This window comes from Cottoperca gobio, chromosome 13 (genome assembly GCF_900634415.1).
Source record: "Cottoperca gobio chromosome 13, fCotGob3.1, whole genome shotgun sequence".
Taxonomy (NCBI): Eukaryota; Metazoa; Chordata; class Actinopteri; order Perciformes; family Bovichtidae; genus Cottoperca; species Cottoperca gobio.
This window is the reverse complement of record NC_041367.1, coordinates 20,409,071-20,475,579: the sequence shown is the minus strand read 5'-3', so window position 1 is coordinate 20,475,579 and position 66,509 is coordinate 20,409,071. Positions and strand designations below refer to the sequence as shown.

The 66,509-nt window shown below is 41.9% G+C and overlaps 3 protein-coding genes and 1 long non-coding RNA gene across 4 annotated transcripts; 2 read left to right on the top strand and 2 right to left on the bottom strand.

The window, feature by feature from the left end:
* Positions 1-14,721: 14,721 nt before the first annotated feature.
* On the bottom strand, positions 14,722-16,877 carry LOC115018167 (uncharacterized). The gene is made up of 3 exons (XR_003833328.1): positions 16,705-16,877; positions 16,011-16,200; positions 14,722-15,912 (listed from the first exon to the last, which is right to left on the bottom strand). It is a non-coding gene; the product is annotated as an uncharacterized LOC115018167 (long non-coding RNA).
* bbc3 (BCL2 binding component 3) lies at positions 15,807-25,242 on the top strand. Its single transcript, XM_029447021.1, has 4 exons — positions 15,807-16,107; positions 17,361-17,766; positions 21,840-22,045; positions 24,695-25,242. The coding sequence occupies exons 2-4, from the start codon at positions 17,373-17,375 to the stop codon at positions 24,788-24,790; spliced, it is 696 nt and encodes a 231-aa protein (XP_029302881.1). The 5' UTR covers positions 15,807-16,107; positions 17,361-17,372; the 3' UTR covers positions 24,791-25,242.
* A 7,785-nt stretch (positions 25,243-33,027) lies between these two features.
* On the bottom strand, positions 33,028-51,189 carry sae1 (SUMO1 activating enzyme subunit 1). Its single transcript, XM_029447196.1, has 9 exons — positions 50,967-51,189; positions 50,175-50,286; positions 49,438-49,611; positions 43,941-44,086; positions 40,569-40,668; positions 39,970-40,075; positions 36,169-36,313; positions 35,331-35,400; positions 33,028-33,305 (listed from the first exon to the last, which is right to left on the bottom strand). Exons 1-9 carry the CDS (start codon positions 51,065-51,067, stop codon positions 33,213-33,215), a joined length of 1,047 nt encoding a protein of 348 aa, XP_029303056.1. The 5' UTR covers positions 51,068-51,189; the 3' UTR covers positions 33,028-33,212.
* A 1,711-nt stretch (positions 51,190-52,900) lies between these two features.
* zc3h4 (zinc finger CCCH-type containing 4) lies at positions 52,901-66,009 on the top strand. Its single transcript, XM_029446074.1, is given in 18 exon segments — positions 52,901-53,202; positions 57,607-57,943; positions 58,067-58,174; positions 58,314-58,521; positions 58,820-58,912; positions 58,982-59,058; positions 59,381-59,477; positions 59,603-59,739; positions 59,970-60,092; positions 60,966-61,077; positions 61,267-61,376; positions 61,601-62,055; positions 62,686-63,008; positions 63,111-63,359; positions 64,318-65,750; positions 65,752-65,884; positions 65,887-65,945; positions 65,947-66,009. Coding segments are annotated over 18 exon segments (4,197 nt in total). The 5' UTR covers positions 52,901-53,122.
* Positions 66,010-66,509: the final 500 nt, after the last annotated feature.

The following is a 66,509-nucleotide window of genomic DNA, read 5'->3' as shown; positions in this document are numbered from 1 at the left end:
TGTGTGTGTGTGTGTGTGTGTGTGTGTGTGTGTGTGTGTGCGTGTGTGTGTGTGTGTGAATAGAATGAACAACACCAGACTGTTGTAAAATGACCACAGAAGCCCCTGCGCCTATGTGCAGATCATATCATGTGTTGTGATGTCATGTTATCTTGTCATTACATGTTATCTTACGTGACCTTAAATGACATTGCATATTGTGTTGCATAATACAGCATAATGCTACATCATGTGATGTCGAATCTCCCCATGATACAGTATGTTGTTATAAAATATATCATACATCATAATAACATAGTATAATTTACATATGGAGACTAGAACAGCACAGTTATCCATGTGTAATGAGCTCCTTCCTCTACATTGTTTCACACTTAACTACTTTATACATCATGTAGAAACTCTCACATTCTTGAGAGGGCACATTTCAAAATATTGTCTCAGTTAAAGGTTCAATGTGTAAGATATGCTAGAACATTAAAACAATGAACTAACATTATCCACAGAATGTGAAGAGTTAACAGTGTTGACATGTGAAAGACGTCCATGTGTTGTGCTGCAGAGATATCTACTGAAGTTAGCATGCTAACAGCTAGCGCCGCTCCGTCCAGTCTGTAATACCACTTGCTCCTCTAGAGGTGATAGTGAGTCAGTGTAGCTGCAGTCTGCCTCAGTACAGAGGGAGAAGAAGTACAGCTGACTCGCTTGTAAATATATTACAGCCATGTTCCGTGTCTGTTTTATAGTTTGTTTATTGGATTATTGGATCTAAATGTGGGCTCTTAAACATCAGATCTTTATCAACGAAAGCTGGATTGGTAAATGATTTAATATCAGATAATAAGATTTATTTATTTTGTCTCACTGAAACCTGGCTGAGACATGAAGAATATGTCAGTCTAAATGAATCTACTCCACCTGGTCATATTAATACTCACATTCCTCGAGGCACTGGCCGAGGAGGTGGAGTTGCGGCCAAATTTGACTCAAACCTCTTGATCAATCCTAAACCTAAACTAAACTATAACAATTTTGAAAGCCTTGTTCTTACACTCTCAAACCCAACTTGGAAAACAATAAAGCCAGTTTTATTTGTTACTGTGTACCGCCCTCCTGGTCCGTATTCTGAATTTCTATCTGAATTCTCAGAAAACAGATAAAATAATTATTGTAGGTGACTTTAATATTCATGTGGATGTTGATAGTGACAGCCTTAATAATGCATTTATCTCAATATTAGATTCAATTGGGTTCAGTCAAAATGTACATGAACCAACTCACTGTTTAAACCACACTCTGGACCTTGTTCTGGGATATGGTGTTGAAATTGAAAGTTTATCAGTGTGTCCACATAATCCTCTTTATCAGACCATTTTTTAATAACTTTTGAAGTCCTGTTACTGGACTACAAGCCAGTAGGCAAAATATCCTACACTCGAAGTCTATCTGAAAGTGCTGTGACTAAATTTAAGGAAGTGATTCCATCAGCACTTTCAATACCAGGACTCAATATCAATATAACAGAGGACTCCAATGCTCCAAAATTAATCATCTTGTTGATAGCGCTGCAGCCTCACTGCGAATAACACTCGACTCTGTCGCTCCTCTAAAGAAGAAGATCATAAATAGAAAAAGAAAGCTCCATGGCTTAATTTACAATCCACAAACTAAAACAAAAGTCGAGAAATCTTGAAAGTAAATGGCGTTCCACTAAATTGGAAGAATCTCGTTTAGTCTGGTTAGATCATCTTAAAACGTATAAGAAGGCTCTCTGTAATGCCAGAGCAGCTTATTACTCTTCCTTGATAGAAGAAAATAAGAACAACCCCAGGTTTCTTTTCAGCACTGTAGCCAGGCTGACAGAGAGCCACAGCTCTACAGATCTTCTATTCCTATATCTCTCAGTAGTGACGACTTCATGAGCTTCTTTAACGATACAATTATAATTCTTAGAGACAAAATTATCCTCCTGACCTCAATTGGTAATGACTTAACTTCAACCTCCGGAATTTCCAAAACATCTGAAACTCCTGAAATATATCTAGACTGTTTTACTCCAATCAACCTTAACCAACTAACTTCAACAATCTCATCGTCTAAGCCATCAACCTGTCTTTTAGACCCGATTCCAACTAAACTGTTTAAAGAAGTTTTACCCTTAATTAACACTTCGTTATTAAATATGATCAACCTGTCTCTATTATCTGGCTACGTACCACAATCCTTTAACGCAGCTGTAATAAAACCACTTCTTAAAAAGCCTAGTCTTGATCCAGAGGTTTTAGCCAACTATAGGCCGATATCTAACCTACCCTTTCTCGCTAAGATCCTTGAGAAAGCAGTTGCAAAACAGTTGTGTGATTTTTTACATAATAATAGTTTTTTTGAGGTTTTTCAATCTGGATTTAGAGTTCATCATAGCACAGAGACGGCACTGGTGAAAGTTACCAATGACCTTCTATTGGCATCAGACAAAGGACTTGTCTTGTTAGACCTCAGTGCTGCTTTCGACACTGTTGATCATGACATTCTACTACAGAGTAATAAACTGGTTCAAGTCCTATTTATCTGAGCGATCTCAATTTGTACTTGTTAACGATAAATCCTCCATGACAGCCAAAGTCAGTCTTGGAGTTCCGCAGGGTTCTGTACTTGGACCGATTCTATTCACCTTATATATGCTTCCTTTGGGCAATATTATAAGGAACCACTCTATAAACTTTCATTGTTATGCCTCCGAAACGCATTTTCTAATGACATAGAAGCTCTGGATGGCATTAATTTGGCCTCCAGCACCACCGTAAGGAATCTTGGCGTCATCTTTGATCAGGATCTGTCTTTTAACTCCCACATAAAACAAATCTCAAGGACTGCCTTCTTTCATTTACGTAACATTGCAAAAATAAGACACATCCGGTCTCAAAATGATGCAGAAAAATCCCAAAATCCAAAATGCAGCGGCACGTGTATTGACAAGAACTAGGAAACGGGATCATATTACTCCTGTATTAGCTGCTCTGCACTGGCTCCCGGTAAAATACAGAATAGAATTCAAAATCCTTCTCCTGACTTTTAATGGTCAGGCTCCAGCATATCTTAAAGATCTCATAGTACCTTATAAACCAACTAGAGCAGGGGTCGGGAACCTATGGCTCGCGAGCCATATATGGCTCTTTTGATGACGCGATATGGCTCGCAGACAATTCTGAGCTGACATTTTTTAACATGATTAACAAGTAATAAACAATTATACGGTGTCATTTTAAAGTAAAACATTTAGCAGAGGATTTGTTTTTAGTTCTCCCCTCTCCTTTCCTCCGCTCTGTCTCTGACTGCACAGCGCACACACTTACACAAGTGTGTGTGTGCGTGCGTGTGTGTGTGAGTGTGTAGGGGGCGGAGCCCTGCCCTTCGCGAAACAGCTGAGGAGAAACTGCGCAAAGCAAGCAGTAGACCGGGGGGGTCAAACTCATTCACAGAGAGGGCCAACATTAAAAACTGGGACTACGTCGAGGGCCAAACACGGTCCACATTTATTGAACAGGGTACACATAAAGTGCAAAAAGATATGGAACATATTTAAGTCAACTGCAAACGGGTTGCTGAGCAGTTCAATTAAAATATCTGAGCAGCAAAGTCGGCAAATGCTCTCAGTGCATCAGCATAATGCTGTCGGGAACACAGCGGTGGAGATGTTTGTCAGTGTTTGGAAACACGTAGTGACCAAAGTTTCCTTCTGCATCAGAGTCTCCCACAGGCAGCTTGGCATCATACATGTCCGTGATCACACGGCCCTGAAGCTGCAGGTTTAACAGTGAGATGCTTCGTTATGTCGCACAAACAGTCCAGCTCACATCGTCCCAGAGATCTGTGGTGTGTTTCCCTTTGCTTTCCACAAACTTTCATTTCATTCACACATTTAGATACTTCCTCAAATGTCTTTTCCCGTGGTTGTGCCATGCATTGATTGCCAGGTATGACAGACATATGATATTTTCTCGCGGGCCGGATATAGTAATAATAATAATAATAATAATAATAATAATAATAATAATAATAATAATAATAATAATAATAATAATAATAATAATAATAATAATAATAATAATAATAAATTGTATTTGTAAAGCGCCTTTCAAAGCTAAAAGCAATCTCAAGGCGCTAAAATGCAGGACAACAACAAAAACAACACCAACAACAGACATAAGAGGTTAAATAGGTCATAATTGCCTTGAGTTTGACACCCGTGCAGTAAACACTGAAATATGAGATAAATAACGTAAGCGTTTAGTTTATTTAATAAAAGAGCACGTGTTCAATGCAACACTGATACCGCTATTAGTACTCGGAGACGTGTTATTCTTAAAAAAATGCATGCATAAAGTTGCGTTCAAATTGATTAAATATATGGCTCTCAAGGAAATACATAAACAAATATTTGGCTTTTATGGCTCTCCCAGCCAAAAAGGTTCCCGACCCCTGAACTAGAGCATTGCGCTCCCAGACTGCAGGGTTACTTGTAGTTCCTAGAGTCTCTAAGAGTACAATGGGAGCCAGAGCCTTCAGCTATCAAGCTCCTCTCCAGTGGAACCAGCTTTCAGTTTGTGTTTGGGAGGCAGACACACTCTCCACATTTAAGAGCAGGCTAAAGACTTTCCTTTTTGATAAAGCTTATAGTTAGGGCTGGCTCAGGTTTGCCTTGGATCAGCCCCTAGTTATGCTGCTATAAGCTTAGACTGCCGGGGGACACCTCCCTACTCTCTTCCTTCTCTTCCTCTCTCCTCCCCTCCCTCTCTTCTTCTCCCTCTCTATCTGTGTGCATTTATGTAAATGTATGTTACTAACACAGCATCCGGGGTATCATCCCCGGAGTTTCTGTGTCTCTCATGTGGCAGGTTGCCACTGATAAAGTTTACGTCAGGATCATGAATCGTGGCTGCGCCTGCTGCACTGGTCCTGCTGGACGCCTTTTTGACATTTTCCTGGATTCATCCATACTTTCTCTTTTTCAACACAACATAATTTTTGTCAAATGTTGTATTTGTACTATGTTGTTGATCCTGTACACACGACATTTATTGCATGTCTGTCCATCCTGGGAGAGGGATCCCTCCTCAGTTGCTCTCCCTGAGGTTTCTTCCATTTTTCACCCTTTAATTGTGGGGTTTCTTTTAGGAAGTTTTTCCTTGTGCGATGCGAGGGTCTAAGGACAGAGGGTGTCGTATCCTGTACAGTCTGTAAAGCACACTGAGACAAATGTATAATTTGTGATATTGCGCTATATAAATAAATTTGATTTGATTTGATTTGATTTGATTATATTCAAAGTCCTCTCTGGGAACCATCACCTTATCGTGGTGGAGAGGTTTGTGTGTCCCTATGAACCTGAGAGCTGTGTTATCTGGAGCCTAGTGCTCCTGGTAGGGTCTCCCAAGGCAAATTGGTCTCAGGCGAGGGGCCAGACTAAGAATGGTTCAAAACGACTTCATGAAAAAAAGGGAAAGGAAAGGAGAGACCCTGCCCGGAGGAAGCCCCCGTCTGGAGCCAGGCCCAGAGGGAGGGCCGGACAGCGAGCACCTGGTGGCCGGGTTTGCCACGGAGCCCAGTCGGGCACAGCCCGAAGAAGCTACGTGGTGCCTCCCATCCATCCATCCTGTGGGCCCACCACTCATGGGAAAAACCGCTGGGGTCGGGTGCGCTGTCACACAGGTGGCAGTGATGGTCAGGGACCTCGACGGACCAGACCCGGACAGCAGAGGCTGGCTCTGGGGACATGGAACGTCACCTTTCTGTGGGGGAAGGAGCCGGAACTAGTGCGGGAGGTGGAGCGCTACCAGTTGGATCTGGTGGGGCTTACATCTACGCACAGTCTTGGCTCTGGACCCGTACTCCTGGATAGGGGTTGGACTCTATTCTTCTCCGGAGTTGCCCAAGGTGTGAGGCGTCGGGCGGGGGTGGTGATACTCACAAGTCCCTGGCTGAGCGCCGCTACGTTGGAGTTTACCCCGGTGGACGAGAGGGTTGCCTCCCTACGCCTTCGGGTTATAGGGGGGGAAACTCTGACTGTTGTTTGTGCCTATGCCCCAAACCGCAGTTCAGAGTATTCGGCCTTCTTGGAGACCCTGAATGGAGCCCTGCAGGGGCCTCCAGTAGGGGACTCCGTAGTCTTGCTGGGAGACTTCAACGCAAACGGGAAACGATGGAGACACCTGGAGAGGCGTGATTGGGAGGAACGGCCTCCCTGATCTAAACCCAAACAGTGGGTGTGGGAGAAGTTCGGAGAAGCTATGGAGAAGGACTTTCGGTCGGCACCAAGGTGCTTCTGGAAAACCATCCGGCACCTCAGGAGGGGGAACCATCCAAGCTGTGTACAGCAAGGGTGGGACCCTGCTTACTTTGACTGAGAAGGTTATCGGGCGGTGGAAGGAGCACTTTGAGGAACTCCTGAATCCGACTAACACGCCCTCTATGGTAGAGGCTGATGGGGGATCATCGTCAATTTCCCTGATGGAAGTCACTGAGGTAGTCAAACAACTCCACAGTGGCAAAGTCGCAGGGGTTGATGAGATCCGTCCAGAAATGCTGAAGGCTTTGGGTGTTGAGGGGCTGTCATGGTTGACACGCCTCGTCAACATTGCGTGGAAGTCTGGGACAGTGCCTAGGGGGCACAGACCGGGGTGGTGGTGGATGGAGTGAGAGATTGGCCAGAGAATCGGAGCAGCGGTACCGCACCGTTGTGACGAAAGAGAGCTGAGCCAGAAGGCAAAGCTTTCAATCTACCGGTCGATCTTCGTTCCTACCCTCACCTATGGTCATGAAGGCTGGGTCATGTCCGAAAGAACGAGATCACGGGTACAAGCGGGCGAAATGGGTTTTTCTCAGGCGGGTGGCTGGCGTCTCCCTTAGAGATAGGGTGAGAAGCTCAGCCATCCGTGAGAGACTTGGATTAGAGCCGCTGCTCCTTTACGTTGAAAGCAACCAGTTGAGGTGGTTTTGGCATCTAGTAAGGATGCCACCTGGGCGCCTCCCTAGGGAGGTGTTCCAGGCACGTACAACTGGGAGGAGACCCCGGGGAAGACCCAGGACTCGGTGGAGAGATTATATCTCCTCACTGGCGGGAACGCCTCAGGATCCCCCAGTCGGAGCTGGAGGATGTGGCCCGGAGAAGGGAAGATTGGGGTTCCTTACTGGAGCTGATGCCCCCTCGACCCGACCCCGGATAAGCGGTAGACGATGGATGGATGGATAGATATTCAAAGTGGCAGAAACAAGAAAACCACCGCACCACCTCTCTTTGTCCTCACAGCTGCCAGGAGGCTGTTTCTCTGAGTGTACAGCTGTCGGCAGCTCCGGCGTAGCTTCAGTTAGCAGTTAGTTGGAGTTCAATCACAGCACCGGGGAACTGCAGACTCCCTGTTGCTGCCACCACACAGGTCCAGCAGCAGCTGTGACTGCAGGGCTGCGGCTGGTTCTGGCTGAACTCGGGCCGCTGACTGGGGCTCCGTCTGACTGGGGGGCTGCCGAGTGCCGGCTCTGCCGACCTCTCTCCTCCCTCGGCGGGCTGCTCTCCTGGCTGCGCTGCCACCGGGAAGAAGAGACGGATATGCCGGTAGTTTTCTAGTTTCTGCCACTTTGGATTTAGTCCAAAAAGCTAACTAACGTAACGTCACATGGACTACAGCCCCGGTTAACATCAGTGCCTCAGTAAACACAGATGATCAGCTCCACATGAAGATTATAAAATTAGGCTTCACACAGGAGTAAATGCATATGAACAATATGAAGAATAAATTTGAATACAATAAATATGCCAAACTACTACAACTAAAATAAAAACATTAGAGATTGTATGGACCCAGTTTAAAGGTAAAATTCTGCCCCCTGTTTCTTTGGCGCAGGTGGCTCAGAATTACACATTGAACCTTTAACAAATATTCTGATCAGCTTGTTAAAAAACTCCTTACTAAAGTATTCATGTATTCATTGATACGGCAGCGATCCACGTATGCTGGATTAATCATTGTTTAATTATCCTGGAGCTCCACACGCTGGTTTGAAATTGCAGCCCAGTGCAGAGCTGTGGATCCCCTTTCAGGTGGAGCCTGGATGCGGAGGGGGACTCAGTGATGAGCTCATTGTTGTGAAAGCCAAACAGCAGCCTCCCCGGGGACAACATGAGAACCCTGGAGGCTCTGATCATGGAGAGAGGAAAGTGAGAACTCAGGGGTTTACACAGCAATGACTGCATGGAGCTGGATCTGAAGAATCCACTTATTTGGGGGGAAGTCACTAATTTTACTTTATTCCACCACTTGTATCTGGTTTGGGTAAACTCTTTAAACTTTGTAATTCCTCAATGGTCACAGGAAAATGATTGCTGTGTCTTTCTTGCACATTTATCTACTACTAATAGGTTTTAGTAATAATTGTAAATACACAGCTCAGTCATCAGCGGTGAAAAATCAATCTCTTTTATTTTAGTAAAAGTAGTAATAGCAAGTATCAGCAAGAAAATATACTTAAAGTGTCAAAAGTAAAACTACTCGTTATGCAGAAAGGCTATTTTATTTTATTTCAGAATTGGTCTATTAATATAATATTCTGAGGCCTGTAATCTGTATAACTGTACTGAGTATAAACAACTAATAAAGGATTCATTTATTTTATTGGTCCTTGTTTCAGACTGGAGGGAGTACAAGGTTAAAGTTAACCAGATAAATCCACACACCCGCTTCTTGGAACATGCCCATGATGTTGTAAAAATATCATATATTGAATAAACTCCAATGATTTTATTGTATAACCGATGTTTTGACAACACTTTCAAAATGCAAGTTCAGTACAAAAGCACATCTTCACGAGTCAAAAGTTTAAGTTTGATTTGTGAAGCTTTTTAATGAAGTATGTACCCCCCACACCAGGTGGTAATCCACAACCAGTGGATTATGCTTTCTCTTAACATCAACCAAAATTAAGAGATTACATCAACATGTCTATAGATAGCCCTACTTATGTGAATTGTAAACGTGTATATAGATATGTATACTTAATACTTATAACTCTTTTTCCCTGTTGATGAAATTATCTTTTAATGTTTTTTAATTGTTTAGCTTGGGCTCCGAACTATTGTTGTAGAATATTAGTGTCTAGCAAGTACATTGTATCAAACATAAAATGAAAGTGTGTAAAATAACAATGATGTATAATATTGAATATACTTAGTCTGGTTGTGAAAAGCACATCATCTGTAGGTACAGCTGGGTGAATAACAGCGCCGGATTTGTGAGAGTGAAGAAAAGGTCTCCCAATTTACACCCATAAAAATAAACCGTTAGTATATTGAGGAGGAGCTAAGGAGTGACATGAAAAGGGCACGACTGACCTAAACTAAGCTGAAGACCCGAAGACACCCTCTGTTTCCCTTATGTCAGGAAACTCCAGGTGCTCATTCAGAGGTAGAAGGGAAAAAAACAACAGTTTGATTTATTAGTAGTAGAACTGTCCTCAGAGTTTTGATCTGTACTTGTCTTGTACAAGAATAAACTCTTTTGTATTTGACTTTTCTCCAGTGATTTTCTTTAACTCTGTTATAACTTGTAAAACAACCACAACGTCTATAGCCTATTAGTTTTAAAGGAAGAGGTCTGAACTTCACCTCTGGCCCAGAGGGAAGACTTTATTCTACAACACTATACGTTTGTTTGCAAGGACTAAATGAAAACAGGCCTATGTGTCCATTTCTTTGAAGGCCTTAATTTAAGATTATACTCTTCAAACTGGATCAACGTAAACTTTCCTGGTGTTGTAGGAGAAATAAAGCTGTGTGTGAACAGACGTGATGTGCTGCAGATGCACATTCCTCCACACTGTGTTGGCTCGACTTATCATAACAGGGATTTGTTGGGCTGTCAGAGACTGAGCAGGGCATAGCATAGTGTGTATGCACACACACACACACACACACACACACACACACACACACACACACACACACACACACACACACACACACACACACACACAGGTCCATCTGTTCAGCTCAGTTTGAAGGATGAGGTAATGGTGTTGCCCTACAGAATCCTGACACCTTCTGTCTTCCAGCGGACAAAACGTAGTAATATAGGCTGCCATACATGCCAGAAAAGTTTCTACGCACATCAGTCTGTTGCATTTATATGAGAGAAATGTTAGCTGTAGTTTTGAATGTGACTAGCAGCAGAGCTTCTTTTCATTGTATCTGTGGTTGCTAACACAAAGCATCTTTATCGTCCCATCAGCACTCTACTAACATTACAACGTACACTTGATAAGGTAGCAGGGAGCTTTGGGCTGCCCGGGTCCACTCAGATAGCTTTACCTTTGCCTGTTAACAGGCAGCTTTGTGCCGATTGACATGGCAGAGAGAGGTTTGTCTTGCCAACCTCCTGCGGTGCCTCTTTAGCGGATAATTATCACAACAACAGCGGTAGCTTATTTGCGAGATGCAGGTGAAAAAAGAAAGGGAGGGGGATGGTGATACACAAATGAGGACATCAAATAAAGGAAACATAAAGGCTTTGAATAACAGGATGATTCAGACCTGGCAAAATTAAACACTACAAGCCAAAAGACATATAATGAAAACCAAACTGTGTGTGTTTGAAGATTTCTGTGAAAAGATACAAATAAAGGAAGGATGGGGAGATGACTAAAGGAGAGATAAAAGTAACTGTAAGGATGCTAAATCACAAAAATGTAAAGTTGCTTTATGCAAGAAAAATAAGAACAGACTTAAACTCCTTTTTACTTATTTTACAAATTTTACGCCATTCTTGCACCTCTGAATGTGGTGCTCCAGTCTGCCCCCTCCTCATTCAAAGGTTTCTAAACCCGCCCCTAGATGAAAGGAGGATGAGTGGGTTGACATGTGGAGGAGGAGGTGAGGGTGAAACCAATGATGTCATTGTAGCAACACAAACACATGCTGAGGCCTTCTGTTGTGGTTACCACAGGACACATATCAGCCACGTACACTCAATATGGATGTATCATACCTGTCAGGGAGGGGGTTATGTATCGGAGAGAGAGAGGCAAAGAGAGAGAGAGAGAGAGAGAGAGAGAGAGAGAGAGAGAGAGAGGCAGAGAGAGAGAGACAGAAAGAGAGAGCGAGACGGTTAGGTGTGGGAGATACTGTCACATGATTAAAACTATAATGCCAATCAGGCACTCTCTGGTGGGCGGAAACATCTTATAAAAACAAAGTAGCCCAGTTTGAAGCCTCACAACCAAACATTTTTTCAGTTTCTTTAATTACTTTTCCTCAAACCACAGAGGAGATAATAAAACCTTACATTTAAAATTGGAACAAGAAAATACAGGAAACATGAAATAAAAACAATGAAATTTTCTTAATGATAAAAAGAGTATTACAAATACATTTAACTGTTACATAATGAAAAAACAGTCATGTTTGACTTATTTTTAAATGGAATATAGGCTATTGTACTCTTTGACACACGTGTGTAACTTGACCTCATGTCCTAAAAACTGGATTTTAATCAAGATTCTTTTATTCAAATCACAAGGGCAGAATGTGTGCATGATGAGAGCAGGTTCATAGATAACACTGTTTATCATCAGCTAAAAGCATGGGATATTTGAATTTGTAGAATTATGGACACAACTTGAGGTCAGAGGTCAACACTGAATTTTGAGGGGCGAAAATTAGTTGTTGGAGGCATTTGATGACCTGGTCATCAAATCCTGGTCCTTAGAAGGTTTTGGAGGAACTGAAGGGCAGAGAGACGAGCGGCCTGGTTCTCCTGCAGAAGTGAGACACAAGGCGGCAGATCTCATTTACATGCTTATCACAGATGCAGAGGTATAGATGACCTGACAGAGAGAGGAGAGCAGGGTGTGTATGTGTGAGAGGGAGAGAGAGAGAGAGAGAGAGAGAGAGAGAGAGAGAGAGAGAGAGACATGCAGGTGAACGCAGAGTCAGGGTCAAAGCGCTGTACACCTTATCTGGTGCCGTCATGTCTCTCTAGTTGCTAGCTGCACTCGGGTTACATGCATACACACACATACACAAACACACACACACATACACACCGACACAAACACACACACACACTCAACACAGGGCCGAAAACAATGTTGATGGCACCATAAACCTGCCAGGTGACATCATCTCAGGTGGCATCAGTCATTGGCATCAGCAGGTGTTTGGTCGTGTGACTGACCCTTTAGCCCGCACTTGTTCTCCTGTTGCACAAATCAACATAAATAAAGACAATCAGAATCTTATGAATATGTAAAAATCTGATTAAGATAATCAATCAAATTTGACCTCAATGTGAACATCGTGATTGGCGGGAAGAGAAGCAGCCACATAGAAGGTTTCAGCTCGACACTTGTACATAATTGCCTTTGAAACACTTGTGTGATAATAAAACTGACACAATACTAATACCAGTTCAAACATAGAGCAATCTGTCATTTTAATGAAGGCAAAGAGTCCGTTCCATTCTGACTGCAATGACACCAGGACACCACCAAACTCGGTCTTTTGTTATTGTTTTGATTGATAGACCCCTAGTGGCAGAAAATTACAATTTGTACGTTTAAACTAGGCTTTGTCATAATAAGTACTAATTTCCAAAATAATGGAAATGGTATTTTGCAACTCCCAGACAGAAAGATGACGAAGAACAAAAAAAAAAAGATTATATTTTAAACGTTTCCAATGTTTTTATTGATTTTAGGATATTTATTCTATTGTAGAGACATACAAACTGCTTGATGGTAACAGTCTTGACTTGCATTAGCATTCACAAGCTAACTATTTACCACATGACATGCAAAGTGTGTCTCTCTTAAAGCTGGCAGAGGATGTTTGCCTGGGCATGTACCTGAGAGGGCCAGCCCCCTTAAATAAAGGGGTGTGCACCAATCTGCTGCTGGAGGAAGTATGGGGGGGTGGGGGGTCTTAAGACAAGCTGCCATTTCCAGTCGGATAAACAGCCTCCGACCCCGCAGCTCTGCTGAGCTGCCCCTGTCTCATGCCCTGCAGCTGAGGGGTGTGCCCACAAGACAATGATCTGAGGTTCGGAGGTCAACACAGCGGGGGTGTCTGAAGTCATTTGGGATGCTAATGTTATGCAGGGTTTTCAGACTATAGGGTATAAAAGCTTGAACAATTGTGTTGCTGTTGTGATTGCAACTTTACTGCAGGTTTCTCTCATGAACAACCACTATTATAAGTGCAGCCTACAGCCTGCACATCAAAGTGTGACGTGTGAAAGTGAGATTAAAACATGAGTAAAAAGAAATGCTCTGAAGTACAGACTACTTGTGGTTCCTAGAGTCTCTAAGAGTACAATGGGAGCCAGAGCCTTCAGCTATCAAGCTCCTCTACAGTGGAACCAGCTTCCAGTTTGTGTTCGGGAGGCAGACACACTCTCCACATTTAAGAGTAGGCTAAAGACTTTCCTTTTTGATAAAGCTTATAGTTAGGGCTGGCTCAGGTTTGCCCTGGATCAGCCCCTAGTTATGCTGCTATAGGCTTAGACTGCCGGGGGACACCTCCCTGCTCTCTTCCTTCTCTTCCTCTCTCCTCCCCTCCCTCTCTTCTTCTCCCTCTCTATCTGTATGCATTTATGTAAATGTATGTTACTAACACAGCATCCGGGGCATCATCCCGGAGTTTCTGTCTCTCATGTGGCAGGTTGCCACTGATAAAGTTTACGTCAGGATCATGAATCGTGACAGCGCCTGCTGACCTGGTCCTGCTGGACACCTGGAAGCCTTATTAACATTTTTCTGGATTCATCCATACTTTCTATTTTTTTTTTTCCAACACAACATAATTTCTGTCAAATGTTGTATTTGTACTATGTTGTTTATCCTGTACACACGACATCTATTGCACGTCTTTTGGGGTTTCTTTTAGGAAGTTTTTCCTTGTGCGATGCGAGGGTCTAAGGACAGAGGATGTCGTAACCTGTACAGTCTGTAAAGCACACTGAGACAAATGTAGAATTTGTGATATTGGGCTATACAAATAAATTTGATTTGAATTTGATTTGATTTGAAATGTGTAAAACGTGTGTCATCTAAAATGTGTCGGTGAAGTATTCATTAAGTATGCAAATAGTCACATGTGTTATTGGATTATGTGATTTGTCATAAATGGATTCCAGTGTTAACAAAACATTCACTAATCCCAGATTATAATTTCTAATGTTTGGGTTTAGGAAATATATCCCAAGAGTCATCAAAAGGATTTCAATTGAAGTTTAAATTGCAGAGATTCAGTTTGCATTTCAAAGAAACTCTGGTTGTGTCACATGCCAAACTATATCACAACTTTCAGAAATGATAGATAGCCTACAAATGTGTTATAATAAACAGATCTACTTCACACAAGATCACATTGTGTAATTTTACAGCTGCTGCAGATGTGTCAAACTGTGAAGGAAATTAGGGGAAAGCCAGCTGGGGTTTGAGGAGGTGTGTGTGTGTGTGTGTGGGGGGGGGGGGGGGGGGGGGGGATTCCTGTGTGCAGTTGTCACATGACAAGGAAACGATGTGTGTCCTGAGATGAGATAAAAAGTTAAAGAGGGAGGAGAGGAGGGAAAACACAGGATGTGTGAATCATTAACTGTTTAATGGTAAATCTCTTAGAAGGAACTGAGTTGACAGAAGCTGACAATGCACAATAACGGAGTTAATATAATAAATACAAATGTTTTTATTTATTATGCTAAAGGAAGTCCCAAATTGTTACAAATAAAAACAACAGAGGAAGTAACAGAAAATGCAAAAGAGAGAAAGAGATGGAGAAAGTAAGACGGCAGCATCCTGTTGGGGAGCATGTCGGCACTTGTCGAGGATGTGGAGAAGGAAGTTATCTCAACTGTGATTCGGCCATCAAAATAAAAGCAGGAGTTGAAAAGATATAAAGTGCATCGTTGGGGAATACAGATAGAAATTGGAAATGGAGAATTAGTATTGAGAAACACAGTGCACAGTACATTTGTGCAGGTAAAATAATAAATGATGGACAGATCACCTAAAAGTAAGACACAATGTATAGTTTCTAGATGTTATGTTTGGCTTTGGACATTTTTGTTTTGTTTTTACTATTCAAATACACACCATAACATAACACATATAGGCCAAGTACATTACGGTCCTATGTAAAAATGATAGTGTTAACATAGGCACATTTTTAAATCTCTGGCATATACCAAGAGTATGCTCCACTGTTAATGTTTTATTTTATTTTTTCCCATAATTCACACAGATACACACACAGTATTATTAATGTTTGACTGTCTCAATAAATAAATAAATTAAATTCACCAATAACCATGCACGGTCATGCATGTTTAGACATGGTATGCCATGATATACCTTGGTATTTTGGTGAATAACAATAAACATAGTAAGAGAAAAGAAAAGGATGAAAAGCAAGTACTGCAAAAATCAAGAAACATAAATAAAATAGAAAGATATGTACAATATATCTGTTTATAAAAATAAAAGCTGCACAGTTCTGTGCAGGAATGTGCAAACTATAACCAAGGAATGTGCAAAGGTTTGCAGCATGATAAATAAAGTCACAGATAAACAAAGGATGTTCAAGGGATGTTTAAATCTCAGTTAATCTAAAAACAACACAAGAAGAAACGTTTTCCCCCACTGTGTTCAATAAAGGTTGACGTGGGTTTTATTCTGAAAATTCACACAGGACGTCAGCTCTTGTTCTTCTCTTCATACATATATGTTTGACAAGGACAGTAGACAGGAGGAGACCACTCGAGGAGACCACTCAGACAGACCGCACAGCCCGGACAGAGAAGAGCAGCGAGAACAAGTTTCTCTGTTATTCGGCACATCTCGTCGGTATTTTTGCTTTGATGGGTTAATCTAAAAAAAAGAAAACAAGCTGAATGTAAACCTGGAAACTTGACATGGAATGACAAAAAAATTCCCGAGCAGACTTTTAACATCTTGTGATCCTTCACCGGTTGTTTTGGCACATTTGATCCCCTCTGATGTCCACCTGTTACGGCTGGTTTCTGACCTGCACACAGCCTCACCACGGAGCGTCAGATAGACCAAGTAAGTGCTTTATTTGTAGATTCATTTAATCTCTTTTATTGCTGCAGAAGTTGCTTGAGAACTTGACAGCTCAAAGTTGCATCATCCATCCAGCTGTCAGAAAAAAAAAAGCTTAGCAGAATGTCATGTTACATTTCTACTTTAAAAGGATTTTTTAGCGTTAACATTGATTTACCTTTTATTTAATAACAGATCTACAGTATTGACCGTAGCGTCGACTGAATCACTTTTCTTTTCTTTCTTTTTTATTGGTCAGTGATCTTTTTTCGACCCTTTCGTGTTATTTATTTATTCTTTGAGACAGGTCCAGACATGTTAGAAACAGAAAAGTTAATGAAAACAAAGAGTTGAGTTCGCGGCGGTATGTGTCCAAACACCGGAGAACTGTCAAAAACTCGTTAACCTTAAATTATTAATAAATTAAATATTGTATGGATTAAACCTCAAGATTAAATCATAGTCTTGTTCGGTACAATTTTTATTTCGGACATATTTTTTTTTAATGGTATTTTTAGTGTTAGTGGCAAAATTACATCAATTACACGTCACGTCGAGGATTTATGCACACTGTTTTCTGATTTTAACGTTGATATTTACCTTCATATCATCAGTTTTTAAAGCAGAGAGAAACCCGCGTGGCTCGCCTTTCTCTGTGTGTGTACGCGTGCGCGCTTCCTCGTGCTCGGGCGAGACGGATCTGTTTACAAACAAGTCTCGTGCACTCATGAAAGGGAGCCGCCACCGCCCCCTAGCGGCCGGTAGAATATAGGTTGCTGGGTCAAACTGGTAGAGAAAGAAAAACAATGGTGCAAAAATTAGATATGGGTATTTATGCTTTCTGGTGTTTTTATTATTAAATGTATGGTAAATGTTGAATTTTATTGTATATGTATATACTAGTTCTTTATCTTTTTTGTTTTGTCAAAATAGTAAGAAAATGTGCAAATACAAAACACAAGCAAATAAAAAAAGAATCTAGACGCATTTCAACACATGCATAGCAGTTGAAAAAATTCAAAAAAACACAACCAAATACAGGAATTCTCTCCAAGAAGCTCACAACTTGTTATCACTGGAAACTGCTTCCAGGGGACAGTAAAAAGTGATTTATTTGCATGTGTTTTCTTAATTTGTCGAGCCAAAACTCATTTGTTAGATGTTGTTTTTTTACGCTTCCCATGTGTATAAAACGTTTGATGCACCAGTATTCGTTGTCTTGGTGTGTATTACATATGTGCATGTCTGTGATTTAGGCTAATACTGAGATGGCCCGTGCAGAGACCATTGAGAGTGCCGGGGAGACTGGAGAAGGAGGAATCGGCCCTCTTCCTCGCTACAACACCTGCCGGATGGAGCTGCCTCGCCCCTTCTACAACTGGCCCGGCCTGCTCACCACTACCACCATCACCACCGGCTCTGTGACTGGCACTGGTGCCATACACCTCCACCATAACCACCACCATCTGCACCCTTTGGAGGCTCTCTATCTGTCGTACCCGCTGCCTTACCCTGAGCCAGCGGGCCAGGACGAGCCCCAGACTCACCAGCAGTTACCTGCGTTATCGCCATCACCAACTTCTCCTTTGCCAACCTGCAATGAGAGGGAAGAGATGGTTGGAGGTTCAGTTGCATCCAGTGTCTTCTCAGGAGAGCACTCAGGTAAGATGATGGTATTCACATATAATTAAAGAAAAAAACAGTGCTGCCTTGGTTATGAGGAGGATACAACTCGATATATCTCTATAGTAATAGGATGTGAGTTGTAGCTTGGTCATTAAAACCATGTGTTATTTTGACAGACAGGTTAACAGGGCAAATGTAACAGAAAGCACATCAGTAATCATTTAGCCCACCAGAGCCACAACAATTTATAGCCAATCACTGCTTCAGGGAGAAGCAGCAGAGGATCAGCAGTAAAAAATTAAAAAGTGACTCAGCCAGCCACACAGTTTGTCTTTCAGACCTCCACCCTTAAATAAATATCAAAGTTGGCAGTTAGCAGGAGAGTATCGGTTCAGTCTGTACTGCACCCTGGGATGTTTCCATGACAGGAGACATGTCAGACAGTTTGAGCAATGTTGATGGGGGACAGATGGAGGGATGAAGAGATGTGTTACAACTGTCACAGGGATAAACATGTGACTATTTTGGCCATGTAACCAGCAGACCACTGTGCTGCAGTATCATGAAGCTACTCAAACTCTAAAAACAGCTCAAACCAGTTTTGTTCATGAGACAATGTACAATATCTGTCTGGAGTTCACGAGGTGTGAAGATAGGGAGGTTACAAGGACAATGGTGGGCGTTAACACAGAAAATACATTTTAGAATTTCTCTTCTGTCTTTTATCTACACTACGGATTAATAGTCCTTTTTTTTGCAATCATAGTATTTTAGAAATACAAGCTGTCACTCTTTCTATCAAACAAAAAACGTCTATGAGTTGTTCATTTATGTCTCCAGCAGTTTGTTTCTTGACTTTTTCTCTTGTGTTCAGTCAAAACAGGAGAGCTTTGAGATCAGTGTAGAGAGAGACACCTTATATTATCGTGGGATGAGTCACGTAGAGTCAATCTGAACTGAGGGCATTTTGCAGTCTGTAAAAAGGGAAATTCAGGTAGTGGATGCAGGTTATAGGAAAGGCAGGTTTACATTTGTCACTGAGCCACTGTGTTGTGACAGATAGCAATGTAAACAGATAAATCCCACCCCCCCTCCCCTCCTCTTACTCTCTCAGCTGCAGGTCAGCTGTGCATCGGGCATGTTCAGACTTGTCCTCTGCAGTCTGGCTGCAGCTGAGAAACAATGTGCTGCATTTCCTCCTGCTCTGGGCGCTCAGCCAGGCAGCACTAAGTCAGTCATTCAGTCTGTTATACGTAGTTTGTCCACAAGAGGTACATTTGACCATTCAGTCAGGTATTTAGGTTTGTTATTTAGTTTAATTCGTCAGATTTACAGTTTGTTAATCAGGCTTATCAGTCAGCCTATTAATCACAGTCAGTTAATGAGGAAGTCACTTTGTTATCCAGCCAGTAAGTGTAGTTAATTATTCAGTTAGCTACTCAGCAACCTAGTTAATCAATCAGTCAGACACTTGGGATAATCCACGAGTGAGTCTCCTAATCAACCAGTCAGATACTGTAATTAGCCAATTTCAGTCATTCAGATAATCAATGTCACTTAGTTAAGAGAATCTGTAAACCTGCCATAATATCGGGTTGCTAGACAATCACTAAATTCATTTGCTTGTTTAGTTAGTTGGTGGTTTTGTCAGTTTGTAAGTAATAACATGAGTAAAGTTAGTTATCCAGTTCACCATTAAGCTGTTTTGATTTTTAATGCCACTCCTCCACCCGGCAACCAAGTCGTCACCCTCCAGCGTCTCCTGCTCCCGTATTTAACTGCTCACAGGATCTCTGTCACCATGTCAATCTGTCAGCCAATCAAACAGACAGGGCTACATATAGCCCCACCCCTTTCCTCCCTCCACCCTATCACAGCACAGCCCCCTGCTCTGCCGGCCAATCGTATAGAGACATCTCAAAGAGTGCTGTCTTAGAGTTACCTTGGCAACAAGCCAGGGTTCTCCCGTTTGTTATGTTTTCTACCGCTCTCTCTTTCCTCTGTCTCTCTGTCTCTCTCTTTCCTCTGTGTCTCTCTCTCTCTCTCTCTCTGTCTCTCTGTCTCTCTGTCTCTCTCTGTCTCTCTCTCTCTCTCTGTCTCTCTCTCTCTCTCTCTCTCTCTCTCTCTGTGTCTCTCTCTGTCTCTCTCTTTCCTCTGTGTCTCTCTCTCTCTCTCTCTCTCTCTCTCTCTCTCTCTCTCTCTCTCTCTCTCTCTCTCTCTCTCTCTCTCTGTGTCTCTCTCTCTCTGTCTGTCTCTCTCTCTCTCTGTCTCTCTCTCTCTCTTTCCTCTCTCTCTCTCTCTCTCTCTCTCTCTGTCTCTCTCTGTCTCTCTCTCTCTCTCTCTCTCTCTCTCTCTCTCTCTCTCTCTCTCTCTCTCTCTCTCTCTCTCTCTCTCCATCTCTCTCTCTCTCCATCTCTCCCTCTGTCTAGTCACCTGCATCTTTAAATGATCAGTTGTAATCCTCCTAGCAAAGCAGATGCTGTGGTTGCCAGGGGTGCCCGTTTCTGTGGCAACAAGAGTTGTGGTTGCCTCAGGGTTCGTTTCACAGGAAAGCTGTGGACAAAGTTAAAAACATGTGTCTTAGAAAGGTTAGAACACAGGGTATCTAATCATCTTGGTATTCAAATCTACACAATGCCAAAGAACTGAACTTTGATGCAATATAATGAAATACCTTTTTGTATGTTGGATGAATAATCAAACAAATAACAAAATCACCTTCTATATACTGAAAATACTTTTCAATGTGTTCTGTGATGCATAAATGATTGGTTTAGTTAAGTAATTTATGTGGCAAGTATCTAATATCTCTAATAGCTTTAGGCCTGTTTGTCACGCTACAGGGACCAGACAGAAGGTAGAGGTATCTGTAAAAAAACTAAACACTAAGTCTGTAAACACAACAAACACACACACACAGTTCCTCTCCATACCAGACTTATTAAGCAGATTAAGAGATTACTCTCCCAAATTCCATGAAGAGGAAAAAAACTCACCCTATCAGGCTCCTTAGGTAATATGTGTGTGGCCAGTGAACTTAACAACCTCATGTGAATCGCAGTAAATATTTATGATAAATTCGTAATGTCAAAGGTCAAGAAGTTTACAATTATTTTGCAGATCAAGAAAATTCACACCGTCACTTCCTGTTCTTTCTGCATCAAATACAAATGCATGTTTTTTTGCTCAGAAAACATGCATTTGCTCACAATATTATGACCTTTATTGTTATTTATCTCTGGATATTACTCCAAGTTCCTTGTAAATGTTGAACATGATGATCAGTAACGACCTGAAAGCGAGGATTTCTGTGTATGTGTTATTGGATGTATGCGGTCTCTGTTTCTTGGCAGCCTGGCCTGCCTGCCCATGTGTTACTGTGTGCACAGATCCCCCCAATTTGAACTGCCTTTATTAGTGTGTAAGGAGGCTATTAATCTCCTATTGTGATCAGGATCTGTCCTCTAGGCCAGTTTCTGAAGAAGACTGGATCCCCACCACTAATATTCACTTTAACTTATTTAAACTGTTCATGTACAAGTACAAAAATCAACCTGTGAGTACATCCCCGGGGAAACACTGGACTCTGGTCTGGTCCCGTCCCCTCTTTATTCCCAAATTTACATACAAAACCATGGTTATAGTCCAACAGGTTAGAGAGTATATTCCCATACGGTGAATCAATCTGAGATGTTTCTGAATTATGCCTTCTGATACCTTTATCTGGAATCTGCCAGTTCTGTCCCCTATATGTATCTCTGCTGGCATATTCTGGTTTGACATTGTATATTCATAATACAAACCATTATACTTTGTAAATCCTACTCCAATTATGTACTAATAAAACCTATTACATTTTATTATATCCCTTAACGAAACACATACTTATTAAATCCGCCACAACACTCCGCTACTTGTTGAGAATCAATTAAGTATAACCAGAGGCTCTACGTATCCAATAAAGCACTTCTGTCTTATTATACATGAACATTTCTTCTCCAGAGAGAGACAGAGAGTCAGAGCGGGAGGAAAAACTATGGTGTAATGCATGTTTTCTTTCATTGTAAGCATCTTATTTTCTGAATTGGTTTTGCCTTTTTCTGCTGCAGACTCTTACAGACAGGAGCGCCAGGAGGCCTCCAGTCGGCAGGGACCTCTGCCGGACCTGCTGCCTCACAACGAGCACCCATCCTGGGCTTCCCCACATCACAGATCCCCCAGAGGAGAGGCAGTGCAGGAGCTGGAGATCTGGAGAATGGCCCACCGGATAAGGGCCATTGGAGATGAATTGGAGGCCACAGTCCTCCACAGAGCGGTAAGAGGAGGGCCAGGGCTTTGATGTGTAGTTTATAGTGTGTTTAGTTATAAATTAATTAGTTTGTATTTAATGTAGATAAGTACCTTCAGCAAATCAGTCCATCCCATTCAATGTAGCCTATATTCAGCTTTGTTGCATTTTATGTGTTTGTTTCCGCTTTTCTATGAGGCTAAAATCCAATTTCTAACTTCACTTCGGCCACAACAATAGCCGCTACATCGTCTCCGCTTCCTCACTTACAAACACACATGTGGAAAATGAGATTTTAAACGGTCATCAGTGTAACAAAAGGCCACACACGTTTCTGTGTTTCCTTTTCAAACGTTGTGAATGTGATAGTGACTTTCACACATGGCGTCAATAAAGTGATCAAACTTTATAATGTAAACACCTGAGCATTCAGTCTTATTGCAATGAGCCTGCACGTTGTTGTGAAATGATTTTTTGTGTTTTCCCCCCATCTGAGTAAATAAGTCTGATGTATGTGTATAGTGTTACAGTGTTATTGATTCTCTCTCTGACACACACACACACACACACACAACTATCTTATCAGTTCAGTGTGCTCTTGCATGGATGAGCGTGTGAGTTTGTATGTAATTGCACGTGCGTGTGCGTGTGGCATTAGTGAGGACAGATCAATACTTGCGTGTGTGAGGGAGTAAATCGATGACTGTGAGCCAGTTTTTCACTTTTTTATTTTTTACTGTGGCTCTTTATACAAATGACAGTCACACTAAACAGCCTTTCTATCTCCCTCTTCTCCTTTCTCTCTCTGCCTCTTTCTTCTCTAGAAATAACTAGCAGAAATTAAAATACTTTTTAGAAACTTTATGACACACAGAGTACTCTTCATTTATTCCCTTCTGTCCTTCCTCCCATCTCCCTTCCCTCTTATGTATTTCACAGTGTCCTTCCTTGTCACTCTTGCTCTACTTTTATCATTCTCTCTATGGATTTAATAACTTTATTAGTACAATAGTTTTTCAGAAACAACCATGTCCCTAAACACCTAAGAACAACAAAAAAGACATTACACATTCAAACAATACTCACACATTAAATGCCAGTATGTTTCTGCACTGCTGTCTGTCTGTTTCCTTTTATTGTTATGTCTTTATCTACCTCCCCCCTCCCTCCCCCCTCCCTCTGTACCCGAGATCGCGTGAGGAGTTGACAGCAACTCTCCACCTCCTCCCCCACCACACACACACACACACACACACACACACACACACACACACACACACACACACACACACACACACACACACCTCCCCACTGCTCTCTCTCTCCCTGGCCATTCTGATTTATGCACATAAACAAAGATGACGTCAACTCTTCCTGACTCACACTCGGACACGGATTGCACACACACACACACACTTTATGAGGGTGTAACAGCCCCTTTTGCAGAAATGTGTAGCAGGTTTCTGGGATTGCTGACCTTATTGAACTGTCTGTCTGCTCTGTGCACGAGGAAGACAGACAGATACTTTATTCTCAAGGGGAAATTGTGTGTTTTGTTTTGACACTTTCTGAATGAGCAGTTTGAAACAAAACGAATGAGGCATGGAGATTGTAAAGGAGGGAGGGTTAACCACAGGCGCGTGAGGTTCAGGCAGTTCAGAGTAGCATCTTTAACACACACACACACACACACACACACACACACACATGCACTTGTTTATCCTCTTGTTCAAGCTGCTGAGTGTTTCTCATAATTCCACATATGCAGACATGTAGTTCCTCTTTCTCTTGTACGACATCCTTTTCCGGTTCACTCCTCTCTTCAAAAATGACATAATTTGTCGTATGTCTTAACAAAAAATCAAATAATCAGCTTCAAGGATTTCTTTCTTTCCACCCGGGTAGTCATTATGTTGTTTTCAAATGGTACTCTTTTAAACATTTGGCACATTTGACGTGTGTTCAGAAATGCTGCAGCAGCTCCGACAGCTGTAAATCTGAATCATCTGAAGCACTTTGAGGACAATCAGTCAAACTCACACTTTTAGAAGATGGATTTTCTTCCCGAGCTGCTGCTTCACATGCCAACAGGGACACAATGGAACAGCATTGACTTGCATGAAGTTGCAATCATGTGATGAGTCCATTATGTTGTATGAGCTGTTTGTAGGTCACGTCAATAAATGCGCATTTTTTAGCATCTTGGCTGCCCTAAAAAGGTCAGATATTGAATAATCCAACATGTTTTATTGTCTCGGCCAGAGGTAAGCCTGTGGTGAGATCACGCGTTTGGTCGCGTGAGTGTGTGTATCTGTCTGTCCACGGCTAAGCTCGCATACTACTGGACCCATCGGCCTGATATTTTTTGTGCTCATTTATGACTGTATGTCCAAGGACCTCTCGTGGTTGCGGTGATTCACACATTTTGAAAAGACTATCTTATAACGTCACTGACTCCTCACTCCTCTTAACCGGCCGGTAGGGGCCGCAAGTGATCAACTACTTCTTCAGTAGCGAAAGGCATTTTTAAGCACGATACAAGATGAATAAATCCCCGTTTAGTTTTTTAACTCTTCTTTGTTTCGGACAGGACAGGAGACACATATGGTAGCTATCTGCTCTTTACTGAGTGCACTTTTCCAGTTGGGACTAACCTTCTGTCTTTCTCTCTCACAGCGTGCTGCCCCGCACTGGCAGGACTGGAGAGACACCTGTCGAGGACTCTTCAACTTTATCACCCAGACTCTCAGCACTCTCTACAGGCTCACGTAAAGAGAGCCGCCTCACCTGCAACCACCGGATACCATGGCGACTTTATACATTCAGGACTGGGGCTAGTGTACGGAACAACCCCGACTGGTTGCTGCACTGTCGTCTAGTTGAACCTGGAGGATTTACAGGGCCTGAAATCCAAAACATTTTCTTGGAACAAAGAAGTTTAGGGAGGACAAGATCAGTAGCTGCAGATGTCGGTGCCACCTGTGGGCTGAATCAGGGTGCTGTCTGTGGAAACTGGACCCTGCCTGTCTGTCTGCCTGTCTGTCTGCCTGTCTGTCTGTGTGTCTGACAGTCTGCTGGTACAGACTGCAGCTGACGGACCGTCGACCACTTTCCTACCTGTATATTTTGTTAAACCCATTTGCTTTCGCTGTTTTTGTCTCGGGGCTCATCTCTTCAGTGTGTGTGTGTGTGTGTGTGTGTGTGTGTGTGTGTGTGTGTGTGTGTGTGTGTGTGTGTGTGTGTGTGTGTGTGTGTGTGTGTGTGTGTGTGTGTGTGTGTGTGTGTGTGTGTGAGAATATGGTACACGTGGGTCAAACGAATAGGTTGTCTACACTGAGATATCGTTGCAAAAACGTTTTAATCTACCTTTGAAAATACAGATATTTCCAAATTGGGCTTTTCACACCGCAGATGAGTCTGTTTGTTAGCGACCTGTGTTGGAAGTGAAAGTCTTCATCATCTTCTGCAGCATTTTCATTTAGCTGTAATATCAGCCACCATTCTTCTGGAAGATGTGTTATTTAGTTTTTTCTCCAAAATGCATGATATCCCTCCAATTCTTCCGTGCCTTTCAGCTCAGCGCTGCGTTGAGGCCTAATCTCCAAAAACTAGAACAATCAGTCCCACACACACGCACACTCTTCATGTGCTTTGTTTGCAAGTCATTTGCATTACATTCAAATGCTCCAGCGTCAGCATCGTTTAAGGTCACGTAAGGACAGAAGTAGCTAAATCTCCGCCTCACATTTTACCTCTGTACATTCCTCCGTTCTTACTGCCAGTGTTGGGAGCTGGCCGGGTCTCGTCCGTCTGTGTCGACAGTGTTTATAGATACTTGACCGTTTTGTAAATATTCTTTTGAAGATGAATCTTAACTAATACAAACATTTTGAAAAGTAATTATCAAAGTGAGAGAGTTCACTGTTCGGGAGATCTTTTTGTATTTCTGAGCGGCCGTTGGCGACAGCAGAGCGAGTCTGAAATTAAATCCAGTGGATTTGAGATGGTATTCCATGAGTTAAAGAAAAATATATAATTTGGATCTTTTGATTGTTGAAAAGTATTTGATGATGTTTTGTAAAATGACCCCTTCGGTTGTGCGATTGCTTTCATTGTAGTTTGGGAGAAAATGCTGAATAGCTCATATTAAGAGCATAATTTATTTTTGAATGTAGCCGTTCTGTAGCTTCTTTTTTTGGTTTTCATTTTTTTACGTAATGTATTATTTATTTATTTTCTTACATTCCTGATCAAAACTATGAAGTACTAAGCTGTGCTTTAGTTGTAACTGTTAAAACAGAGATTGAAAAAGATGGGAGTCGATATACGCACCGATAGTGGATACATCACTTTGAAAAGCAGAATACAATTATAATTTAAAATGTTATCAGCTTTAGAAATCGGTACCTTTTGTCCACTGGATGCAACGAAAAACATGTCTCAATCATTTAAAACGGTACTATGCTTTAAAGCAATGGTCTTATTATTATTTACAACATGTTTGGGCATAAAGCACACAGAGCTTATTACAGTGTATTACAGGATGCCACAAACCTCTGCAGACACCAAAGTGATGTATTGTCTCCATGCGTGTATCAGATGAGATGGAAAAGAACCATTATTCTCCCTTTGTACACTTTAAAGCACAAAGAAGACACAATCAGACTGTGAGCAATACTCTACACTGACTGAACTGAAAAACCCGGTGTACATTTATATCCAAGACTGTGCTACTATAAAATATGCATCTATGTACTTTAACGTACTTTGGATTCAATTGCCCATTTAGTGGAGTATTTAAACTTTTATTTCAGGAAACATTTGACTGAAACATGGACCCTTATTGATCTATAACAATTAGGACGCCTCAAACAACTCAACAGGAAGTGATCGGCTGTGGTGGTTTTACTTTCTCTCACTTGGCCTCAGCTAAACTGTTTGGTATGTTTGTGGCACATGGGCCTTGTTTTTACATTTCTGAAAGCCTTGATGTATAAAGTGCTAATGATTCCTGTAGACGTTCAGCTAACATGATGCTAAGCAGTGAACAAACTACGCTGGCGACAGTAGACACTCGTTTACTGCTTGTTCATATTTTTAGATTGGTTTGCCAGCAGCGCTTTGTTTGCAACGTCATGTTGCGTAGTCCTGGTTCAGGGCTCGCCTCCCTCCCACCAACGACGCTCAGTGTCGGTCACATGCAGTTTGTTTTTGCTGTTTTTCAACTTTTTTCTATTGTAAACTTTCTACATGAATTTTGTACTTTTTTTCTTTTTTATATAATAAACATAAGCAGAAATATATTCACTTGTTTGGTGTTTTATGTCCTACATCAGATGCAGAAGATGTAGTGTGCTTTGTATGGATGTAAGACTCAATAAATTACATTGTATATTATAAGCACTAATATTAAATTTGTGTTTGATAAAATATGAAACCACTAACAATAAAAGCTTTTAGAGCTTTCTGTCTGTCTTACCATAACATCCTGCTTCATGCTGAGACGCTAATGTGAATAATTGAAACACTAAATTCATTCTGAGGGAAAATTAGTCCAAGAAGCTTCAGTAGTTTTAATAACATGTAATAGTCAATAATGTGTGATATTTAATATACTCAATCTGTTTTGTGTTGACACAGAACACTGTACAGTGAAAACGCTGAATGAACAGGTCGTTCTTAGAGGGAAAAAGTAGACCCCCAAGTTAACACATAAAGGACAGATTTATGAGACCCTTAGCATATAGTGAAGGAGAGAAGGGGAGAAGGGGAGAAGGGGGGGTATGCGCCTGTAGAGAGGGCATATGATAACCAAGTAAGCACCCCTCACACCGACTAGATAAGCCTTATGCACGGGGACGTCATGAAGACACAGGTGTTAGATCAAGAGAGAATGGGAAGAACACAGTCCCTTGATTTATTGTCAGGAGACTAACGATGGGAAATGGATGACCTTTAGCCTCAGTATCGTCATAGAGGTGTGGACAGATGTGTATAAGAGGAGAACACAGAATGTTAGAATGTATTGTTTACAGCCGGCTGTAAGTTGTTCTTATTTTCATGTAAGAATAAACTCTATTGTTTCCGACTTTGTTCTTCTCCAGTGAACTTCTTTTGAATCTGTTATAACTTTAAGACTAGAACTAGACCAGAACTTCAACAGCTTATTAGATTTGAAGTGTTTCGAGGAAGCGGTCCAGACTTCACCTCTGGACGGAGAAAGGACTTTTTCCCCGACAATGGCCTATCTTTACTAATATATATTATTGTATTATATCTACTGATGCACAGATGTATTCATCACTTTTAATGTTGAAGCTTGTAAAAGTGGAGCTAATGTTAACTACTTACTGAGTAGCTTGTGAATTTAGATCAATAACAAGTTTGATCTTAATCTATAGCATTACATCATCATTTATTAGTTGATTAAATGTTGTATTATTAATCTGAATCCACAAAGTAACTAAAGCTGTCAGATGTAGTTGACAACAACATTTGTCTCCATGGCAATACTCTAGTAAAGTAAAATTGTACTTAACTACAGTAGTTGAGTTAATAAACGTACGTTCCACCACAGTCATGTAAAGCAGGTTATCTCTGGAGACTCCCTTGTTAAATAAAGATAAATATATCAAATGAATATTTCAAGGATCTCAACCCCTGTACGTTGAGAGCCACAGAAGTAGATGATGACTAAGATTTGCTCAGGGACTAACTTCACTGTGGAAATGTCAGTTTGGGATGACGCTGCTCTCAGGCGAGCATTGGTTCAGAAGATGTTTACAGATGTTGGTGGCTCTCTGGGCATGCGTGACAGCGGATGGACAGACACCGCTGTGGTCTCCATCACATCTGGAGAGCAACACAGATTAGCAAACACGAGGTCAAGACCCTCGCTGCTCTCACACACACACACACACACACACACACACACACACACACACACACACACACACACACACACACACACACACACACACACACACAGACGCACCACAAGTGTTTACAATGATGGGCAACATGACAATCTGGTGCCGGAGCAGCATCAAAATACTCCAGAACATGTTTTGATGCTTTTAGAGAGGCCTTGAATAACCCTTGTATTACACGGTGGTTACAGTGTTTATCATTTATTCATTTTCTTGACACACATTGTGGCATTCGTAATACAGCAGGAATGTATACATTTTTCTCCACCACATTTACTTTCTCAATTATTTAATCATTGATTGTCTGGTTCGTTTGTTTTTGTTACAATTCTACAATTCTAATTAAACAAACACTAAATATAAGGAAGTGCATAGCTTGCAATTTAAAACAATGTGTGTGTGAAATGTTCACCGATGATCCTTATCAAATTTGATCTTTGACCTTTTATACCATTTTACTGACTTCTAAGTAATAATGTTTCTTATTTTCATATGAATAGAAGAAGTACATTTCCCTCTAAAATACACTGTAAAGAAAGCAGAAGACGGATCAAATGGAAATACTAGTACAAATTACAGTAGTTGTACAGTACTTGAGTAAATGTACTTAGTTACATTCCACCACTAATAAAGGCATAACAGTCAAAACGTAAGATTTCTGCTTCTGACTATGAAGAAGTAAACAAACAAAGAAAAATAATCGACAACTATTTTGATTATCGATAAATTGTTTTAGTCTTTTTCAAAGCAAAACTGTCAAACATTTGCTGCTTCCAGCTTCTCAGATGTCAGGATTTGATGTTTTTGTCAATATATAATATAATACATTGAATGTCTTTACACTGTAAGTTATCTAAGGATTCGCATGCTGTGAAAAATGATATTTATTTCACATGTTTTTGACACTTATAAGACAAAACGATTATTCAATTAATTGAAAAAAAGAATTAGTTAAAACCCCACTAATCTTTACATAATAAACAAAGGCAGGAATTCACCAGTTAATAAGGAATAGCAAGACCTCCTGGAGAGCCCACACACACACACACACACACACACACACACACACACACACACACAGACACACACACACACACACACACACACACTCACACTGTTACTGAGTCAACAGGCAGCATTTGGAGTAGATATCCTCACTTAAACTCTTCTGCAGAATGAGCCAATCATGCAGCCCTCAGAGCAAAATCAGGGATCTGATTGGTTGCAACAACAGACACTTGGTCTTTGCTGCTAAGTGGAGAGAGTGACCACACTGCAGGGGCACCGGGCTGGGATTTAACGCTGTGTGTGTGTGTGTGTGTGTGCATGTATGTGTGTGTGTGTGTGTGTGTGTGTGTGTGTGTGTGTGTGTGTGTGTGTGTGTGTGAGAGAGAGAATTTAAGAACAAGAGAGGACATGAAAGAAAGAGATGGAGAGAAAAATAAAAGAGGATGGGGAAAGATTCTAGCAGAGTCAGCATGTAGAGTGCATGTAGAGTGCATTGAATGTGTGTGTTGGCAGATAGGAGTTTAGGTTTAATTAAAGGGGCAGAATGAGCTTAAAGCGACGTCCCATAATTAATCTTCTTTCCTAATCCCAGGAAAAGAGCAGTGGCACCCTGCGCTGCCGAACAGCTCCTCTGGTTTCATTTAAAGACTCTTGTTTTGGTCGTCTATACTTCTAGTCAGCTGTAAACACCACCCAAAAGTATACTTGTGTTAATTATTATGTTGTGATGGGTATTATTCATTATTGTCTCTTTCTCTTCGTTCTCAATCCCTCTGTGTTGTTCTTACAATGAACCCAGTGTGTGAATAGAAACATTCTTATTATAATTTCTCAATAAATTGTTACACATTTCTGCTGCAGTGAAAAACCATCACAAGTACAAATCAGGAAATAAAATATTATATCTATTTACAGCAGGAATATATCAAGGGACAGGGAGTCACATTTATTTAGTCAGTTTCTGGATTGTTTGTGTTTTATACAATTAAACAAAATTAATTTAAGAGAAACACAACAAGTGCATAACTGGCAATTGAAAACAATTTGTTTTTGTTTGGAAAGTAAGAGTGATACATAAAATGTTATAGGAATATGTGATTACAGACCAAGTCTCCGATTATCCTGAACTAATTCTCACCTTTCAGTTAGAGAACTTTCTAACATGTTCCTATACCATTTTAACACATTTATACATCGACAAATGCTATACATATATATATATATGTATATATATACATATATACATATATAGATATATAGATATATAGATATATGTATATATATATATCTATATATATATATATACACACACACACTATATTATGCAATTTCTATTATATATTATATTATTGGATTGTCGTAGCTGAAGCATTACTGTTGGATAGTTAAAGCTGCAATCATGCATCATATTTTATAAAATGTAATAACATTTTGCTTATTAATCATTTTGTTTGACTGATTCATGTAATCTAATGACTGATCTGTTTTGGGTTTCATGTGGAGCAACACGTGTGTTCTGCAGTACATTGTGCTCATTTAAACTGCTACTCAGGAAAACGCTTTATCCTCCAATTTATCAAAAACATTTCAATTCAAAATCATCAAATCTGGAGATGGACAGGAAGTGGATGAAAAACTATCATGCGAAAAGAAACTAAAGCTGTCAGACAAATGTAGTGGAATAAAAAGTAAAATATTTACCTCGAAGTGTTGTGGAGCAGAAGTATAAAGTAGCTAAAATGGAAATACTCAAGAAAAGTACATCAAATGTGTACTTAAGTACAGTACTTGAGTAAATGTACTTACATCCCCCCACTGCAAAAGGAAATTCATTTCAGGTCCAAATTGTAGTCAGTATCTTTTCAAGGATCTTTCAAAGGACTCTTGGGTATAAACTTCATGTTGGACAAAGGTTTCAGCTTCAGCAGTTTATTGTGATGATGCAACTGTCTGCTGCGAGGATTCAAAATATAAAATGCTAAAGATTCAACACTATAAATGTGGAGAAACTCTTCAGATCACCATTGAACATCCATGAAATGTATGTGAATAAGATGAATGAACCTTTAATAGTTCACCCTCTTACACCTTCCCCCCTCAGTTTCTATAAATGGCTCTTGTTATATTTTGCTTCGTATGCTATGTTGGATTTTTATGCCAAATAAAAACGCTTCTTCACAATAAAAAGCTATTAACATCACATTGTTCTTATCAACATGAAGCTGAAGATATTTCAGTTTGTAAACTTAAAATCCACATCAGAATGACTCAGCAACCACAACGTGGCTGCTGTTGACGACATACAGCAGTCAACACTTGCAGAGGTTCGACTCAATCAAAATAAGCGTAATTGTTTCCATGTACGGTAAGACGCATCTCTGCAGTTCAGATTTGACAGGTTAAACAGGCTAAACAGGTTCAACCCCCTCCACACCCAGGGGCTGAGCTCAGACACGGGACCACACGGCTGGTTTTCCGCACTGCTCTGTTGTTCTGCTGCCTTGTTAGGGAGGAAGAGGACAGGAAATCCTTTGCGTTTGTCCCGAAGCTCATTTGAACGCTGCAATGTTTGGTTTGGTGAGTCACCTGCCAGCAGTGAGGTTATTACCAAATACAGTCATAAACTATGATAAGCATCATATGACTAACATCTTTCCCCTTCAGACTCTGATACTGACTGGCACTCTGATTTATTGCATTACAACCGAGATTCTCAACAACTTTGATTTAATGACTTAAACCCAAATTTCTCCTTTAGATTTAAGGCCACCATATATAAATTAAACATGTTTTAAACACATTTCTTTGTAATCCTTCTTGACATGTCTGAAAATATAAAAATGTAAAGTTTTTGCATATCTGCACATTAGTCAGCATTAGTTACTGATGCCCATGACACAAGGGTGCGTGGGGTTAGAGGTTCATGATTATTTTACTGAGTAAAACACATTTTGACTTTGATTTTCAGAGAAAAGAGAAACATTATTGCTGAAGTCCCAGCTTTGTTTTCCAATTTAGATTGAATTTCCCAAGCAGCACATGAATGCAGAATAATAATTAAGGCCAGACTCATTTTACTAAACAATGTTTTATTAGCAAATGTAAAAAAGAAAAATATCACTGTGTACTTGAGACCAAATGCCAAAAGATGGAACAACAGACTAATGTTATGACTGGTGGAGCAATAACCGATATAAATAATCTCACGGAACAAAGTCAGGAACGTTTGCTGGTCTTGAATTTGTGTCTAAAACTGTTTAGTTTGGTCCAAAGTAGTCGACCATGCCGTTGCCTTTACGCCCATCGAAGAAGAAGAAGTTCCTGTGTGGAGGGTCTCTTTGGGAGAGAGCCTGAAGGGAAAGACACACAAAGAGAAAACAAAGGACATTAAGGTCATATTGTGACAGTAGCACTGCTGGAACATCAGCTGAACATACTATGAACTAACAGATCACAGTTTGAACCTCTTCATCGTAACACTGAGTAGACTGCAGAGGGCCAAAGAAAAACAGACTCAATATTTAGAGCCCAACTGCACCGTAGTGGTTCAATAATGATCGGAGGGTCATTTATGCTGTTCTGCACCGGAACACTAATCCAAGTTCAACAGTATTCTCTCCTCTCGTGCAACACTGACATCCACTAAAGGTTTGAATCATTTAATTCTTCTTCTTCTCTTGGGGCCAAAAGATTTCAAATGTAAATAATACATTTGGTGTTGGAATGATTCTGTTTTTATCTCTGTTAAAAGAGCCATTGTTGAAGGGAAGAATAAAAGCATCAATACAGCCGCTGATTCCAAGCGTTTGAACGGCGGTGTATATAATCAAATAATCAGAAGGGACCATTTTAATGCCAGTTTTCCAGCAGACCCACACAACCCCGTCGGTCACAACTTGAAGTTCAGTCCATAAGGTGAGCTTCTCTGTGTGTGAGTGAAATCCTTCAGATTCAACCGGCGAGACGTCAGTCGGCCAGTTGCAGTGGGTTTCATCATCCTCTTAGAGAGGGCAGGTCGGCCTTGTGCCAGTATAATGCAGTCACACGCACGCAGTCACACGCACGCAGTCACACACACACACACACACACACACACACACACACACACACACACACACACACACACACACACACACACACACACACACACACACACACACGCACACACACTCCTGTTAACCTCAGTCTGAGGTCAGCTTGAACACAGCTCAGAAAAAAAGGTTTCAGGTCAGTGAAATCTTATTCAGGTCATGCACTGAAGAAAGAGTGCATTCTCTCTCTATATATACACACACACACGCACTGAATAATGATACAGTTTTTATGTTCAACATGAATTTAAACGACCTAAGTTACCATGCTGAGTCTGTGAATCCCATCCGATGAAACTAATGAACTTATACATCAAAGTCTAATTTAAAGACTTTTCATTACGTTTCCAGTCCTTTTTGCTGAAATTCCACAAAAACAAAGTCACCAAATTCAATCAGGCACATTTCATGGTTAAACACAAGATAAGAGGATTTATGTGTTCCTCAAGATCTTGTCAATTCAAGAATTCATGGTGAAAGTATGTGGGAAGGGATGTTTGATCTTTCTGTCAGTGACTGGATTATCATGAAAATGTAATCAATGATGCATCTCATGATTCTAAAAACTGTATTGATTAGCCTGACGGGGTCAACACAAAACTGGGCTGTCTGTGCATCAAGCATGCAGGATGCACACATAATTATATTATGAGTGGACTTTGTGTTGAGTTCGTATTTATACTGTAAATATTTAAAAAATGTTTAATATATATAGTATAAAAAAAAAATACAGTATATATAAAAAGATATTTATAAAGAAATATATAAAAATACAAATAAAGTATATATATATATATATATATATATATATATATATATATATATATATATATATATATTAAAATAATATTGGCGAATAGAATCATTTACCCAAAATCCTACATGAGTCGGGCTCTGAACTGTATTCTGAGGGAATACTATGTGCAAACAGTGTTGATGTAACTGTTCCTACGGTACCAATTATGGTGTTATACGAGTTTATTATGTTGTGTAGCTCTAGGATTTCTGCCAGAGCGTCACACAGAGCCTTGTTGTGGTCAGTGAAAATCACTTCTCCACAGAGCAGAGACGCTGCCGTCTTTCTGAAGCTGACCCAGAAACCAGCTGAGTGGCCACCTGTCAGCTGACTGAGTCCCTCACACACCACACTGGCCATCATTTACTACAGCAGTGAATACCTTAAGATGCCAGAGTCAATAACGTTCAGATCGTTTGATGGAGTTATGACGCTCCTATACGATTGTACGCATTTACAGAAAAGCGTCCTAATGTTTACATGCTTACCTTGACAACTTCCTGTCCCAGAACTCCTCCCACGACAGCGCACACTGGAGACATCTCAGAGAAGCAGTAGCTGAGGACAAACATGGAAACATAGAAGGTGTGATGTTGCTGAAAAACTGATAATATTTAAAAGTAAAACATATCTCCGTCTGGAGCCCTGTCAGTAAGTCAGCTGATGTGTTGTAAACTGTGTGAAAGTTATTCAGTCTCAAAACACTGTGACACTGGTTGGGCCACAGATGTACTGCCTCTGTCCGATCTCCACAGTGTGGATGTGAGAGTGGAGTAAATAAACCCACACCTGCATTACTTAGCTTATGATGTTTTTAGGTGGGCTAAAATAAGTTTTGCTGCTGCCTCCGTCCACAGCAGTACATCACTTTGCTTCTGGGATGGTACGCCTGTCTGTTTCACCAAACTGGATGTATTGCACTGTAAGTTTTTATTTGTTTACTTAACAGATAAACTAACCCACCTTCCACAGGTGTCGCCCACCAAAGAAAATTAATGAACCACGAGGAACATATGTATATTTAAACATATGTTAGATTGGCGATGCGAGGGTCTAAGGACAGAGGATGTCGTAACCTGTACAGTCTGTAAAGCACACTGAGACAAATGTATAATTTGTGACATTGGGCTATACAAATACATTTGATTTGATTTGATTGGTATTGTGTGTGTCGTGGGAGGGTAAGTGTTGCTGAATCCTGCGGTCGACGTCAGCGCTTTGGTCACTTGAATTGCACACAAGCCTATATTTCCTATCTGAGCAAATGTTCCATTCAGTGTTGCTTCTGTAAAATGAATGTTAAAGACAAGTGATGACGTTTTATACCTGATGAAGTCATCATTCAGGAGGTCACTGCTCACTGCCAGGGCCTCCAGGACGTCATCACGGATCTGTCTCAGGAGCTGACTGTCCTCTGGGAAGGCCTGTGGGTCGGGGTCACGGCCTTTGTCGGTACGAAACTTCAACAGAACTGTGGAGCCGGAGGGAAGGGGGGGAGCAGGAGGCAGGAGGAACATAAACAGAAATAAACGGCAGTTGAGAGGCTGGAAAACAAGTTTACAACATTTTTCTAAAGCAATATGTTCCGCATAATCTATTGCACTTTTGCCATTTATAATTTCATCACGCTTTCAAGAGACTTCCACGGTGAATTATCATCTTATGGAAAGACAACATCTTATCTCTGAAACAGGATAAGATCTGTGTGCGGTTGCACCATCAACCATTTCATCCGATTAGGCCTACGTTTCCCCCCACATCAAATTAAGAGCGTGCACACACAGACTGCAAAGACACACACATACACCTACACATGTTTAGTCAGGAAATATTAGGGTGAGAAAAAACACCCCTCTTTCCTGTGTGTAAGAGTCTGCTGCAGGACTGATGAAAAATCAGAAGCATGCCCTTTTCTTTGGTTTATTTGGTCATGACAAATATTTCAAATAACCGATGTCTTCAACTGTGCCACACAGACATCAACACATCGCCCACATATTTCCTGTTCGTCCATTAACTTAAAAAAACCACATGTAGAAGTCAAATCCTCCCACAGCCATTTCCACACACACACACACACACACACACACACACACACACACACACACACACACGGCGATGACTCACTTTCACACCTCAGCTCTGCACTTTAATCAGTGAAACTTTTGTTAGTAAAAAGTTAAAGACACAAATGCCATCACACTCGGGTGTGTGCCAGGCAGGACATCAAACAGAATTTCAGAACCGAATATAATAATGTGCACATGGAAGGAACAACGATAGTATCTCTTAACCTACAGATGATGTAATGATATGTAGTAAGCCTTCAGATTAAAGTCGAGGGGAAATATTCCAGATGGCCCTTTACGTCAAAACCTGCACATGGGTTTTATGTCCTTTCTAAAATTAGACAAGATAAGATATTAAGTGAGAGATAATTCTGATAAGTTCTATAATAACTGCCACTTTTTTATATTATTTAAAAACTTTTCTCAACTCTTCAATCTCTCTCTTTCTCACACACACACACACACACACACACACACACACACACACACGACTGTTCCTAGTCAGACAGGACGCAGTTGTAACAGAGGAAGAGCCACTTCCTCATCGGTCGCCCAAAACAACAACCGCTGGCTCCAATTATAGAAACAGCGAAGGAATAATAACACGGCCTCTTGTCTCACATGCACTAAATAAAACAACAACACCTAGGTGTGTTTCCACTCAGAACTCTGCCTGAAGACAGGGCGAGGCCACAGTGGGTTTCAGTGGGGGTGTTATTAGACTGAAGGTCACAACGGCCTGCACGCACACGCATACACGTTCCCATCAGTGTTTATTATATGTGATGTTTCTGGATTCATATTACTGCTGCATTAATGTGTGTGTTGCATGTTGCTGCTGCATTAATGTGTGTGTTGCATGTTGCTGCTACATTAATGTGTGTGTTGCATGTTGCTGCTACATTTATGTGTGTGTTGCATGTTGCTGCTGCATTTATGTGTGTGTTGCATGTTGCTGCTGCATTAATGTGTGTGTTGCATGTTGCTGCTGCATTAATGTGTGTGTTGCATGTTGCTGCTGCATTAATGTGTGTGTTGCATGTTGCTGCTGCATTAATGTGTGTGTTGCATGTTACTGCTGCTGCATTAATGTGTGTGTTGCATGTTACTGCTGCATTCATGTGTGTGTTGCATGTTGCTGCTGTAGATGTTTAAGGTTGTGCTCATTTAAACTCCTTTATATCCTGTTGGTAGTTTAATCTACACAAAGCATCATATTCCATAAGATCATCATGTTTGTAGCGTCTCTGTCCTGTGAGAACACATGTCTCTGAAAAGTCAACTCTTCATGAGTTTCTCAGAAAAACATTTTACAGCTGATCCAGGAGACTTTTTAAATAGTTTTAGATTAAGAAGTAGGAGAATGAAGGATACATAAAGGAACATTTCATCCTTTAATTTATCACAAACATTCTAAATCAACACATCTGGAGATACATGGTTTTCACTGCACAGGACGGGAATGATAAATTGTAATCTGAAAAGTAACTAAAGCTGTCGGACAACTGTAGTGGAGTAGAAAGTTGCATTGAATGGAAATACTCAACAGATAAATGTCTCTCAGCCAGTCATTGTTGTTGAGATATTTCAATTAAATCAGCTTCAGGTGAGTCAGTCATGAAAGAGTTTTTGGCAATTCATAATCTTAATTGAACTAAAGAAAATAAAAATAAATAAAATCGACTGAAGAAATCTTTGTGGACTGAGAGAGGCCTCTCCTTCTGTCCTTATAGTGAACATATTGTGGTGTGTGCCATCAAGGGGTAAAGCCTGCAGCTTACAATATGCCTTCCAGGTCCTCAGATGTTCAGTCATCGGCAGACAGATGTTTTTAATACTTTCTCATCACCCGTCATATCCGATTTAAAATTGAGTACTTATAGAAGCGTTTTCATTCTCCCTCCAGTTAACAACTTCTTCAACATGTAATGACCTTATAACATGTAGTAGTTTTGTTTTGTTAGATGTACGTTTTGCAAAGAAATTAGTGAGGAATATTATACATTTGATAACACTTTAAAATAGGATGATATATACTCGCAGAACTAAAATAAAAGGTTGTATTTGTGACGTATGTATCCTTCCAAAGTTTAACTGAATTTCATTATTTACTACATTTATATTATATATTTTCATAAATGAAGTAAATAAATCAAATAAATCAATATATCTAATACCCATTCTCAGGTTATTTCCTGCTCTTCTATGCTTGTCGTCATGCGGTGTAGGTGTCAGGCTGTTCTCTCTTCTACGCTCAGTGCACATGACTGGCCATGGAGAGCCTGTGATGGAAACTAGCATGTCGTGTGTGGAGGGTGCAGGGCCAGGTGACGGGAGGGGTAATAACAACTCTTAAGAAAAGGTCATCAGACACCGTAAATAAACTGAAAAACAGGAAGGTGCATTTAAGATTTACTTAAAGGGTCAAAATGTTCCCAAACATTTCACAGATTGGATGTTATTATTCATGTGCAACTCAGCGTCTCAATATTATTATTATTCTTTTTCTTAAATCAGATTGTTGATTGAATTTGACAAAATGTGAATTTGTAAACTTTGTGAACATCTTCTGGCCAAGCTTCACATTCACCAGTCCGCCCTTCTCTCTAGAATGACATTTATTCAATGCAAATTATTTTCCGTACACGTGCAATGATAGTTCATCAGCTACATTAGAACCAGTGACTTTGCATGTTCATGGAATGTGTTTCAGTCTTGCTGCGGGTTCCAACGCATTTTCAGTTTCAAATTTCTATTCTTTTTTTAGAGCTTTCAGAATTCTTTGATCAATTCTCTGTACGGAAATTCAGCTTGTGTCCGGCCTCCTACGCAGAAATGTCAGAAGACGGCTTGTGCACTTTACCGCTCAACTGATAGTTGTGTTGAATAGATCACTTTTTACACAACATTTAAACTGATAACTAAACAATCTGTTGTTGTTTCTGACAAACAAACTAAGGCTTTTTGAATTCACAGAGAAACAGCTAATTTGCACATTTAGAACCTGTTACCACTAAAACTTGAGTACTTTTACTTTATAAAACGACACTTTTGGTACCTTGAAGCAGAAAGTAGTCCACTGGTGTTCGCTTCATCCCGGCTTTGGCCTTCTCGGTTGTCCAGTCGACCTCCAGAGCCTCCTTCAGAGTGCAGAAACTGGCCGTCTGATTGGTTAGAGAGTTTGAAGTAATGTCAACAGGAAGTGAATCTGAGGTGTATTCATTCATTCTTTGCTCATCTTTAGGATGAATACAAGTAATGTGTGGTGGTCTTTTGATTAGGGAATGTTTTTTATTTGTGTGGGTTCTATGTACACATCAGCATGCTGATACAAACTAGGAACAACAGAATACAGATACAGAAAGCGGTACACAAGAAAGATTGAATTTCTTTATGGAAATGTGAGAAGACAACCAGACCTCACAAATGATCAAAGTGTTCTTTTCATTTTGTGTAACAATTTGTTTCACTCCTCCCATCTTAACATTTCTTTGAAACAGCCTCCATTTAAAGGAAGTCATTGTATTCATCACACATATAGTTGTTCCTTTCAGCCAAATAGATGTAAATCACCTTTATGACAGTTCTTTAATTGTGTAAGCTGGAAAAATGCAAACATTTTTTCTTAATGATCTGGATGAAGATACCGTCGTTTACCTTTTTCACCATGGTGGTCTCGTTGGGGTCGACTTTGGCTTTCTTTGCCTCTGGCCCGTCGTTAGAAGTTCCAGTCGGTTTAACCCGTTTGGGTTTCTCCCTAAAAAGAGAAAAAGATCTTACTAATTGAGAAACACAACAGTTGGTATTACATTAGATATCAAGCTCACAAAAAGGTTCATTCTGTCCATTACACACACAAGCAACCTTTTCATTCATTCTGCAGCGTAATATAGTTTGACCCAAAGAGAATTCATCCTGCCAACAACAACAACAGTTCTACTTGTAAAATGCCACGAAACTGGTCTGAGATCATAATCCATCCATCCATCCATCCATCCATCCATCGCTTATATCCGGGATCGGGTCGCGGGGGCAGCAGCTCCAGTAAGGAACCCCAATCTTCCCTTCTCCGGGCCACATCCTCCAGCTCCGACTGGGGGATCCTGAGGCGTTCCCAGGCGAGTGAGGAGATATAATCTCTCCACCGAGTCCTGGGTCTTTCCCGGGGTCTCCTCCCAGCTGGACGTGCCTGGAACACCTCCCTAGGGAGGCGCCCAGGTGGCATCCTTACTAGATGCCCGAACCACCTCAACTGGCTCCTTTCAACGTAAAGGAGCAGCGGCTCTACTCCGAGTCTCTCACGGATGGCTGAGCTTCTCACCCTATCTCTAAGGGAGACGCCAGCCACCCGTTTGAGAAAACCCATTTCGGCCGCTTGTACCCGTGATCTCGTTCTTTCGGTCATGACCCAGCCTTCATGACCATAGGTGAGGGTAGGAACGAAGATCGACCGGTATATTGAGAGCTTTGCCTTCTGGCTCAGCTCTCTTTTCGTCACAACGGTGCGGTAAAGTGACTGTAGTACCGCCCCCGCTGCTCCGATTCTCCGGCCAATCTCTCGCTCCATTGTCCCCTCACTCGCGAACAAGACCCCGAGGTACTTGAACTCCTTCACTTGGGGTAATAGCTCATTCCCTACCCGGAGTAGGCAATCCACCGGTTTCCTGCTGAGAGCCATGGCCTCAGATTTGGAGGTGCTGATCCTCATCCCAACCGCTGCACACTCGGCTGCGAACCGATCCAGTGACTGTTGAAGGTCACAGACCGATGATGCCATAAGGACCACATCATCTGCAAAGAGCAGGGATGAGATCCTCAGGTCACCGAACTGCAACCCCTCTCCTCCACGACTACGCCTCGATATCCTATCCATGAAAATCACGAACAGGATTGGTGATAAAGCACAGCCCTGGCGGAGGCCAACATTCACGGGAAACGAGTCCGACTTACTGCCGAGTATCCGGACACAACTCTCACTTTGGGCGTACAGGGATTGGATGGCCCTCAAAAGTGACCCCCTCACCCCATACTCCCGCAGCACCTCCCACAGTATCACCCGGGGGACCCGGTCATACGCCTTCTCCAGATCCACAAAACACATGTAGACCGGATGGGCGTACTCCCAGGTCCCCTCCAGGATCCTTGCAAGAGTAAAGAGTTGGTCTTTTGTTCCATGACCAGGACGGAATCCGCATTGTTCCTCTTCAATCAGAGGTTCGACTACCGGCCGAACCCTCCTTTCCAGTACCTTGGAGTAGACTTTACCAGGGAGGCTGAGAAGTGTGATACCCCTGTAGTTGGCACACACTCTCTGGTCCCCCTTTTTAAATAGGGGAACCACCACCCCGGTCTGCCAACCCCTAGGCACTGTCCCAGACTTCCACGCAATGTTGACGAGGCGTGTCAACCAAGACAGCCCCTCAACACCCAAAGCCTTCAGCATTTCTGGACGGATCTCATCAACCCCTGCGGCTTTGCCACTGTGGAGTTGTTTGACTACCTCAGTGACTTCCATCAGGGAAATTGACGATGATCCCCCATCAGCTTCCAGCTCTGCCTCAACCATAGAGGGTGTGTTAGTCGGACTCAGATCAGATGATACGATTACGAAATCGATCATTGACCTTTGGCCTAGGGTACTCTGGTACCACGTGCACTTATGAGCATCCTTATGTTCGAACATGGTGTTTGTTATGGCCATTCCATGACTAGCACAGAAGTCCAACAATAAACGACCGTTCAGGGTTTAGATCAGGGAGGCCCTTCCTCCCAATCACGCCTCTCCAGGTGTCTCCATCGTTTCCCACGTGTGCGTTGAAGTCTCCCAGCAAGACTACGGAGTCCCCTACTGGAGCCCCCTGCAGGGCTCCATTCAGGGTCTCCAAGAAGGCCGAATACTCAGAACTGCGGTTTGGGGCATAGGCACAAACAACAGTCAGAGTTTTCCCCCCCCATAACCCGAAGGCGTAGGGAGGCGACCCTCTCGTCCACCGGGATAAACTCCAACGTAGCGGCGCTCAGCCGGGGGCTAGTGAGTATCCCCACACCGGCCCGACGCCTCACACCTTGGGCAACTCCGGAGAAGAATAGAGCCCAACCCCTATCCAGGAGTACGGTTCCAGAGCCAAGACTGTGCGTGGAGGTAAGCCCCACCAGATCCAACTGGTAGCGATCCACCTCCCGCACTAGTTCCGGCTCCTTCCCCCACAGAGAGGTGACGTTCCACGTCCCCAGAGCCAGCCTCTGCTGCCCGGGTCTGGTCCGTCGAGGTCCCTGACCATCACTGCCACCCGTGTGACAGCGCACCCGACCCCAGCGGTTTTTCCCATGAGTGGTGGGCCCACAGGATTGATGGATGGGAGGCACCACGTAGCTTCTTCGGGCTGTGCCCGACCGGGCTCCGTGGCAAACCCGGCCACATGAGATCATAATTCAAATTCCAAAATATTATCAATACCACCATGAAAGATTGGAATTAGTTTTTGAATTACACAGACATTTAACTAAACCATACTCAAATCAACACCACTTCTATAGGGCGTGGGGATATAAACATAGGCATTTACTAAAACTGTATCGAAAGCAACGTTTAAGTAATGTTGTTAGCATGGATGTGCACAACAGAATCAGAGCAGAGAGTAAAACTCTGCAGCGCTAACACTGCACCGTAGAGCTGAGCAATTTGTGAACCAACATGAATCTGAGGCGGAAAACAATCAAATGTGCTGTAGAAACGACAGCTACAGTACTACTGGTATTCTCTTTTGGCTTTTCCCTGCAGTGTGACTGACGCAGACCGCATCCTGTAACTATGAATAAAGTTAGTGGAGTTAAATTATTAAGGAGCACAGTGAATATTGTATTCCCCACGTCCCCGTCCAGTTAATCTTGTCTGAAAGGGGTTTAAGTCATGGGACCATGTCAGAAATATCATGATATTTTTGTCCATATCGCTCAGCTCTACTGCAGTGCTCTCCAGCATCTTATACCGCAGCATCTCCCGCATGTGGAGAATGTAACACCACTTACTCAACATAGTTGTGCTCCTGTCCGAGGTTGCTAAACATGTAACCATAGTAACCATAGACGTCCCCACAGAAGACCTTGATGTTGTGCTGAGAGCAGAGCCGGTCGACCCGCACCATCAGGTCTCTGGAGCAGCCTGTCAGACACACCTGAGGGAGGAAAAACACAAAGAGTTGCAGTTCTGAGTCAGAGAAGCTTCCTGCTGGTCAAATGTATTACCAGTAATGATGAACAGCAACTGAACCCTTATGCTGCAGGTACACCATCAAATGTCCATCCTTTTACAATCACTCATTTATACAGTAACAAACTCAGAACATGTATAAAAAATTAAAAAAACTTTAAAAAAACTTACATTTATTTATAGATAGTCTTTATTAATGCCGATAACCAAGATATATAAAATAAAAATGAAACATTGATGAAATGTTAATAACACACATATGATATTGTGTAAATAATCCAATATTATAGAATTTTAATTATATAGATTGTTGTAATATATATATATATATATATATATATATATATATATATATATATATAAATAAATGTGCAATAATCAATTGTAAACCAACCTAAAGGGGAAAGGACAGCCCAAGCAAACATTGGGGGAAAAGGCCGAATACCAGCATTCTGAGAGATGAAAAGTGTAAAGAGAGTCTCACAGTTCATACTCGTAAAAAGGAAGATTTATGGGGCCCTTTATATGATAGGGAGAAGAATAGCAGGCCCGGCCGGCCTGTCAAAGCAGAATATGCCAGCAGAGATACATATAGGGGACAGAACTGGCAGATTCCAGATAAAATTAAACTCTATTGTATCAGACTTCCAACTTCTCCAGTGATTTTCTTGTTCCTGACTGGAACTTTCGGTTTTGACCAAGTATTACTCTGAGACAGAATTCATTTTGATTGGTGAACAGTTTAAATAAGTTAAAGTGAATATTAGTGGTGGGGATCCAGTCTTCTTCAGAACCTGGCCACAATAAGATATTGTGATGATATTGGCCACGATAATCGTGTAGTAAAAATCTGATATTGTGACAGCTAAACGAGGATTTAATCCAAGAAGATTTTTTTTTTAAAGTAACGCAAATAGTGTTTGAGCGGCCCCATCCAAATAAAGCAAACAAGTGCCACATTTGTTGTAAACTAGGATTACCACCTTGCGGTTGTTCTTTGTCAACCCGTCAAGTTGCAGTTTACATCCATGTCGGTCCAAAATGTCATCAACTTCATCATTTTATCCAAATAGACATTTGTGAGAAATTGTCATAATTAGCTAATGAATTCTTGAGTTATGGCCAAAAACATGTTTTGTGAAGTCAGTTATTTTTACCACCAAAATCGAATCAGTTCGTTCTTGGGTCCAAGTGGACGTTTGTGCCTGAAACGTGTCACCCGAAAACATAAAGCCTCCAGCCTCGGCTATCGCGGAAGCATAAAAAGTAAAAAGGAAATTGTGCTCCACAAAGATCCCAGTTTATTTTGTTCCTACAAATATTTCACTGCTACACTGTATGTGCAGAGATGGACTTCTGCATGCACCCCTTCCTGTAAACAAGTCCTATTTACTGAAAGATTTGATTTGAGCTCCACCTTTACGCTCTAAAAATTCAAATGTATGAAACTGAACTCCCACTGTGTTAATCTGTCAGACACCTTCTCCTCCTCCACCACTCTGTTTGTGCTGTTGTTTGCTCATTTTCATTCATATTAACACAACACTAAAACTGCTTGCAATAACAGAAAATATCTAACGATATTGTTGTCTTGCTCTCGATCCCTAAGGGACAGACAGACATATTTTATTTGGCTTCAAAAACAAATCCATCAGTAACTTTCAGCCGCCTGCTTAATTCTTGAACAGTGGCTGATCTGCTGCCAAACTGACCGAGACACACCTACTGTAGCAGCCACAGCAGCATTTAGCGATAGTTCACCTCCCTAAGACCAAATAATAATAATAATAATAATAATAATAATAATAATAATAATACAATTATTGAACAATATAAAAATCTGAACCCGACAGCAGTTATCGGCTCGTCTGTGCAGCCCTGGTGGAGCAGAGGAGTTGAGCTTTTTACAGTTATCAGTTGTTCTTCTGCTGTACGTCATCCCTCAGTAAGTAGGCCTCTTATATAAACGCTGTGAACACTCCAACTGCTCCACTTTTTTCATCTTCCAACTGAGCCGCACAGATACATCCCTGGAACTAGATAAATGTGATGAGTGGTCGAGAGCAGAGGGAGAGAGACGCCCCTCCGTTTTCCATTTTTTATTTTATCTCAAGCTTTTTTAATTGTCCTGCCGTCTCGTCTCCGACCCTCTCATCCTCCCTCCCTCTGTCCAACTAACATCCATGTCATCTCGCTCTCACTTCACCATGTCCAACTACTATTTTCCTACGTCTTCCTCCCTCCCTCCCTCCCTCCTCCTCCTCCTCCTCCTCCTCCTCCTCCTCCTCCTCCTCCTCCTCCTAACCCTCACTTGGCACCCCCAGAGGGAGAAAGACTGCCGGCAATTCAGACACAACAGGAGGGGGACTAAGTCTCTGTCATTCTTCTGATGGTGTTCAAATACATGCAGTAGTGATACAACTTGAGATCCAGCCTGTGTGTATCGCTGCCTGTGGAAATTAATGCAACAATACATTCATCCATTGTGTGTGCAACAGTGTAGGAATCTTAGGCTTTCTTCCATGCTATACCACACAATGCAGCAGGATGTAAAAGACCTCATGGCTCATAGTTATTGCTTCATCTAATTGCTTCATCTAATTGCTTCATTTCTGATTCAGAGCCAACGTCCTAAAATACAGAGCAGCCAAAAAAAGATCTTTGTAGTTACTCAAATTTACCATCATAAATTACATTTAGTTCAATTTTATTAAGCTGCTGTAAGGTGCCCATATGTGTTTATCATTTCTCTTCCAGGTCTGTCTTTTCAGCAAAGTATCACATGAATGCAAAGCTTTTTATATTAGCCAACCAAAAAGCTCATTCTCCACCCACTGCTGTAAAGCCTACAGGACCATATAAGGTAAACGCAGACTTTCAAACAGCAACTGTCCTCATGATATAACAAAGAGGCTAACTATACCACAAACCAGTTCTAAGTAAGACAGTCGAATCAAGACAAAAATCTAACCATTACTATTCCCTGAAGAATACAATTCCGCTGGTGCCAACAGTGCAGCACTTTATAGAAATCATGCAGTTGTTTTGGTCCTACAGCCTGACGGAGCAGAACAAGGAGCGCTTCATGTACGATGTGGGCTACAAGAGTGGGCAGACGTGAGTGACACAAAACTGGGGGCTCATAATCGTTTAAAGCAGGGGTGGGGAACCTCTGGCCTCCGGGCCGTATACGGCCCGCGAGACCATTTGTCAGGGCCCCTGAACACAACACGAGCGGAACGTGTCATCACGTGGTCACGTCATGTCAAAAAACTTTTAAACGAGACGGTCATTGACATCAGTGAACGCAGCGAGGCGAGTGTAAAACAGAAAAAGCTGGATGCAGAATGTCGCACTTTCCAGGAGAAATAGACAAACGATTATTTCTTTGTGGAAGTAAAAGGCCAGTGTTCCTAGTTTGTGCGGATGTACTTGCGGTGATTAAAAATTATCTCGAGCATCATTACTGCACGAAACATGCTGAACTGGACGAGCCGAAAGGACGAGTGTGTTTGGATAAAGTCAACACTCTTCGGCGGAGTTTGGCCCAACAAGCAGCTCTGCAGAGAGTAACATAACAACATGGAGAGATAGAGAGGTAGACCACCACACCAAGAACAGGCTGTTCCACCACTGCTGTGCAATTATCACTGCCATGTGCAATATTTACTTTATTTGCCTATCAACCTCTTGGTACTTACCGTAATTTCCGGACTATAAGCCGCAACTTTTTCCCCATTTTTTGACCCTGCGGTTTATATAACGGTGCGGCTTATCTATGGATTTTTACAGCTAACAGCCACTAGGGGAATTCCTAAATCTATGGATTTTACAGGTTACAGTCCACCGGATGCCGGAAAAGAGAGTGTTAAAACATCCACGATCACCAACGGGTTCCGAAAGGCTGGAATGCTGCGTGATGAAGAGGAGGACGCCGCCACAGCTGAGGCCTTTCAGAGGCTGTTCGATTCCGACAGTGACGAAGAGGAGTTTGTTGGTTTTGAGAGCGACATCGAAAGAGAGAGGAGAGTGGCTAACGAAGCCACCCTGAGCCTGTTCGTTTCCGACACTGAAGATGAGGACTTTGGTGGTTTTAGTACGCAGGAAGAAGACGAAGATGAGGATTAATGAATCCCCTCTTTGCACGAACCCTTACATATGGTAATTAAATATTAAAAAACCTGCGGCTTATAGTCCAGTGTGGCTTATATATGTACACATCAGTCAATTTAGCTTCTGCGGCTTATATTCAGGTGCGTCTTATAGTCCGAAAATTACGGTATATTATTTTTTATTCTATTTAATTATGGTGTACTGCCTTTTTACTTCACATGTTCTTTTGCTGTGACAAGATACATTTCCCCGTTGTGGGATTAATAAAGGATTGTTGTTTTCTGATAAAACAGAAAGATACATGGATAAAAAAGTTGCTTTTTGCATAAAAGAAAAGTGAAATGAATGGGCTGTGTCTTAAAAACATTTTGCAGAGGTTATGAGTTCAATAATTAGTATGGTCCTCGAAGGATGTTGTAAAAAAGAAATGGTCCTTGATAGGAAAAAGGTTCCCCACCCCTGCTTTAAAGTATCCCAGGAGGAGGTACATCTCTAGCAAACATATGCTAACATTTTTCAACATCTGATATCAAGAAAAGCCAGAAATGCTGTACTAGTAAAAGGAATACTTCACCCAATAAATGATCATTTGTACATCAGTTTCTCACCTGTGTTACCTTGAATTATTTAAGAAAGCTTTGTTTTTCACACACGCCTCCACAGTGAATGAAGAATCAAAAAACGGAGTAAAGTCTTGATGAATTGAAGTAAATTGGCACCGGCTTTAACAACAGAAAAACTATATCAAAACATGCAGTTTACAAACTCGTGCAGTATAATCCAAGTCTCATGTATCCAGTCTGCTCACTACTTCTCAATCACATGCATTTTCAGTCTGGACTTGTACGGACGAGTACCATGCAGTGCAAGCATGACTGTTTATATGGAAGTGTAATAAACAGTAAGGTTTTAGCGAAAATGCATTTATTTGGGAAGTAGCAAGATTTTTCTGTTTTTCGATTCTTCGTTCGCTGCATGTGAGAACAAGTTAGTTTCTTTCAAGAATTGAAGGTAACACCGGGTGAGTCATTGAGATACAAATGGTCATTTTGGTAGAGAAGTTTTCCTTTAAATCAAATCATCCCGCTATCGCTCTAAAATATCCCATTTATTTGTTGACACTTGTTTAGATTTGAATAGAGCGGTCTTTCAGTTACCCAGTCTATGTTTACATTTCTTGAATAAACTTAAATTTCAACTCACCGCATCGAATTGCAGAAAGAAGTCATCTGGTTTGTCTTCGACTCTGTCTTGGTCTGCATGGACTTTCACCATTGGGTTGAGGTTCTGTCCTCGCTCCAAAGAGGCCTGGGCTCGATTCTGACCCTGAGCGGACACTGGAACCAGGAACTGAGCTCGACATGACTCCTCCGACACCTGGTGGACCGGGGACACAAACAGCAGGGTGAGGATTGTGCTGGATGCGATTTAGCAGGAGATAATGTACACTGGGTGGAAATGTATCTACACTGGAAATTCTGCGTTTCCATTATTTTACAAAATATATATTTTTAGATTAATCAATTACAGAACCACAGAGAGCAAAGACATGCATGTTGTAAATAATCCCTTTAAAAATGTGATATGAAGCCAGAAATAGATTGTGCAATGTTACCACAATAAAAAACAACATATAATATAATAATATAATATAATAAAAACTAGCTTGTTTCCTTACTCATTACGTTGACACAAGCACCATCTAGTGGACATGCAGTACACATGCAATTACTGCAAAGACGGAAGCTGCCACATTAGGCCATTTATTCCATTATTTATATAGGTTATAAATATATCACACAGATGTTTAGTTGATGCCAGAAAATAAAGATTTCTTCTGAAACCCAAGTCCACTCTGTAGGCGACAGTGATTTATAATGAGGACAGGGAAAAGAGCACTTTAGCATGTTTTTGTGTGTGTACTTTGTGAGCAAGTGTACCTGTTCATGGTCCAGCAGAGTGAGTCCTTTAACTCCAGCCAGGATTAAGTTCTTGGCCACTTCAGCCCCCAGACCACCTAAACCTGCCAGGAGCACACGGGACCCTCGTAATCTGTAAAAAACAACAACAAAAACAACAGACATGCAGACTGAATGTCATACTGATACAAATCGGAGGTGATTTTGTGATGTATAGGTTGTGTTTGTAATGAATTAGTTATTACACATTTGTTCTACCTGCAGGTCTCATTAAAAATAACTTTGCACTAGAGCTGTTTATATAAACGTGGAGAGACAAGTTCAGCAGCAACAACAAACAGGTATACTAAAAATAAACGACTATTACAATCAGCAAAATGATCAGAGTTTAAACAATCTTTGACTGAAATTAAACTTTTGTATTTGAGTATTTTTACAGTGTGGTATTAGTATTTTAACCTAAAAAGGAACAGTTTCAAGGCATTAGTACTTTAACCTAAAAGAAACATTTGGATTGTTCAATGCATGATTTGTATTCGTAGTAGAGTACTTTAACAGTGTGGTATTAACGTTAGTACTGTTGACGTCACTTAAGTAACGTTAAAGGATCTGATTCTGAATACTTCCTCCACCACTGACATTGCAAAGATCCCGACCTGAAAGTGGCAATATTCTCCGTGAGTAGTCCCTACACTGCCTACTAAAATAATCATTAAATCTTAAATCAAAGACTTTGTTCTAACGAGCAGAAGTGCATCAAGTCAAACCGGCCGCTGCAGCGTTTAGCCTGGCTCGCTAACTGAGCTAACTGACCTCTTCTGGGCATCCAGCCCCCACAAACGGATCTGGCGGTCGTACTGTGCCGCCTCCTCCTCGCTGATGACCGGGTCCTCCTTCTCGATCATATCGATCATTTCTGGACACTCTAAAGACGGGGATCACGGTGTATATGAGCTTTTTTTATGCAGCTACAGCTACAGATGTTAATGATTCAAATGCCGCGACAGTCGCGCTGAATGGGCGCTGGATGATGACGTCACTAGAACAAAACAATAGATGTGTTTTCTCGCATTTTTATATAATCCATTTTTGAACATTTGCTTTTTATTTCTCAATTTGTTTATGTAGTGAGGTGAATCCTAACAACCTAACACCCCTATTTTACATTAGACATTTCTGAGTGTTAGTTTAAAGGTTTATATTTATTTGTAAAACTAATTTCAATCTCTAACTCAAACGTCGACGTTGCTGGCTCGTAATTTATGCATCGGCAACTGAACTTTAAAAGCCTGAGTGTAAAGCTTTTGTTCTACTTTTTTTTGTTTTACTTTATCACATAGCCTAAGGTTTTTCTTTTATTGAAAGTATTGTTTAACATACAACAAAAAATAACATACATATGAACCCACACGAGAGGTTTACTTAACCAGGTATAATATTAAGGAGTTTGCATACATTGCATAAAATAATAGTTGTGTTTTTTAAAACAGGCTTTTAAATGTGAGATTATTTGAAAATAAATGCTTAGATCTATTTGTTTAAATGTAATAAGATGGAAAACATTTTTTTAGAATTGTATTTTATGAATGTGCAATTTGGCTAAAATAATCAGCAAATAAATGACATATTAATTGCTGGAGAAATTAGGATTGTTGAATATTAATAAAAAATCGTGGTCTTTTAGTAAAGTTTTCTTACCAAGAAATGTATTAAGATCCAACTGAAAATTAGCCCAAAATATTGTCAAATGTACACACTGAATAAACAAATATTCTAGCATTTCCACTCGCCTTTATAATTACAGAAGGAGCATTTGTCTTATTTATTACACAATTACAAATAAGGGAATTTCTTTTTTAAGATTTATGTAAGATTTTAAATAACTGTTTTTTTAAACATTTAAAATATAGAGTAAAAACAGCAATCCATGTTCTACGATCAAGAGCTCAGTCTGTGCACATTTAATAGGCATGTTCTTAAAATTGAGTGTCTGATGAATAAGTTGTTTAATTTTTTTTGTCAAAGATGGAAATGCCATCAACAGCAACCAGAACCACTGGAGGTGATGGTGGAGAAGAGGATGCTGCAAAATCAGTTTTTCATCATGGAACAAATGAGAATCTAAAATGTAAAAAAGTGCATATATATGTATACCTATCATTATACATATTTATTTACTACATTGCAGTTTACATTCAGTTTTTTCATTTGCAATTACAGTCTAAAGTATATTACTTCATTGTATATTTATTTATAAAATTTAATTTATTTAATTTAATTCATTTAAATTCAACCCTTAATTTAACTATCACGATTTGGATTCTAATTTTGCTTTTACTTGTATGATTTTCCTTTTTATTTATATACATGCATGGTGGGAGCCTCAGATACAAGATTGTCATTGTCAATGACTGCTTCTCTGTAATTGTTATGCATATGATAAATAAAGAACTTTAAGAAACAGGTAATAAAACAGTTGGTAAAGCTATGTAAATGAAAGTGACAATATAAAAGGTAAAAGACAGCATATACGTAAATGTTTTAGTCCATAGTAATCCTTTAAATATTCTGTAAACCAAATCATTATATGCTCTGCAAGTGCACTAGCGAGTCAAACTCGGGGGCTCATTTTACCCAATGTGAACCCCATTCGGTAATTTTCGTGAGAAGCGTACGAGAACGTCATTCGTCATGATGTCACCCTCGGAGAATTCCGCCCCCTTTCTCTTAGGAGAAGACTGTCGGCCATTTTAAGTTTATCAGTCGTCATTTCACATCGCAACTGTAGGACGGAGAACGTCAGGACTCAATTTCATCATATTTCTCTTACAACTGTAGTGGAGAATTGCCTACTATGAACTGAAACTCTTCCTAAAATCAAATCAAGTAGATAATAGTGAAGTGACGCATAAGCCAGTAGATTCCAGTGTCGAGTTGTAATTTTTTGCACCTCAATGTAGCTAGAGGAAATGGCTGTGGAAAGCATGACTGTCCATCCAAACTCCCCAACTACCAACCACGAACACAACAGTCTCCTGACTGACGAAAGGTCGAGTAATTCTACAATCATATTTAAATGAAATTATTTATTTGTCCTGTGCTTTTACACAAAAAGCCCGGGGTTTCTTTTTCTTTTTCTGTCAAAGGGATTAAACTCGCCTTTTCTGGAAAACGAGTACAGAGGTAAAGAACGCCATGTTGTCACGACACCGCCAACTGGGAGGCCAAATAGCACCTGGGATAACGTTATTGTTCCCTGTATTTTATAACGTTTTCACAATCAACGATCAATCGACTCGAGCCAACTTGTCTGAAGAAAGAAGGGAGGTCGAAGCAGCTGATTAATCAAACTTTCACCGCCATTCTAGCCAATTCAACGATTATAAAGCATCGTTTAATTACTTGCCCATTGTTAAGAACAGTTAACTTATTACCTTTAATTTAATTAATTGTGTGTGTGGTGACAATAACTATTGCCGCAGATGCCAAAAAATCCAAGCGATTGTCTTTAGCTAGCGGTGGGCCTATTTTCAGGCTACCTTAGCGACATTAGCTTTTTGGCTAATGTTACCAACTTATACAATTGGCACGAGAGGCTAAGCTAATGGCTAATGTTTTCTGTTATTAGTGGTAATTTCACATTGACGTTTCGAATCGCTGCATCGTTAAATTAAGCCTAGCGTTAACTAATATTGACTCGATCAGTACTACATTATTATATAAACCGTTCTAACCATATCGAAGTTATTCGTTCAGTTGGCGTAACCGTAACGTGACGGTGTTGCCATTGCGAAGCAACTTGTCGCTCAATTAGCTCGAACGTTACGCACTTACAAATACTACTCGAGTCGTCGTCCTTCTACCTTAACACTCGTGGGAAAGCTTATTTTAGCTCCCAATTGCTCTTTTATGATTGTGATTCCCCCCCTCAAGTCTCAAATGTTAGCTATCTTCAAAATATTGATCTGTGTGAGGTATCGACTAATCAGTTGTGTAACCTGTTGAAGTAGCTAACTGTACTTCCTGCTGTCATGGATATTTGTCTAACGTATCACTTTGATTCACAGTCGTGCCCACACTGACTCGTCCCAAACATCCACAAAAGCCCCCAAAAGTGTGTTAAACGTCTGCAAAGCATCCCAGAAGTGTTTAAAGTCAAACACAAAGTTCCCTCTTTCCACCTCCCCAGTTGGCAAATGTACTGTACGTTACTCAGTTGACCCCATTTCCAAGTCCCACAGACCCCACTAGTGTCCCTAAAAGGTTAGGGGAAACCTTTTTCAATGGTTTTGAGTGCAAAATGTGAAGAAACCCTGTCACAGTAAGTATTCCCCATTTTAATAATGGCCCTTTGCTTATAGAGTTAGTTAAGTTATGGACTCATCCACTGAGCTGCTAATGTACCATAATGCATGGTAAATCCTTTGATTCAATCATTAATAGACGAGGTTAATCTTGTGCTGTGTTAAACTTTCAGAACTTCTTAGTTGTCTGCTAGAAGGGCATGGTCAAGCATTTTACCATCGTTTATTATAGTGTTAATGGTTATAAATGGATACTTGTTTGGCATAGTCTACATGCATAACAGACCTGGATTTAACTGCACTTAGTTGTCAGCAGTACATTGATACTTGTGTAAGTTCAAAGTTGACATTTTTTCCACAGATATTTTGTCTACACTGGCCTGACGTGTTAATTTCTTAGCTGAGCATAGAGTCTGGATTGAGTTTGTTTGCATTGTAAGTTTTTTCTCAAACTGGCATATTGTTGGCAGCAGGTGATGTGTGTATAGTATCTCGACAGGCCAGAGAGGCCACCAGCTTCTGCCTGTAGAGAATCCCAGCCACTCCCTATTCATAAAAATCTACTTCCATAGTACAGTGGAATCCCTGTGCTATGATAGAGAGGTGTCCAGTGTGACAGGTCTGTGTGCCTGACTTAAATAGGTTTTGATTAACGAGCCAGCTTCATAGGACATGCCAATAGTGGGGTAGAGGAGTCACTTGGCTGTTGAGATGATACTGAGTTTGTGTTGTTTGTATTCATAGCTGGTGCTGGTTCAATGTTCATATGCACAATCTGATATTGAGCTTTTGTATTGAGCCAATATTGTTTCAATATACAATCTGTATATATTCATGTTTTTAGAGCTACTCTAGAAAGATGGTAAAAAAATAAATAAAACCAAATAACTATTTTCAGGGAGAGTTTTGGATCCAGAGAGTTTGTTCGAGAGCAAACTCAAATGAGCTCAAATATGAAGCAAATTGTCTTTCTTTGTTCTAGATTGCTGTCATTTCTGACAGAAGATATAAAGTTGTTTACTTCAAATATGTTTTTGTTTAGTTCCAAGGGTGAAACAAACGACTGAGTAGCACTCAGTGGTAGCTGGAAACAAGTTTCTGCATGGCTGTGTTGCTCTGGCAGATGAACATTTTATTTGTGAAAGAGATTAAGCGCAGATTATTAAAGATGATTATTGTGCTTCTTCTCTCAGAGGAAGCTGGCATGCTGAGGATGTGGTGTACAGTGTACACATACAGTGACATTTACCCCCAGTTCACTGTACACTCTTCGTAGGACAGAACCAGTCTTGGAGTCGTCACATATTGTATATTAGTAAAACCTGTTCACATCACTCAGGCCTCACTCCCAGCCTGCTACACACAGCAATCATCAGCCTACTTTGGGAGTTGATCTTTGTGGCAGAGCCAGAACCTAATTGCTCAAGTAGGGAGTGTCATACGCGTTGTCTCTTTATCGTTATTAAAATGCTATTACAGGTCCGTTTCCGAGCCTGTTCATCTTTGCTAGTGAAAACTGCCGACAAAACGATGACCAGTATAACCACGTCCAGAATATGTACCATCAATAGTTCAGAAAATGGTAACTACCTGGTAGGGAAGAAAAACACAAGTCATGGGAATATTAATGCTAATGATTTTAATGTCAAAAACATCAGTGCTCTTGGATTTTGGATTAATGGCAACGCAAAAGATTTTTCCAAACTTGGATATTCTACCTTTTTATGTAGTTTAAATGGATCATTGCTGTGAAGTGTGTTAATGCAACACCCTCTCTTTCGCATGTACCCAAACCCCGCTCTGCTGGCCCACAGCCACCAGTTGCTGCAGACCCAGGCCTGCATGTGATCCATGTCAATTAGGATCTCATGGTCCTGCCCCGGCAGATGACCACAGTGAAAGCACATAAGTCATTTCTTGTCTGTCCCTCAATTACTGCAGTAGAACTGGGCCTCCTCAGCCGGGGACATTTTTTGGGGGTTTGTCCTTTTGCATGTGTGTGCTTCAAAAGCCCCTGCCAGAAGGGTCGAGTGTTCACACTATTTAAACCTAATTACACTTGTGTCGGTTGACCTGATGATATGGCTTGTGCAGCAAGAACTTGTGCAGCAAGAACATTTACATTTCATGTCTTTCGTGTGATGTTGTTATCTCCAATCAGAAAGGTGTTGAGTTGAGTTGTTCCTGAAAGCTGTACAATGAAGTTTCCTTTTTCTTTAAAACGTTTGCCCGGAGTCTTTTTCTATGCATTTAAAGCATGTGAAGCTGCGGCACGTGTTCATCATTGTGTTGTCTTATTATCCTGTGGCAGCTGGTTTAGCTGATGGCATTGACAGTCAGGTGTGTAGGCCAAACTGAAGGTATGCATTATAACCACACTGCAGTCTTTTTGTTATTGTTACTTATGTTGATGTGGAAGTTTTTGGGCTAGTAAGATTATATCCACTCATTGTATGCAGCATTCACCTGGCTTATGTTTTTATGTACACGGTTTGAAGTGTGTATGTAAAGTAGTGGCTTCTGTGCAAAGCATTTTATCAGTAGTTTAAACAGGCAAACATCTGTGAGAAGTGAAGGTGCTGTGTAAATACAGCTGGCAGAGTCACAGGCACTAACAAAAACCCAATCTTGCATTTTATGCCTCCCTGACTAATCACCAATCGTAGAACACAGTGTTTGTCCCTCCAACAGTGTGCTACAGATGCCTTGTAGTGCTGTTTAGTCTAAGAAACCTTCACAACAGAAAGCTAGAGGTGCTACGAGGATAAAATTCCAAGGCCACAAGTTTAACTGTTAAAAGCTATTTTTTCCAAATGAACTATGATAACCTCAGGGTCTCAGTCAGCTGTTGAATCTTAAGATGTTTCTTAAGATGTTTGGTAAACCCTGGTTTGACTCACAACAATAACAACAAATAATGAACTATAGACTTAATGTAAACGTTACCAAGCCTCTATACTCGTTTTCCATCTGCGACCGCCGAAAATAAACTATTAAATGTTCATTTTTAGCTTTTTTTCATTATGTTATACATTTATCATTTTTGATTCTATGTCCCAAAGCCTAAGAGGCGGCTGGCAGACTGAGCCACAGCCCATGAGAAGATAACGTCTGTAACTTCCCTGCTTGTGTGTTCTTTACATATACAGGCCAGAGGATGGAGAGCTGGAGGAGGGCGAACTGGAAGATGATGGGGGAGACGTGGAGGAGAAGGAGATTAGCGGAGGTACGTCCGCAGCAACAGCAGCAGCAGCAGCAGCAGCAGCAGCAGCAGCACCACCAGGAGGAGGCGGAGATGGCGGCGAAGAAGTAGGCGGAGGAGGTGAAGCAGTAGCTGAAGGGGCCGGGGAGAGGCCTCGGCGAAGTAAGGAGCGCAGCAATTCAGATGACGAGAGATCCCACCGTCGCAAGAGGAAGAGGAAGAAAGAGAGGGAGCGAGAAAGGGAGAAGAGGAGGTCAAAGAAGAAACGCAAATCCAAACACAAAGTAATATTGTTGACAATAGACCCATCTAGTTATTCCCCCTCTTCTGTCTTCATCTAAAACATAAGAGCCTGTGGCTGTCCATCACTTCTACTTTTTGTCTGAATGTGTGTATTTCTCTCTCAGCGTCATGCATCCTCTGATGACGACCACTCGGACCTCAGCGATGACTCTGACTACAGTCCCAGTGAGAAGAGGAAGTACAGAGAGTATAGTCCACAGTACCCCCCTCCTGTAAGTCTCAAGAACTCACCTTACAATCTTGATAAATGTATCTCCATCAAATATCTTTTTAAGTAAGTTTCAGTATTCCTGATATGTCAATAATGTTCTGTGTAAAGTAAAATCACCAAATACGTTTACCCGGCTCTAGTCTCACGGCGGGGGCTACGGCGGCTCAAAGAAGGGCGGATACATGAAGATGGACAAACAGAGCTATGGAGGATACGAAGACTTTGAAGAAGAAAACTTTGAGGGAGAGGAAGAGGAGGAAATGGTTGATGAAGACTATGACGACTTCACCAAGGAGCTCAACCAGTACCGCAAGGCTAAAGAGGGAGGAGGCGGTCGCGGTGGACGAGGTGGGTCAATGGAAGTCGACTTAAAACTGCTAAAGTTGAAAAAAAGACTTGGTATGTTGCATGGTAAATATTTATGTCCTAAACTACTTTTAGGAAAATGTGTCTTTATTTATTTAGGCTTAATATTATTATTTAGGAACAGACTACAATAATGTGCCGCCGTGTGACAGAAGATTCATCATCTTTCTGTTTTACTTGCACGTTCTGTGGACCGTCGCTTCCTCATCAATTCTAATTCCACAGAAAAGTTACCGACTTGTCTCTGCAGATTATGTCAATTCTCTTTGTCTCTCTGCAGGGGGCAAAGGTCGCATGAAGAACCAGAGAGGCCGTGGAGGAATGAGGGGAGGGAGGAGGGGAAGAGGAGGGAGCAGAGGAAGAGGAGGTCGAGGTGGTGGAGGAGGAGGAGGAGGCGGTGGTGGTGGTGGTGGAGGAGGAGGTGGTAGTGGAGGTGGTGGAGGAGGTGGTGGTGGAGGAGGAGGAGGAAAGATGGGAGGAGAGAACGACGATGGAGAGGGCTATGGCGAGGAAATGGAGGTGAGGTTTAGAATTCAGAATTAAACTAAAGTCTATTTGCTCTGTTCAAAGTCCAGGAAACTAGTTGTTATTCTCTTGTACACAGTTCAAATGTATTTCACATGGAAGTGAAGTACATTTCCTTCATTCTTATGTGAGAACGTATTTTGTTCTGTTAGACCAACACCTGTAGTGATTATGGATTATCTCTTGCTGTCTTTAAACTATTCACACGTAATATCTAATTCAAGAAATAGACTGCGTTTCATTCCAAGCTGATGCTGAAGTTATACTCTCTGCAGCCTGAACAACATTAAGTGACCCGTGAAATGTGTTTTTGCAGTACGTAGATGATGACTATGACAACATGGGGGATGAGGACTACGACGACTACTCAAAAGAACTCAATCAGTACAAGAAGTGCAAAGACAGAGGCCGAGGTGAGTTTGGACCCGAGGTGGTGCTCCATGTTTGTGTCTGTTTCATCTTTATACCTGACAGTGTTGACTAACTATCTCGGCCAAAAATGAACTCACTCTCACTCTGTCTTGAATATCTGCGCCAGGAGGTAAAGGTGGCCGCGGGCGAGGGAGGGGTAAAGGAGGGCGAGGTATGCTCAGAGGAGTAAGGGGTCGAAACCGCGGGAGAGGAAGAGGCGACATGGGCAATGATGACGACAACAATGGGGACATGGACAACGGGGTAAGGCTTTTGTAATCCTGTTATCAGAAAGTGTCCTGATACTGTAATTGAAACAAAGCTGATAATTCAATGTAGGTTTATACAAATGGCTGCTTCACTCCAGACTGGAGCCCCGCTGCCCCCAGGACAACTTCCTTTCTGGTCATTAGACTTGAGCAATACAATTATATGAATCTTTTCTTTCCTATTTATTGCTTGACACACTCTTTTTGTGTGTGTGTGTATTTTAGGACGGAGGAGGAGGAGGAGGAGGTGATGGACCGGGACTAGGGAGGAGGAACCAGAATGAGAAGCATCAGGATAAGAAAGGAAAGGCCATCTGCAAGTACTACATCGAGGGACGATGCACCTGGGTAAGATGGCCCAAATGTTTGCTGATTCACAGTGTGGACTTTCTCAGAACCCATCAGCTGTCAGTCTGACGACGATAAGCCTCTGGGGGCAATATTTTGGCGATTCCGGTGTAGCCAGCGGAGAGCCGGGCCAGGACTTCTTTTTCTGTGTGCCGGTCATTGTTTACGGTCCGATGAGCAACTTGTGACGTGAAAATGGAGTTCAGAGATGACGTTTCTGAACAGGTTGTTCAGTAACCGGTTTACAAGCTAATTGTAGCTATGACGACAGCCGATGGGTTCTGACATTGATTTAGCTCTCCACACTGTTCACCTGCATGTCACCAAAGCCTGCTCAAACATGATTACTCATCACAACTAGGACTACAAACGGAAACCAGAACGCTCTTGATGCCAGAGATTAGTTTGAACTGTATAACAAGAGGTTTTGTGACTTCGCTGTATTTCTTTATTGTGTTTCTTCTTTACTTCTTTTTATTCATTTTAGTTGCTTTTATAAAAAAGTCAAAGGGTTTGGACACAGTTTAAATGTTAAATGGGACACAGATTTTGCCAGGAGGCAGGATTTTGAATTTGTTTGCAACCCAGTTTTACTCAGCATATTGAAACAGCTACACATATGTGGTTATAATGATTCTCAAATAAAATGGAATGGAAATTTGGCACCGGCAAGATAAACAAATGTGTTTTCGGATAAAAACCCTGGAAGCACTATTCTACTATTAATAAGAGGCAACAAAACACAGAAACTAAAACATAAAGTTAAACGTTGTTGTTTATTTGATCCTCTCTGGTCTACAAGTTATCTACATCACATGTTAGTCCTGAGCCCTCAGACACTCACATTTAATTATTACCTCTTCCCATCACCAGGGGGACCACTGTAACTTCAGCCATGACATTGAACTGCCCAAGAAGAAGGAGCTGTGCAAGTTCTACATCACTGGATTTTGCGCCCGAGCCGACCACTGTCCTTACATGCATGATATCCTTCACTGCTGACCAAACAGAGATGCTCTTTATTGATACAAGGAAAATCATTTTTGTGCATCATGCAAATTCCACCTAACTGAAAATATGGTGACAGGTTTGATATTAATCTCAGAATTCATATGAGGACATTCAGAAAATGTGGTCAATTTCAGTTTGTGTTCTTCCTTGACTCCCATGCTACGTGAATTCCCCTGCAAGCTGTTCCACACCACAGGGAACTGTGTCAATGGAGACGAGTGCATGTTCTCCCATGACGCCCTCAATGATGACACCCAGGACCTGCTCAACAAGGTAGCATCCTGTTCCCCATTCTGTCCTCTATCTTCTGTGAACTCTGTATATCTTTAAAAGTTCAGAAATATTTTTATTAGTGTTATTTGTACGTCCAGGTTCTTTAAAAATCTAAATAAAACAGTGAAGCTTTATAATTTATACAATCTGCTGGGTGAAATTGTTCAAGTTCACCAATATAAATATTTCCGATAAACTTATCAGTGGATATCTTTGTTTTTTAGATGCTGGCAGAAGATGCAGAGGCTGGAGCAGAGGATGAGAAGGAGGTGGAGGAGCTGAAGAAGCAGGGGATCAACCCTCTCCCCAAACCCCCTCCTGGAGTTGGCCTCCTCCCCACCCCTCCCCGGCCTGTTCCTGTAGACGCCAACACAGGGCCTGGGGATTTTGGAGGGCCTGCGCCGGTTGACTTTGGGGGTCCTCCTGGACCTAACCAGGGGCCCATTTCCAACAAAGGTCCCCCGGGACCAGGGCCTTGTCCGGGGCCTAACCCATGTGTTGGTCCCCCTCCCCACGGCCCAGATGGAAGTCTCTTCCAAGGCGGGCCCCCAAATCCCGGTTGCCCCCCTCCACATATGGGCCCCCCACCTCCTTGTGGCGGCGGTGGGAAGAAGATCCCCTCATTGTTTGAGATTAAAGTTCAGCCCACGGGACAGCTGGCTCACAAACTGGCCGTTAGGTAAGAAATCAGAGTGTAATTCCAAACCGCTTGCTCCAAATAAATAGGGCGCAGCATTTCACCTCGAAACTGGGTCATACAATCTGAATTCAACAATCATCACAATCATCAGTTTAAAAAAAAAAGCCGTATATGTTTAGATTTGAGATCTTCTAGTGTTGATACAGTCACTGTATTTTTTACTTGTCAGTCGGCAAGAATACGCACAATTCGACCAAACTGCTGAAACTCTGAGAGTCTAAATATCTCTGCTATCTTATAATCTTCACGTGGGGCTTAGATATGCGTGTGTTTCCTGTGGCACTGGGGGCTGTACAGTGTAATGCTCTAAGGCCTACAGGCGATGAGTGTTTATTATTCAAAAGGTTTTTAATGGAGAATTCCTTTTAATATGAGTAAGTAACCAACAACTAAATTACAAAATATTAGTTCAAATCTACAACACTACAATGTACACTGCAATGTACTATGTAGGCATAAAATAAAGGAAAAGGAAATGGCAATGAAAACGACCAGATGGGACCAGGATCAGTGGAAAAGGGCAGCTGTACATGTGATACACTAATTCCCCCTAATGTCTCCCTGGAAAGTCTCTTTGAAATCCACTCTGAATCCTCCCTCCTCTTCCAGGGGCCAGACTCCAAGTGGCACCCAGGGTCAGACTTCAACACCTGGACCCCAAGGGCCCCCTGGTGGCCCTCCGCCCTGCTTCCCTGTTCCCCCAGGCATGATGCCCCCTGACATGCAGAACATGGGCCCCAACCATGGGATGAACCAGGGCCCCCCCAACATGGGCCCCGGCGGACCGCCCATGATGGGAGGATTTGCGCCTGGTGACGGGCCTCCACATGGGGGTGCTATGCCTCCAGGTCCTCCCCCGGGTGGAGGAAACTTCTTCAATAACTTCTTCAATCCGCAGGACGCTATGAAGATGGAAGGAGTGGTGCAAGAAGGTGAGAGTCAATTCCAATGATTTAACTGAATGAGTAAAGATTTTTTCTGGGGGTTGTTGCGAAGTTGCTGTTTCTGCACTGACGCTTGCTGTTCCCTCTCAGGTGACAACTACCAGGGCTTTTCTGGTATGGACGAGAGAGGAGGACCAGGGAAAGTTGGTAATCAGTCTGGTGGCCAAGACGGCTCCGCTAATGGAGCGTCGTCCAATCAGGGAGGGATCTCTGTGCCTGACTTCCTGCCTCCAGCGCAGCGCGTCCTGTTCATGAGGATCCAACAGAAGCAGCAGGAAGAAGAGGAAAGAGCTCGCAGGATGGCCGAGGGAGGAGCAGAGAAGAGTAGAGACACCGAAGGTAGAGGACAAGCATCTGCACCTGTTTATACATTAGTCATTCCTTTGTAATAGTGAGTTGTAGACCTGCTTTTTGCCATTCTCTTAGAAATTCCCCTTTTCATATATATCTCCTCCTAAACCAGTGTTTATTCAGAGTTGTATCAAAGCAGGAAGAGACTGTAGATTCATGTCGACACGTTTAGTGTCAGGAGTGATGGACCAACTTCCATATCACATGTCGATGGTTATTGTTGACTTCTGTTAATTCCTGGTTCACAGTAATGATGTGCAGATGTGACGGTCAATAAAATAATCAGCAAAATTAATGTTTCACTTAAGGCCGTCACAATATCAGATTTTCACTACACGATTATTATGATCATGGTCAAAACGAATCACGGCGATGATATTACCACGATATCTGGAAGAAAAGAATGCTCGGTCAAATGTATCTTGTTCGTTTTGTAAATTAATTACACTCAAATTCCTGTGTAGGGAGGTGGAGAGAGGGTATTATTAACATGATATCAATGTTTAGTTTTTTTAATGCTCTTATGTATTAGATGTTTGCATAATGTGAAAGTGATACGATACACAAGTTTCACTCGACTGATCGCTTTCCCAACAATCAACAAAAACCTCAAATATGACGCGTTTGTAATTCCTTTAAGGTAATCAAATGTGTTTCTGGTGTAAAGTCTTTCTATTTGGGTTTTTGTTAAGGATGTCCCCATCACGTTCTTGCCCCCAATCCTGATCCGAGATATTTAATATTTAGTATCTTCTGATACCGAGTGTGATGTTTCTATTCTCCCAGATAATACAGCTTTTTAAAATGTAATACAAAATAACACCCCTCTCTAATCTTGTTGCCCTTGTTGCTGTTTCGAGGAACATTTAAAAGTGTCCTCCAGTGTTTGTTGCGTCGCTGCAGCCGTTGCTTGATAAACATCCAAACGTGTGTCCTTCTCTCTTAGGTGACTCAGGGAACTGGTACTCCAGTGAGGATGAGGATGGCGGTGGTAGTGTGACCTCCATCTTGAAGACGCTCCGTCAGCAGACCCAGGCTCCTCAAAAATCTGACAGCCACCCGAGCGACCCTCGCCTCCAGAAGGCCTCTCCCGCTAACCCTCTGCCGCGGCCAGCAGACCCCCGCATGGCTCGGGACCCACGCCTAGCACGTGGTGCAGATTCATCCCAAATCTCGGACTCCACCCACCCCACTTTATCTTCCTCTGGACCGCCTGCAGACCCCAGGTTAGCCCGGCTAGCTGCAGCTGTTTCAGCGGGATCCACCTCCCACTTTCCTCCTGGTCCTAAACTAGAGCCTCCTCTGGTCTACAAGCCCCCACCGCTTACAACCCCGGTGGTGGAGGAGGAGGAGACGGAGCGGGTTCTACGGGACAAGCCAGTGCCGATTCCTCTGGACCCGCTCATGGGAATGGCTCTTAGAGATCCGCGCTCGCAGCTGCAGCAGTTCAGCCACATCAAGAAAGATATTGTTCTCCACATGCCGGCCTTCATCAAAACCATCACCTGGTCGCCTGAGGATCTCCTTCCTATCCCTATCCCCAAGCAGGACCTCCTTCCTCTCCCACCAGGCATCCCTCCTGTCCCTACCATAGAAGCACGTCTGTCCCGCACTCAGCCGCCGCCGATCCAAACATCGCTCCCTCACTCACAGCCTCCTCCCGTTCAGCCTCCTCCCTCCTCCTTGGACCCCCCTGCTCCCTCTTCCTCCACCTCCACCCTCCCAGACTTTGAACTACTGTCTCGTATCCTAAAGACTGTCAACTCCAGCCCGTCCCAGACTCCCTCCCCTCCTCTCTTACCCACCCCTATTCCCTCTATGTCGCTGCTGGGTCCACCTCCCTCCATGCTTCCCCCACCTCTAGAAAAGCCTATTGACCCCCGTGTGTCCCGCAAAGCACTCTCAGATCCCCGTCTCCAGCCTCAGAAGTCAGCACTGAAGCAACTATCAGACCCTGTGCCTCCTCCTGTCCCCTCTACATCTCCAGCAACAACTTCTAGCTCCTCTACACCTACCATCGCCCCCTATGACCCAAGGCTGTTCTCCTCAGGTGGGACAGGGCGCGGTGTGGGAGCTGGGCCACCAGGGGGAGCCAGTGTGCTGAGCAACATCAGTCTGTATGACCCTCGGACTAACAAACCAGGCAGCCCTGGTACCAGCAGTGGCTCTAACAACTCCCCCAACTCGGCCAGCACAGAGTCCAAACCCAGTGACCCCCCGCCGGTTAAACCTAAGTCCAAGGAACCCCTGTTTGTTCGGAAGTCTGCATTGGATCAACCAGAGCCGGAAAAAAGTGGAGAGCAAGGGACCGATCGATATAACAGCTATAACAGGCCCCGGCCTAAGCCCGCGCCCTCGCCCAACTCAGCGGCCCAGGGAGGGTCCCTCTGCAGCCGCCGCAGCAGGTCAGGGTGCTCCCGGAGCTTCTGGGGATCAGGGGCCAGCGGGTGTCCACAACCTACCAGTGTCCTCTTTATTTGGTGTGGTGAAGCAGGCGGCCATGCCCGGCGGGACGGCAGCCCCTTTGGAGGCAACAGTCCGGTGCAGTCTGAGCAGACGACCACAGAGCAGGACAAACGCCTCGCTGAAGGACGTTTTCAAAGGCTTTGACCCCACAGCGTCGCCCTTCTGCCAGTAACCCCCCCCCCCCCCCCCCCCCCCCCCCCCCCCGACCATTGAACCCTGAAGAACATCATGTGGTCGGCCTTTGGCTTGTTTTAACATTTCTGAACACTGAACAGTGAAAAGGAGAAAGAAAAGCGCACTGAGGCACCTGCCTGTAAGACTGGTTAAGAAGACAAACTTTTGTGGACAAACTGATGTTACACGACATGTTACACACACACACACACACACACACACACACACACACACACACACACACACACACACACACACACACACACACAGACACTCACACACACTTAACCACAGTGTTGCAGATTCAGATTCTATAAAAGACTCTTGGGTTATGGGAAGGGTTTAAAGTTAAAGCTCTATTTTAAACAAACGTATTGATGTATGAATAAATGTATTCTCGTCTCAATGCTTTATGAAAACAGTTATTCACAAAGGCAGCAAAAACACATTTATATGGAATGAACGTTTTAGCTTCACATCTTTTTTTTCATCATCCTC

Coding starts and splice junctions, on each gene's coding strand:
- bbc3 (XM_029447021.1), top strand. CDS start 17,373: ATGGCCCGTGCAGAGACCATTGAGAGTGCCGGGGAGACTGGAGAAGGA. Junction 17,767..21,839: donor CTTCTCAGGAGAGCACTCAG/GTAAGATGATGG, acceptor TTTCTGCTGCAG/ACTCTTACAGACAGGAGCGC. Junction 22,046..24,694: donor CCACAGTCCTCCACAGAGCG/GTAAGAGGAGGG, acceptor TCTCTCTCACAG/CGTGCTGCCCCGCACTGGCA.
- sae1 (XM_029447196.1), bottom strand. CDS start 51,067: ATGATCGATATGATCGAGAAGGAGGACCCGGTCATCAGCGAGGAGGAG. Junction 44,087..49,437: donor TCTTTCTGCAATTCGATGCG/GTGAGTTGAAAT, acceptor TTCCTCCCTCAG/GTGTGTCTGACAGGCTGCTC. Junction 40,076..40,568: donor AGACCACCATGGTGAAAAAG/GTAAACGACGGT, acceptor CTAACCAATCAG/ACGGCCAGTTTCTGCACTCT.